At 34.2% G+C, this 61,704-nt stretch overlaps 4 protein-coding genes and 1 pseudogene across 6 annotated transcripts in view; 3 read left to right on the top strand and 2 right to left on the bottom strand.

The window, feature by feature from the left end:
- Positions 1 to 4,510, top strand: part of LOC140675764 (uncharacterized) — a 4,661-nt gene extending 151 nt beyond the window's left edge. The window contains exons 1-3 of the mRNA XM_072910378.1: positions 1 to 1,172; positions 1,246 to 1,291; positions 4,448 to 4,510. The exon at positions 1 to 1,172 is cut by the window's left edge and continues 151 nt beyond it. Of these exons, the coding sequence (XP_072766479.1) occupies positions 79 to 1,172; positions 1,246 to 1,291; positions 4,448 to 4,510 (1,203 nt within the window). The 5' untranslated portion in view covers positions 1 to 78. The remainder of the gene's footprint in view (positions 1,173 to 1,245; positions 1,292 to 4,447) is intronic.
- A 16,835-nt stretch (positions 4,511 to 21,345) lies between these two features.
- LOC140675765 (uncharacterized) lies at positions 21,346 to 22,793 on the top strand. Its single transcript, XM_072910379.1, has 3 exons — positions 21,346 to 21,385; positions 21,673 to 21,842; positions 22,428 to 22,793. Exons 1-3 carry the CDS (start codon positions 21,352 to 21,354, stop codon positions 22,791 to 22,793), a joined length of 570 nt encoding a protein of 189 aa, XP_072766480.1. The 5' UTR covers positions 21,346 to 21,351.
- Positions 22,794 to 27,622: 4,829 nt separating this feature from the next.
- Positions 27,623 to 33,633, bottom strand: LOC140675734 (iron-sulfur clusters transporter ABCB7, mitochondrial-like; annotated as a pseudogene).
- An 827-nt stretch (positions 33,634 to 34,460) lies between these two features.
- LOC140675719 (all trans-polyprenyl-diphosphate synthase PDSS2-like) lies at positions 34,461 to 38,169 on the top strand. 3 transcript variants are annotated; one of them, XM_072910342.1, is made up of 7 exons: positions 34,461 to 34,594; positions 35,388 to 35,763; positions 35,828 to 35,950; positions 36,149 to 36,356; positions 36,509 to 36,772; positions 36,870 to 37,028; positions 37,125 to 38,168. In XM_072910342.1, exons 2-7 carry the CDS (start codon positions 35,435 to 35,437, stop codon positions 37,278 to 37,280), a joined length of 1,239 nt encoding a protein of 412 aa, XP_072766443.1. In that variant the 5' UTR covers positions 34,461 to 34,594; positions 35,388 to 35,434; the 3' UTR covers positions 37,281 to 38,168. The 3 variants fall into 3 exon arrangements, with proteins under 3 accessions (XP_072766443.1, XP_072766445.1, XP_072766444.1); XM_072910344.1 differs by having other exon boundaries at positions 34,481 to 34,550; positions 37,125 to 38,169; XM_072910343.1 differs by lacking the exon at positions 34,461 to 34,594 and adding an exon at positions 34,687 to 35,198 and having other exon boundaries at positions 37,125 to 38,169.
- A 14,898-nt stretch (positions 38,170 to 53,067) lies between these two features.
- On the bottom strand, positions 53,068 to 53,652 carry LOC140675766 (uncharacterized). Its single transcript, XM_072910380.1, has one exon. It carries the CDS (start codon positions 53,650 to 53,652, stop codon positions 53,068 to 53,070), a length of 585 nt encoding a protein of 194 aa, XP_072766481.1.
- Positions 53,653 to 61,704: the final 8,052 nt, after the last annotated feature.

Genomic DNA, 61,704 nt, shown 5'->3' on the forward strand with positions numbered 1-61,704 from the left:
TAGCTGTCAAATTTTATTACATATAATAATGTCGCGTAATATGTGTTATGTTTGCACACAAAAATAGAGAGAGAAAAAATGGAAAACGTGCAGCAGAAAGAACGCGACTTGTTGGAGCGTTCCCACCAAGTCACCACATTGGGTGAATATTTTGGATGGCTGCAGCATTGCGAGGAGTTTATCGAAGAGCTTGAAGAACGCAGCCGTGTCAAGCGTCCGCGACTTTCAATCGGAAATAGACAATCTTTGGTGACAAGAATTGCGCGACTCGAGGGTGCAAAAACTCGATTGCAGAGACAGTTTATACCCAGTAGTGGTGATTATAATAGTGAAAATAACTCGGAGAGACTCATATGGCGAGAGATTGATACGGCGTTTGAGAGCCGCATCTTGACTGGTGCGGTTATAAATTATAATCACATCGAACCTCGTCAATTTTTGGAAGATGCGAGTGACATTGTGCTCGAGCACGTGCGAGACGTTATGCAAAAACATAACAGTGTGAAAGTGAATACAGTGTTTAACGGCGAGTTTGTGGCGGGCGATAAGCATGCCAATAAATCAATCAATACGAGAAACTGTGAACTCTTACATACATCCGATTTACGTGAGTGGTATGAGCGGCGAGTCGAGCCAATCCTTGCATCGCTCGAAGAATTTCAGAAACGCGATAGCGGATGGGCATTATCGCGTATACTAAATTTGATTGTAAATATAAATAAATATAATCCTATGCGCGCCGGATGTTACGTGCAATTATCGCGAAAGATAATAATGAAACGAGCAGTGGTTAACGCGCAATCTAAAGACAATGCATGTTTTGCGTGGGCGGTAGTGGCTGCTCTGTATCCAGCTGAAAGATGCACACACAGACAATCATCGTACCCGCATTATACAACAATACTAAATCTCCAAGATATTGAGTTTCCAGTCACTCTTAATCAAATTAAAAAATTTGAAATTTATAATGACATTTCAATCAACGTGTACAGTTTTGAAAACGAAAACATTGTCCCTATTCACCTTACGGAGCAAAAGAGAGACAAGCACATCAACTTGCTCTACGTGCAAGATGCGCAAGATATCGGACATTTTGCATGGATCAAGAATCTATCTAGACTTGTTAGTATGCAACTCAGCAAACACAAGACTAAAAAATATATCTGCGATCGGTATGTATATTTAATTAAACTGTCTAAAAATATTTAAAACAAGGATATAAAAATTTTAACTTTTATTTTACAGATGCATGCACTATTTTCACTCGGTCGAGAAATTGCAATCACATACAGTATACTGTGGAAAGATGAACGACTGCGCTATTCGATTACCGAGCGATAAGAATAAGTGGCTCGCATTCACCAACTACAACAGGAAGGAGCGACTACCTTTCGTCGTGTACGCTGACCTGGAGTGCGTTTTGGTGAAAAAAGAAGAAGAAAATTTTTATCAACATCACCAAGTATTTAGTATGGCTTATTATGTACATTGCTCGTACGATAATTCATTATCTGCGTATCATTCTCGTCGCGAAGCCAATTGCGTTGCATGGTTCACCGATGAACTTAAAAATTTGGCGCAACATGTAGAAAATATTTTAACAATCAATGTCCCCATGGTAAATTTAACGCAAAATGAATGGAAAGAATTTCGAAGTGCGACTCAGTGTCATATATGTGAGAAACCATTCGTAGAAGATGATACGCGCGTACGCGATCATTGTCATTTGACCGGGCGGTACAGAGGTCCCGCGCATTCAAATTGCAATCTAAATTACAAAGAATCTTTTTGCATTCCAATAGTATTTCACAATTTATCTGGTTATGATTCTCACTTTATAATCGAGGAAATAGCCACAGCGTTCGAAGGGGGAATCAATTTACTTCCGATAACAAAAGAAAAATATATTTCATTTACAAAACATGTTAAAGGTACGAAAGACAAACCGGGAAATCACATTAAATTACGTTTCATAGATTCATATAAATTTCTCACAACAAGTCTCGACAAATTGGCGTCTTTTCTGAGCAAGGATAAACTCAAAATTTTACAATCGGAATATAAAAATTTATCCGCCGAAGATTTCAATTTATTAACAAGAAAAGGTGTCTTCCCGTACGAGTACATTGACTGCGTAGATAAATTGCAAGATGCGTGTTTACCATCACGAGAATCATTTTACAGTTCCTTGAAAGGTAACACAGTATCTGAGAGCGATTACGCGCACGCTGAGATTGTGTGGAAGCGATTCTCCATTCGAACGTTAGGCGAATATAGCGATCTGTATTTAAAAATCGATGTTTTGTTATTAGCAGACATTTTTGAAAATTTCCGAGAGAGTTGTATCAAGAGTTATGGGCTCGACCCCGCGTATTACTATACTCTTCCCGGTTACACGTGGGACGCCATGTTAAAGTATACGAAAATTATATTTGAATTACTCACAGACATTGACATGGTTATGTTTATCGAACGAGGTATACGCGATGGTCTGAGTCAATGTTCCAACAGGTACGCGCGTGCTAATAACAAGTACATGCAGTCGTATGACTTATCAAAACCATCAACGTACTTGATGTATTTCGATGTTAATAATTTATACGGATGGGCAATGTGTCAACCATTGCCCTACGCCGATTTTCAGTGGGTCGATAATGTTTCCAATTTTGATGTATCATCGATTGCGCTCGATTCGTCTACAGGCTACATCCTCGAAGTCGATCTCGAGTATCCCCAGCATCTTCACGATTCGCACAATGACCTACCGTTTTGTCCGACACACGACAAACCACCCGGCAAGCGCGAGGGCAAGCTTCTCGCAACCGTATACGATAAGAAGCGTTACGTGGTACACTACCGCAACCTGCAGCAATGTTCACGTCACGGTCTTCGTGTTACAAAAATTCATCGTATATTACAATTCACTCAATCTCCGTGGCTCCGTACTTATATAGAACTCAACACAAAATTTAGAACACTGGCAAAAAATGATTTTGAAAAAAATTTGTACAAACTAATGAATAATGCAGTGTTTGGCAAAACGATGGAAAATGTGCGCAATCGCGTAGATGTTAAACTTTTAACAAAATGGGACGGAAGGTACGGCGCAGAGACATTGATTGCAAAACCAAATTTTCATAGCAGAAGCATTTTTTCGGAAAATCTAATCGCTGTAGAATTACGTAAACTCGAGGTGAAATTCTACAAACCAATTTACGTAGGTATGTGTATTCTCGATATATCCAAGACATGTTTGTACGAATTTCACCACGATTATATGGTACCAATGTATCGGGAGAGATGCAAAGTCATGTACACTGATATGGATAGTCTTATATATCACATTGAGTGCGACGATGTGTACGAGAATATGAAACGCGACATCAGCAGATTTGATACGAGCGACTATGCGATAGACAATGCGTACGGTATACCGCTCGTGAATAAAAAGGTAACGAGTCTAATGAAGGATGAAAACAACGGTACCATAATGACTGAATTTGTCGGGCTTAGAGCAAAAATGTATGCGTTGCGCGTGGATGGTAAGAAGGATACGAAAAAGGTAAAAGGCGTCAAGAGTAACGTTGTTGCGAGAACGATAACGTTTGACGATTACACGCGGTGTTTGAACGAAGAGATTGAAATAACGCGTAGTTAATCGTGTATAAGATCAAAATTACACAAGGTATACACCATTCGCGAAACAAAAATTGCTCTAAGTCCGTACGACGACAAGCGGTATATCGTACCTACAACTATTGATACGTTACCGTGGGGACATTATAAGATATCTTTATAAAATATAATGTGTGTGTGAATTTTTTTCTTGTATGTATATTTCATATTTTATATATTGTAATGACTATTGGAAAGGATGTATTAATAAAGATTTTGTATATTTCATATATTTTTTATATTGAATACATTGTATTTCTTATAAAATTAAATTACATGATCCTTATGTACCTAAGAATTGTGCGAGCTATCAAATCCAAACCATTTCACGTAAACCTCGTTACCCCTCCTGCGCAGTACTTTCTCCACGAGATACACATCTGGATAATTCGCGCGATGCAATTCGTGCTCGTAAAATGCTCCAGCGATAAATTTTTTGCGATAATCCTCGAGTAGATATGTTACGGGATTAGTATGTTGCACTTTAACAATCTTAAACACCTCGGTTGTCCAATTTGGTGTGTAACCCTTTTCGAAAAGTTTTTTGTATTTGCTAACGCGTACCAGGTCACCTACTTTAAACTTTGCAGGAGCAGCAATTTTTATACTGTTGTATACTGTATTTAAAAGTCTATCAGCGATCGTGGGAGTAACATCGATAGGTCTCATATTGATAGTGCGATGTTTTCGCGCGTTATATTCTGCAACGAGTCGGGATAGCGCGTCGATCCACTTGTAAGTTCCGTTCAGCGTAAATATCTTCCACATGTAGTTCTTCAGCGTGCGAATGAATCGCTCGACGACAGACGTCTTCAATACCGAATATGTGGAATAGTGATTAATGTTATGTTTCCGTATAAGCCGTTGCACATCGGTATTGTAAAATTCCTTCCCGTTATCAGTTTGTATGTTTTTCGGGCATCTCTTGCTATCTCGAATTATTTTGGCGATTGCATCAGCCGTCTCCCTTCCACCTTTACTCTTGAGTGGTGCAGCCCATGCATACTTGCTCAACACATCGATGACGGTGAGTATGTAGTGGTAACCTTTGTTGAAACGAGAATACGGACGCATCTCGACGATGTCGGCTTGCCACAGATCATCGTATCCCCGCACTATGACGTGTCTTCGGGGAAAATTTTTTCTCGCTGGCGCATGCAGTTTGTTCACCAACTGTCGTCTCTCCAAACTATGTTGATTCTTTGCTTTGTCAGTTTTTCTCGATGTCTGTTTGTTGTTCGCATTTTTTTCACTCATTTTCGTTTATCGCCTTTAATAGCCGTTCTTGACCTGTTCTTGACCTGTTCTGACCTGTTCTTGACCTGTTCTTGACCTGTTCTGACCTGTTCTTGGCCTGTTCTTGACCTGTTCTTGACCTGTTCTGACCTGTTCTTGACCTGTTCACCGCCGTCCTTCACCCATTCGAAAATCGTTCTTGACCCGTTCGCAGCCTTTTTCACAGTCGTTTTTGACTTGTTCGTAGCCGCTTCTGACCCGTTCGTAGCCTCGTTCACAGACGTCTTTTGACCGATCGTAGGAGTTCTTGAGTTGTTTGTAACCTTGAGTGTAGCCGTTAAGAACGTGTTCGTAGCCTCGTTCGCAGCCCTGCTTGAGATGCTGATAGCCTCGTTCGAAGCTGTTGCAGCTGCTGCTAGGTCGTTCACTGTCACTGCCACTGCCACTCATTGTAGTTTAGATAGCAGTTCGATAATTCTTCGTAGCTGTTCGATAATTGTTCGCAGCCGTTCTATAATCCTTCGTAGCTGTTCGATAACCGTTTGATAGCCGCTCCTAATCCGTTTACTGATGCTCATTTAGGTTGATAGCTGTTTCTGAGTTAGCGTTAGCCGGGCGTTGAAGTTCGTTTAGCATAATCTGTATTGCTCGCACGTCCTTCTCAAGCGAAATTAGCTTCTCGTCTGATTCTTTCTGTTGATTCATTAATCTTTTAACGCAGGACTCCACGTACAGTTTGTTGACAGCATCGGTGTTAGCCTCTGGTTGCGCTACACGGCGAATCTTACGTGACCTTGCATCGAAGTCTATAACGACGCGACACAAAGCGTTTTCGTGCACATAACTTTTTACCAATCTATCCCAAGAACCGTTTGTGCCGGTTGCATCATTTCTTGGATCGAATAATCCAAATTTGTTGATAGGCATTTTTTCTGATGCTTCGTAAAGTGTCACGCAACGCTGATCGACTGATTAGTTTTGTCGAGACACCATTTAATTTATAATAATTCCTGCTTCACGAAGTTCCTCGATGATTGACTGGATCTCGTTGTCGTGAGCGTTGTGACCAGCTTGGCCCGAAGCGTTGAGCAATCGTAGCCGATCCACTAGTTCGTTGGGATCGTCCCAGTACACGTAATCAATCATATTGTTGATTTGCGTCATAGCGCGAGGCATAGATATCTCCCCTCCAGATTTTGTATTTTTCGATTCGAGCGACATCAACGGTGCAATTATATGTTTGTACTTGTACCCCCTGTTACCCTTCAAATGGCCCTGCGCATCATAATCGCGTCTATGCGCGTTCGTCACCAATAATATGCTCTTGTATTTTTCCAAATCGTCCCCCCTCGTGTAAAGTTCGTCATCGGGAATTCTCTTGAAGATCAACTCGTACAATCCTGGCGTTCCAATGTACCGCACGTCGTCTATGATAATAGAGTCATCCTTGTTGATGTTGAATTGTTTGTTGCCGAGTCGCATTTCATTCTTTCTGTCAAAATAGACTCCATACACATGATCAATCTCGTGATTTTTGTCGCCACTGAGCAAAGCGCCTATGTACTTTTACCCAAGTGGCCCAAAGTACTCCCGCAACGTTTCTTGACCTTCCGGCGTTTGTAACTTTGTTTCGAACAAACGATGATTCGAGCATGTTGCCCGAGGTTTCGAAAACATCTTCGTTTACGCTTGTACGGTTAACGGCGTAGAGGCTATCGACGGTTCATACAGTAAAACGTCCGATCGTTTCCTTTTTTTCGGTGTCGCATCTTCCTCTTTCTCTTTCTCTACCTCCTCATCTTTAGCCTCTTCCTTCTCATCCTCCTTGTATCGCTTGATTTTAATCTTTGCGCTACTCTCCGACTTATTTTTCACCGCGAACGAGTTGTCGACAATCTTTTGCAGCGGCTCGATAATAGGTTTAAAATGGGTCTTGACCGCGATATCGTCATCGATGTTACCGGTCTTCAAAGCGCGATGTTTCTTGTGGATCGATTCGCTCGTTTTCGCAATCTCCTTCGCCATCTTTTCACGCTCGCGAATATTATCGCTCCCAGCCATATCGATAGAGAGTGTTGAACGCTCGCGTTTCACCCCTCACGACAGAATGTAGGCAACGACTAATCATTTTGTGGTATCGCAAACACGTTAAATCCGTTTCTGTATCGCCCGTTTGTAAGCAAGCTATCCTTGTCTATCATGAGAAATCCATACTTTTGCTGCCAACAAGTACGACATAACTTACTGAAATCCTCGTATGACATGTCGGTATTCACGTGATCGTTGTACACGTGTTTCAAGTTGGTGCCATCCTATTTAAACAAGATTAGCAGGTTCGCATTGTCGCGTAAAAGATGTTTCGGTATTCTCGCGTATGTCTGGCAGAGATAGAAGCAGTCGACGTTCGAGTGGCGTCCCATTGAGAAATATTCTCTTATCGTATTTTGTTTGTCGCACGCCACGTCATCGTAAACGAAAATCGAGTTTGGACGTGCTTCGCTCGGTGGAATGACGCTGTTATTGGAGAATGTAAAATAGCCGATTTCATCGATCGACGTTAACAAATTCTCCAAATATTGATATTTTGGCTGTTGCAGTGACTTTGAATACACGTACACATTTTCAAAGCGGACGCCGTGCGGGCTTTCTATCAAACTAATCAACACGTTAGTTTTACCGCAATTCGAGGGGCCGCAAACGATTGCGCGTATAGTATTCGGCAGCATCGTACCGTGTCTATGCATCTCCGCATTGTCACCCATCGAGCGTAATCTGACGTCGTAATTTGTCACGCGTATCGCGAAAGGTTGTCGCACGAATTTCATTTTCCCACTTCCGATTCGGATCGCACGCCTGTCTATTTATAGCTGCGCGGAACTACAAAGTGTTCAGTAACGAAAAAATGTTTGTCCTGCTATCAAGTCCTTACGATATTCTCGATTTGAGTGCCGAACAGCTACAGTTTGTATCTAAAGCAGTTTTATTGCAAATGTGTGGCAATCACGTCCACTACGTGTGGGACAAACTTCCGGAATACATAAAGGCGGATTCGGAGATTCAGACCTATCGTCGCTGTTTCGAACATTACAATCAACCGTGGCAACAAACGCACATTGACGGTCCAGCGCCAATGATAAAAGATTGTCGTGAATGTCAACACAAATAAGCAGAGGTCTATTAAATCGTGCAATAAACGCGCTTCCTATCGAATTACATATTCCTGGATACCAGTTTTGCGGTCCGGGCACGCGGCTAGCAAAACGATTGGCTAGAAGTGATCGAGGTATCAACCCATTGGACGCAGCGTGTCGTGAACACGATATAGCGTACTTTCGGAGTAACGATCTTGCCGAAAGACACGCGGCGGATAGGATACTCGCCAAAAAGGCGCAAACTCGCATCACTGCAAAAGATTCGTCTCTCGGTGAGAGAGCCGCAGCCACAGCTGTCTGGACAGCGATGAAAACCAAAACGAAGTTCGGTATGGGTCTAAAGACGAAAACGAAGAAAAAGATGGTGAAAAAACGAATACTTCCGGTAGCGAAACGCGGGGGTGTATTACCGATTCTACCATTGTTGGGCGCTCTCGGATCTCTGATTGGTGGAGCGGCTGGTGTAGCAAAGATGGTGAACGATGGAAAAGCTACACAACGTCAGTTTCAAGAAATGCTACGTCACAATCGTGCCATGGAAGGTCGCGGATTGTATCTCGCACCATACAAATACGGACGAGGAGTCTCAATGAGAAAGAAGAAGAAAAAAAAATACGTCAAAGAGACGCTAAAAATGCCAGAGGGCGTAACTACCAACGTACAATTGCTGCAACTAGCAAAACGTATGCACATTCCATATTTTAGAGGTGTTTTTATGCGTAACTCATTACCGATCGGTGGTATATATCGAAACGAGAGCGGGATCATAAATTTGGATAACGCTAAAGGCTCGGGTACTCACTGGGTAGCGTATGCAAAGAGGGGGAATTGTGCTATATATTTTGACAGTTTTGGCAATCTTCGACCGCCGAATGAATTGGTGCGATATTTAAATGTGACAAAAATAGAATATAATCACACATCCTATCAAACTTATAATCAAAGCATCTGTGGACAATTGTGCTTGCAGTTTCTCCGAACGGTCGATGCACGCGAATTTAAAGACATACATTGCGCTATTTAACTTAGTATTCGTTAAACAGTTTGGCCAACATGTCTATGACATTCACGCTGACTGGAAAGAGCAGCGTTCTCGCGGCAAACTACTTTCCCAACGTAGATTTAAGCGACGGTGAATACGAGCTTGGTTTAGCGGATTTTGAAAGTTATCACACGATATCGAACGTGAATTCCTCGAATAATAAATTTTACTTTGGCAAAGACGATGCAGAAATTACGATTCCCGAGGGATCGAGCTGCAAGCGATACATGAATTTTTGAAACATACAATTTTACGAAAACGTTCGCAACACACAGTTTGTGATGGTGATAAAAAACACACTGACGACGACGATAACTTTGAGCCTGGAGAATGGCCTATAGTGCTCCGCGCTAATTACAATACGATGAGGAGCGAGATCAAATGCGCCTACAGATTAAATTTTAGCAAGCCTAACAATATTGGATCGCTGCTAGGATTCTCGAACCGTATACTGCAGCCGCGAAAATGGTACGAGTCGGACGTGCCGATTAACATTATCAACGTGAACATTATCCGCGTCGAATGTAATGTGACCGCGGGTGCGTACAACAACGGCAAACTCGTTCATACGATACACGAATTTTCACCGAGGGTACCACCAGGATATAAGATATCGGAAACACCGGCGCACATCATTTACCCACCGATCATCGTGCGGTGCATTACGGATTTAACGTTACGCGTTGCCGACCAGGAAGGACGATTACTCGATTTTCGAGGAGAAGAGATCACCATTAGATTGCATGTACGGCGACGGCAAAATTAGCGTGTGATGCTCGTGTTGAACGGATCGAAAGACGTGAGAGACAACACAATCTTTACGACGCCAGCGACAACAACATCGACATTTGCTAATATCCAATCATCCGGCACTAAGAAAAAGAAATTGAACGCATCAAACTTTGCGTTTTTACAATCTTTGGGATTCGTGGTGCGAAACATTTAAACGATGACTGACATTCTCGACATCGCGGATGAGCCAATTTTTGACGATCGCATCGTCAAGATTGAGACTCACTCCTATAACCCATTCGCCAACACAACGTTCGGACACAGTGATGAGATAAGAATACCCATACAACAACAGGATCTGTATACATTGCCGTACGAGAGTTTCTTATACATCGAGGGAGAATTAAAGATAAAGAAGCCAGCTGGAGGATTCAATGTGGTATTGCAAAATAATTGCGTTGCATTCATGTTTGACGAGATTCGATATGAACTCGATGGTGTGGAGATTGATTGAAATAGAAACGTGGGAATAACAAGTATGCTCAAAAACTATGTAACAATATCATCCGATAGAAGCGTGATTATGAGAAATGCTGGCTGGAGTGAGCCAACTATTGTGGATGGACACTTTAATTTTTGCGTACCGCTCTACATGTTATTGGGATTTTGCGAAGATTACAGACGCATAGTAATTAACGCTCGTCACGAATTGATCTTAATACGATCGCGCAATGACAACAATTGTCTGCTTGGAGCTTCGACGCTAGAGCCTGTGATCAACATATTCAAGATATAATGGCGAATGCCACATGTGTTGTTGAGTGAAATTAAAAAGCTGTCCATGCTGCGCGCTCTGGAAAGCGGACGCTACCTCAGCATGGGTTTTCGCTCGTGGGATCTGTACGAGTTTCCGCTGTTGCAGCGTACAACTAAACATTTGTGGGCCATTAAGACTGCGACTCAGCTGGAGAAACCACGATACGTTATCTTTGCTCTGCAGACAGGCCGGAAGAATGTTATGTCCGAGGATGCGAGTAAATTCGACGACTGTAAATTAACAAACGTGAAACTCTATCTGAACTCGGAATGTTATCCGTACGATGACATGAATCTGGATTTCGATAAAAACAGATGGTCGATTCTGTACGACATGTACGCGCGTTTCTGCAAAAACTATTACGGATACGAGTACCTCGAACCGAGTCTCACTGTCTCACTGTTTCTACAGTACGGTCCGTTTGTGATCATCGATTGTTCTCGACAAAACGAATCGGTCAAGAGTGCAACCTTGGATGTGCGATTGGAATTTGAGTGTAAGGAGAATGTGGCTAATAATACGACTGCGTACTGTCTCATCATACACGATCGCGTAATCCAGTACAACTTGTTGACCAACGTTGTGCGCAAAATTACCTAAGTGTTTGCGACAATAATTTAGAGAGAGGGAAAGCTGGATATAAATCCGAGTGTTACGAGATGGTTGTCATTCTTCTTAACTGACGAAAAGAGATCTCATTATGTCTGTACCAACGTTTGTCGATCTGCAAGGATTTGTCGTTTCGAATAACTTCATCGCAAAGGAGGTGGCGGTGCTGAGAAGAGGAACTGTTCTCGCACACTACATTTTTCGGAGTCCTATACCATGGCATCTCCTTACAAAATCCGAAAAGTGTCAAGCTTCATGGTTGATGGCGAATCATCATGGACTACAATGGGAGGATGGAATCGTTGCGTACAGCATGGCGAAACGATTGATTACAACAACTGTAGTTGAAGAAGATGATAAAATGCAGTGTATCGTATACGTTAAAGGATGCCAGAAACGAGAATGGCTTGCTAATATGCTCGGCGACGATGCGAGAGAAAATTTAATCATTGAGACCTTGGATGCTGATTACGACGATATCGAATCTCTAAATAATCTAGATGTTAAAAATACTATACGATGTGAAAAACATGTTAAGAATTGCGCATTACAAAATGTATTCAAAATATTTAACTGGTGGTCGCAACGCCAGAAATAATTGCAAGATTTGGAAAAATAAAATATTTAAACACTAATATGTTTTATTTCTTATTCCCCCTCCTCATTCCCTCCCTCCCTCCCTCCCTCACGAGTCATTTAAGAATTCTTTTTATCCGAGTATCGTCCCTCTCTCTTCTAAAAATTTCAGAGCACTAAAGTATTCTAGAATCTCCCACCACATTTACCACTAATCTCCCACTACTTTGAAAAACGGGATGTCACGTATATTTGATTCTTCATACGGTCAGTGTTGCGTTAACCGTTCGTGAAAGTGGTCCACTTTTGAAATCTGGAAATATGTACTACGTCGAAAGAAGCAGTGGCGGCCCCAGCAGAAGCGTGAATAATTACGTACCGAATCGTTATGAAACTCCATCGTTTGAGAACAAATGTGACAAGTAAGTTTTTGTTTAACTTCTTTCTATTTTTTCACAAATTGTTTTTAAACTAATTTTTTTATTTTATTTTTCTACAGCATTTCGTTGAAGCGTCGTGCGATTCGTATACTAAGTAGACGATACGCATTGACAACCACAGAATTCAAATTCCTTGAAATTGGTATCAACGTGGGTACACCGAGTTACGTGGAAATTGTCATAGGAGATCATCAAGGAAAGGAACTGGTATTATTTCTCGAAACGTGGAAGGGACTCTACGAGCAACGTCGCAATATTCACGATTTACTGCGAAAGGACTCTAAAGATACCTATAATTTTATAAGCGTTGGACCGCTAACAGTGCGAGTTCATACGATTAACGATACTAAACTTATAAATCTCGAATCTTTAAACGTACGCATGATGATGATTGAACCGACGTTACACCGTATGTTTGATCTCGATCAATGCATCGATGTAACCTTTGATCGATTGGTTAGAATCACCGAGACAGTCGATACTAAGTTTACACAATTCTCCAATATCGCGTCCACTATAACGGATAATAAAAAAGTGTCAAATGTAATATGCGCCAGCGACGCCTTCAATAAATATCAACTCGTCGATTGCGAACTGGTAGCTTTAGTTTTTAGTCACAATATGTAATAAAAAAAAAATATATATATATATATAAAAGAGAAGAATAAAGTTTCTTTAAATTTAAATCATGATATAATTTACTCGCACGCATTTCCCATCCGTGCTTCCTCCCACCCGTAAACAGTCCCAGTTCTCATATGTAGCTCGTTGCGGGGAATGACGTCATGCTGGGACCGCGAGAGAGTAAGCGCTAGGAAAGAAACAGATAGCGCGAGACGAAGGAGAGCGAGAGAGTAAACGCTAGGAAAGAAAGAGATAGCACGAGGCGAAGGAGAGCGAGAGAGTAAGTGCTAGGAAAGAAAGAGATAGCGCGAGGTGAAGTAGAGCGTGAGAGTAAGTGCTAGGAAAGAAAGAGATAGCGCGAAGCGAAGGAAAGCGAGAACGCAAACAGAAATTTTTTTTTCTTTTTTTTTTTCTTTTTATTATTTTTTTCTTTTTTTTTCTTTTTATATTTTTTTTATATTAAATATTAAGTTATTATATCTAATTATATCTAGTATATGAAGGAAGAAAGATGGGATAGATGAAGGAAGCGCAAGCAAGCAATTATATGTGTTTAACATAATTTCTTTTTTATTTAAAAAAGTGTGTTTATTTACAAAATCTATGTGTGTGTGTGTGTGTGTGTGTGTGTGTGAATTTAAAAATAAAAAGAAAAAGATATAAAAAAAATATATAAAAGATTGCACGCCGATGGTCGAGGGGTACGGCACGACGACGACTGCTGCTGCGAGGCACTGGAGGGGATGACCGGGCGGTGATAGTGGCGTCCAGGCAGGGCTCCTGCATAACAGAAAAAAAAAATTTATTAATATTTTCATAATTTGAAAAAGAATCTTGCACATCAAGAATTACTTACAATTACTGATCAGAATCAGTATCAGAATCTGGATCATTGTCGATGACATGTTGTAGATACAACATGTTATCGATATGTTGACGGATTTCCCGATGGATTTCTTGTAACTGCTCAGGACATGCTTGCCGATTTCCGCCTGGTAAACAGCAATTCTCGCAAGGCTTTCCCCTTAGTCTGTTGTTTTCATTCGTCCATATATAACTTTGTAGTTTAAAGATCACTGTTGAGGAATTTTTTATGTCAAGTTCGCGATTTCGTTGAAACTCCACCACCGGATTTAATAGTTTTTCGGTCACCATTTTTCACAGCACTTAGTCCTAGCAAATGTCTACAAAAGTTTATTGCTGCGCACAAAAACGACATACACTACATGCTATTACTTGGCACAGTGAGTGTCCACAATTATTACACGAGTTCCAACCGTGATAAATATATTGTCCAGTTTCATGTTTATACACAATTTTACCTTGTGTATATGAATCTTGAACTTCAATGAAACATCCCGAACAAAATTTTTCACTATTTTCCTCGTCGTTGTTATACTTTTTTACTTCGTAATAAAATATGATGTTACACATTTCCTGCCGTTCAGTTATAATTCGTAAATCTTCACGCACTAACGGCACTACTTGTTCATTCAAATAGTCTTCCGGATCACTCTCATAATCAGAGTCATTCACTATTTTCACTTCTTCATCGCTGTCGTCGATGATAACCACATCTTCATTGTCTTCATTGTCTTCGATGACAATCACATCTTCTATATTCGTTTTAGCACTAAAGACACTCGACGACTGTTGAATACGTTTTAACGCGGAGACAGATTCTCAAATTCGAGCAGCCAAATGTTGGCGCTGGTGCGTTGCATTCTTTCCTTAAAAATTATGGAAGATGTTTTGCTCCAGTTTTATGGGAGATTTTCCGCGAGGGTACAAAGCTGCCGAACGTCGGCGCTTAAAATCTCTTTTTCCATAATATTCTAATGGTCATAAAATGATCATAAAAAATTAGAAAAAAAAAGAAAAAAACGCTTTTATGGTTTCTAAAATGTCCCCCGGCTATAAATAAACTACAAAGATATACACCTTGCAGGTGCAGTTCTTTCCCTAAAAATTATGGAAGATATTTTGCTCCAGTTTTATGGGAGATTTTCCGCGAGGGTACAAAGCTGCCGAACGTCGGCGCTTAAAATCTCTTTTTCCATAATATTCTAATGGTCATAAAATGATCATAAAAAATTAGAAAAAAAACACTTTTATGGTTTCTAAAATATCCCCCGGCTATAAATAAACTACAAAGATAAACACCTTGCAGGTGCAGTTCTTTCCCTAAAAATTATGGAAGATATTTTGCTCCAGTTTTATGGGAGATTTTCCGCAAGGGTACAAAGCTGCCGAACGTCGGCGCTTAAAATCTCTTTTTTCATAATATTCTAATGGTCATAAAATGATTATAAAACTAGAAAAAAAAACAGTTTTATGACTTCTAAAATACCCCGGCTATAAAATCAACTGCAAAGATAAACATCTACTTTCGAACGTATGTAGGACCCTCCCCCCCTTTCCCTAACAGACCCCTCGCGCCTCTTAGATACCCCCGTCCCCGCACCCCCCTCAGCGCCCCATGGCTTAGAATCCCCACTATAACACTACTATTAATATTAAATATTAATTTAAAGTAAATTAAAAACTATTTATTTTCTCTTTTTTTTATTTATTTTCATAAATACATATATATATTTTTATATATAATTATATATAAAATATAAAATTAAAAAAAAAAAAATATATATATATATATATATATATATATAGAGAAAAAGAATTTATATATAAAAAATATTATATATATATATATATATAATTATATAGAATTATATATACTGTTACGTCCGTGTCAGCTGTGAGGAAATCGATATATCGATCGGTCAAAAGTTTGAAAAAAAAACGAGCGTCGTAAGAAGACGAGTCTGCTTTCGGACGTAACACTATATATATATATATATATATATATATATATATATAGAGTGTTACGTCCGAAAGCAGACTCGTATATATATATACAGAGCATATACATATATATATATATATATATATACAGAGTATACGCGTCTATAGGCGTCTCACTCGTTCGTATACTCTGTATATATATATATATATATATATACATATATATATATATATAGTTGACCAGTTGACCAATTGAATCTCCGGATGATCCCGAAACCATGCCCGTGTTTCATGTGAGGTATGGACTCCGGAGTTATCCTGCACTAACCGGATAACTGGTACATCCTCTGCGGGATAGATTGCGCGTACTGAAGGAAGAAGAACATCCTCCAGTATGCGAATATAGTCCGCAGAGTTCATCCGCGAGGGAATTTGTACCAATTCGCCGATTGCAGTTCCCGAAATCCAGCCCCACATTCCACACGAAATCCTTCCACTTTTGTGAAGAGACACAACATGGTTCGGATGCAACCTTTGATCTCTTGGTCGCCATACATGAGGTGTGCGGTCGACAGATGATACAAAGACCTTTTCATCGGTCCAGATCACAGCCTCCCACTCCTCATGGCTCGTCACCAGGTTCTCCAAAGCGAACGCGATGCGCTGCTCCCAATGAACAGGAGTCAGCGGAATTTTGTGGGCTGGACGGTAACAATGTAACCCAGCTTCGTTCAGACGTCGCCGGGCGGTCCGATCCGATACTTGGACGTTCGCCGCGTTGAGAGCCTCTTGGACAGCGCCGAAGGGTTGCTCAACTGCTGCGGCAACGATAGCCTCGTCTTTTTCCGCCCTGGTTTTACGAGGCCTACGATCATGCCGACGATGATCATGCAAAGCATGATCACCACCATCGGCAAATCGTTGTATCCATCGTCGAACAGTTTTGTCAGAGCACGGAATCGCAGCAGCGATTTCCGCTACTGTTCTTCCGGCCTGCCACTGTCCGACGATGCGACCTCGTATCTCAGGACACAAGTTTTGAGGCATCGTAACATTTATCGTGATTAATAATGCGTTCTCCGCTATGGCACCACGATAAATAATTTAATAAAACAAAAATAGAAAGGAAATAAAAAGTTGAAAAACGCGGTCTCCTAGTAATGCATCAATAAACAAAGAATAAATAAAAAGAAAAGAGAAACGGCATTGTTCGTATGAGTGAGACAAATATAAAGACCTATTTATATATATATATAATATTACACAAATTTAGACATCATCATAAAATTTTTTTAAATATTAATGATTAAATTATACATATATTAATATTAAATATTAATTTAAAGTAAATTAAAAACTCTATTTATCTTCTCTCTTTTTTTATTTATTTTCATAAATACATATATATATATTTTTATATATAATTATGTATAAAATATAAAATATAAAAAAAATATATATATACAGGGTGGACCATTTTAATCCATTCAGTCGAATATCTCGAAAACTAAGCCCGGGAGAAAAATGTTTCAGACAAAAGTTGTATGGTTTCGAGGGGGCCATAAGATGGTACCATTGGTTTGACCTTGAAAAGTCATTTGAAGGTCACGTGAAGGTCACTTCAAGTTTTTTAAATGGAACACCCTATATATTTTTACATATTCTTGTAGCTCATCTCGAGAGCTTTCCAAAACACTTATGACAAAGTATTTTTCATTAAGTATTTTTTGAGTTATAAGGCTTCAAAGTTGCAGTATTTTGACATAAAATACAAGATATCTCGTAAAATATTCATTTTTTTATTATCTTACTCTTATACTTTTATGCACAGAATAATGAGACGAATCAATTGGTGTAAAGAAAACACATAATTGTGTAAATAATGTGTTTTCTTTACACCAATTGATTCGTCTCATTATTCTGTGCATAATTGTGTAAGTAATGTGTTGAACTTCTAATATTAATATAATATAATTATAATTTTACGAATGCCGGCATTCGATGCGTAGAGTTCAGCCACGTTTCTTGAAGGAATAAGAAAGAAAGCATGACATAAGCGCGAGAGTGAACGAGACGTATATAGAGACAACGCGGTGTCCTATAGCTCTCTCGCTCATTCCTCCTGCATTCAAGCGTAGAGTGAGTGAGGCAGTGCTACAGGACACCACTAATCGGCATCACGTCTTGTCATGCTTTCTCTCTTGATCGTGCGGCTTGCGCTAAGGATGCAACATCGGATTGCCTCCCACTTTTTTCTCCTCCGCTGCATGAACTCCGCCGCGCTTCAAGTGACACGTACGTACGCGCTGCATGTGTATGTGACGCTCTCGGTTGTCATACACGTACGTACACACACCGGCATAAATGGTGTCCGTCGGGAAATGTGTATGTACGTATGTGTATGACAACCGAAAGCGTCACATACACATGCAGCGCGTACGTACGTGTCACTTGAAGCGCGGCGGAATTCATGCAGCGGAGGAGAAAAAAATAGGAGGCAATCCGATGTTGCATCCTTAGCACAAGCCGTACGATCGAGAGAGAGAGCATGACAAGACGTGATGCCGATTAGTGGCGTCCTATAACTCTGTCTCACTCACTCTACGCATGAATGAGCGAAAAAGCTATAGGACACTGCGTTGTCTCTATATTCGTCTTATTCGCTCTCGCGCTTATGTCATGTTTTCTTTCTTATTCCTTCAAGAAACGTGGCTGAGCCTTGTGGCTCGAATACCGACATTCATAAAATTTTAATTATATCAACAACGGGTTAATTAAAAACGACCTGACTAGCCAAAATTATTCAATTTATTTAGACGACGTTTCGACCATATGGTTGTGGTCCTTTTCAAGTGTAACTATAAAGAAAATAAAATAAATAACGGATCAAACATTGATATATGGATACAATTTTTAACGGATTTAAGCCAAACAATACAACATAATGGCGTTATAAAACTAGTCTACTCACACGTAAATTAAGAAAGAGAAGAAAGAATCCAATGGGACATGTTTAAAGGTAGAACTTAATGATGGAATAATTAAATATGTCACTTAGTTAAAAACAATGGTTATTAATTTTGAGATGAACACAAACAAGGAGACACGTCATGTCAGCATGAGTTTTTAAACGAAACTGTCGATGGTTAAAAAGAAAAACAGTTCAAACGACCTTTATAATTTTGTCATAAATATTATTTAAATTTTCAGTATCTCTTTGTAGATTAATCGTGGAGTTAAATTTCTTAATAAAAAACATTTCAGCTATTTCTCTTTTCTTAATAAATTTTTCATTGTGTAAAATAACCGGATCGTCCCACTCAAAATCATGCCCAAATTCAACTCTGTGTTTGCTAACGACTGATTGATTGGTAGGATGTAATTTTATATTGTTAAGATGTTCTCTAATACGTGTGCGTATATGTCGCTTTGTTTGGCCTATGTAAAGCGCATCGCAATCCTTACACTGTAATTTATAAACAACATCAGTTCTAAAGTCAGTATGTAATCTGTCTTTATCACGCTTAATCAATGTATTAAGTTTATTAGTTATAGTCATAACGACGTTCAAACCAGCGTCACAAACAATACGACGTAAACAAAAGCTAAATTCATTAACATAAGGAATTGAAACAAAAAGGCTGCTTCTTTGTAATTCCTTCCCCCGGGGTTCAAATTCCAAATTGTCGCGATTTTTTAAAAAATTGATCCTCTTTTTGATGTGTCGTCCAATAAGGTTGTCAGGGAAACAATTATTACGCAGTGTTTTATAAACGATACACAAATTCTCATTGTGGAACCTAGTATCAGAGAGCAGCAATGCATGATCAACAAGACTGTAAATCGTATTAATTTTATATTTCATGGGGTGATTCGAATAAAAGTTTATATATCTTCCCGACCAAGTGGGTTTTCTGTACCAATTAGTTATGAGTCCATTGTCAACACGTAAAACAGTAGTATTTAAGAAGCTAATGGACTTATTCTGTTCAATCTCAAACGTAAATTTTAAACGAGGGTGAAAATTATTAAAAGTATCTAACATCTCATCAATGCGTGTGCGTGGAATTATTGCAAATATGTCATCCACATATCTATAGTAAATTGGGACTTTAAAACTTAACAAATTTAGACAATGAGACTCTAAATCATCCATAACAATGTCCGTTAGTATCGGAGATAAAGGAGAGCCCATGGGGCTTCCGAAAATTTGCTCGTAAAACTGTCCATTAAAACTAAAACTTGTCGAATCTAAAATCAATTCCACAACATGTATAAATTGAGCAAGGCTAAAGTTAGTAGCAGAACTGATGTTATTCCATCGTTTTTCAATGGCGCTCAGAACCAATTCTTTGGGGATATTAGTAAATAACGAGCTAACATCCAATGATATCATTACTTGACCGCTCTCAATAATAACGTCCTTGATCTTTTTGGAAAAAGACCATCCGTCGTTTATATGTGAAGCTAGTTTTACAACTGACCTTTGCAGTATATCCTGTATGTAAGTTCATAAATTGTACAAAGCACTGCCAACAGTCGAAACAATGATTAATGGAAAACCAGGCTTATGGATCTTGAGCAACCCATAGCAACGTAGTAAATTTCCATTTGTACAGTTGAGATGTTTGTAAGTTCTTTCGTCGATGAGCTCGTTGTTGAGCCAAGATTTTAATAATATTTATCTTGTTCATAAGTGGTTTTGTCGGATTTTTATTGATTTTCTTGTAAGTAAATTCATCACTCAACATCGACTCCATTTTTAACAGATAATCAGTCTTGTTCATTACGACTGTGGACTGTCCCTTGTCAGCTTTGGTAACTAATAAATCATTATTGTCAGACAAAAACTTTCTCGAAAGTGAGAAGGCCCGCCCAATATGTCTTTCAATATAACTGACATGACGACGAGAACACAAAAATCTCTGCAGTGTATTTGCAACAGAGACTCTGGTAGTCTCTATAAAGGTCGTTTGAACTGTTTTTCTTTTTAATCATCGACAGTTTCGTTTAAAAACTCATGCTGACATGACGTGTCTCCTTGTTTGTGTTCATCTCAAAATTAATAACCATTGTTTTTAACTAAGTGACATATTTAATTATTCCATCATTAAGTTCTACCTTTAAACATGTCCCATTGGATTCTTTCTTCTCTTTCTTAATTTACGTGAGTAGACTAGTTTTATAACGCCATTATGTCGTATTGTTTGGCTTAAATCCGTTAAAAATTGTATCCATATATCAATGTTTGATCCGTTATTTATTTTATTTTCTTTATAGTTACACTTGAAAAGGACCACAACCATATGGTCGAAACGTCGTGTAAATAAATTGAATAATTTTGGCTAGTCAGGTCGTTTTTAATTAACCCGTTGTTTATAATTAAATACTAGCGATTTTAATAACTTATAATTTTAATTATATCATATTAATATTAGAAATTGATCGGTTTCATATATAGCAAAGAAACATATGCTTATTCTAATTAATTATTTATTTATTTATGATTGCGTAATTTTTTTTTCTATTATGTAAAAAATTTGGTAATAAATTATACATGTATCATTATGAGTAATTTTGAGATTCACTAGAACAGTAATTGTAAATTTGCACCCATTTTTTACGGAATATGTTTCTTCATCAATGGGGAACGTTGATCAGACGATGCCTAATAAATGTAAGTAAAAAATAATTATTCTTCAATAATTTATGAATCGTATTTATCTTACAGTGCTTATTATAATAATCTGTCAAGTGATAAATTGTTCAATTTGCATGATCTCTCTTTCTCTCATTGAATAATAGTACACACACACACACTTTTATTCATTTATAGAGAGAGAGGGAGAGAGAGAAAGAGAGAGAGATTATGCAAATTTTTCAGTTTACAAATTATTATAATTTAGGTAAGGTATATATATATTTAAAAAAATTTAAATTTAAATTAAAAAATAAAATTTACAGCTATCATCAAAAACAATATAAAAATAAAAAAGAAAGATAAGGAGAAAACGGCGACGCCGATTGCACCGCTTGTAACGGAAGCGATGGAGCCGAAAAAAAGAGAAGGAGATACTGGCGTAGCAACGGCGATGACGTCGCCTACTCTAAGCAGAGAGCAAAATGTAAAAAAGGTTAGTCCAAATTATATTTTATACTTTCTAAGATAAAATAAGAACATATACATAATGATCGAATAAATTACATGTGTGCACATATTATTGTGTCGCGTGCAACGATAGTAACAGCGTAAACAATTTATTCGATCAGAATGTATATTTTCTTATTTTCTTTTTTCAAATATGCACACACACACACACATACACACACACACAAATTAAATTTTTACTCCTGTTTTGATTACATAAATACATTTATGTAAGTGAGTGTGTCTGTGTATGTGAGCATGTGTGTGTTACAATGCGATTTTTCTTGAAATACTTTACATAAATATAACCGTTATATTAGTCACCGGCATGTGATTCAAAATATTATTTTCAATTTTCATATAATAATATTTATGTAATAATATTTATTTTCATTTATTTATTTATTTTTATTTTAAATCATCGTATTGTAATACATACATATACACGTACACAGACACACTCACTCAATATACATGTAGTTATTGCAAAACAAGAGAAAAGAATATATATATACATACACACATACACACACAGATCTATACATAAAATATAAAATTTTTCTTTTTGCAGCGTATCAATGACGCGGTGCGACGGGCGGTCCAACGCGAACGTAAAAAAAATCTAAGAAGAAAGTACGTCACCGGTATATATGTATCACCGTCATATATGCCGGCGACGTACATTTCTAGTTATGTGTCACCCACACCATATATTGGCGCTCCGCCCGCACCATCAGCCTACTTGCCTGCGCCGTCCGCACCATCAGCCTACTTGCCTGCGCCGCCTGCACCATCAGTCTACTTGCCTACGCCGCATGCACCATCAGCCTACTTGCCTGCGCCGCCTGCACCATCAGCCTACTTTCCTGCGCCGCCCGCACCATCAGCCTACTTGCCATCGGGATACATACCATCTTATTTGCATACACACACATAAATACACAATAAGTAAATACACAAATAAATATAAATAAATCATCCTAAATACACAATTTTAATAAATTTATAAATACACAAACACACATACATATACACACACACACGAAACAACTTTGTAAAATAAATATGTTTTAAATAAATATATTTTAAATAAATATATATTTTAATTTTATATATAATTTTATTCCACGTTTTTCGATTATACATCGATTATACATAGAAATGGATTAAAAAGCCAGTTGTTCTTCAAGTGCGAAATGTGTAGTTATAAAGAGAAAATCTGGACAGTACCCACAGAGAACTCGGAAATAATGGACATTAATAAAGCTGCCGTAGCAAGAACTATTGCAGTAGAAACTGGTTATGCTCAGCTGGAAAAACAGTGTGTAGCCATAGATGTTCCTTGCATGTCCGAACCAACATACATCAAACATAGAGACGAGCTAGTCGATGATTTTCTAAAAACAGCCGCACAACACATGAAAATGGCTGGCGAAGAAGAAAAAAAACTCGCTCTTGAGAACAACGAAGTTATAAACAGTATTCCGTTACATAACAGTTATAGCGGATGGTAGTTGGATGAAAAGATCGTACGGCACCGCCTACGACTCTCTTTCAGGTGTTGGAGCTATAATTGGTTTGCGCACGAAACGGATTCTCTTCTTCGATGTCAAAAATAAATATTGCGCACCATGTGATATAGCAGAGCGAAGAGGTGTTGAGCCAAAACTTCATAAATGTTATAAAAATTTTGATCGCAACGTAAGCTCCAAAAAAATGGAGAGCGATGTCATCGCGAAAGGCTTTAACTGTAGCATCGAAATGCATGGCCTGATTTATAGAACGCTTATTGCCGACAATGACAGTAGCGTATACCAGGCTATTAAAAATAACAATCCTTACGGAGAATATATGGTAACAGTACAAAAAATAGTATGCACGAATCATTTGCTGCGTAATTTATGCAAAAAGTTGAGAACTGTAACAGAGAAAATTCGACCAAAAGCCTCTAGACAACCTGGCTTTGTACAAGCGCGAAATGTTGTAAAAAACAGCATTTAAAAAATACGAAAGGAAGTAACAGAGACAATTGCTCTACGAAGAGAAAAAAGACAACCTCAACATTGTCAGGCTATGGAATTACAAAAAGATATTTTGAACATTCCTAGGCATGTTTTTAGTGATCACAAGCAATGCAAAGAACGCGGCAAAGATAATTGTGATGAAAAAGAAAACAATTATGTAGACTCTTTAAAATTTCACGGTCTCTATATAGAAGTAGAAGCTATCATATACTTGAGTGGTTACTCTGATAGCTTACTTTTAAAGTATACAAACAATCTTTTGCAGAATCACTCAATTCGATAATCTGCGAACTAATTGACGGCAAACGTTTTATGGTTTGTAAAAAAGGTGATTACGATGCTAGAGTTGCGGGGGCAGTTGTGCAATTTAATACACAACAAGTACTTACAGAATTATGTAAAAGCGTAGGTAAGACTGTTTCGCCTATAATTGAGAATCTGGAAAAGCGACAAGAAAAAGTTGCGAGAACCAGAAAATCTAGACAAATACAAGGCAGGCAAAAAAAATTTAAACAAGAATCGGGAACAGACTGTTATTATGGTCCGTAATCGCAAAAAGCGGATTTACCATTCGATATGTTGAAGCAACTTCGACAAAGTCATTTCGAAAAGTTGTACGAAAATGGGAGAAATTGGCAACAAATAGAACGTGACACCAGAGACCAAAATAAATCAGAATTATGGTTACAATTGAGACGTAAAATGTTAACGGCATCCAACTTTGGAACCGTATGTCGTATGAGACAGACGTCTTGCGCAGTGACTGTAAAAAATATTTTATATCCTTCTGCTACTGATACCGCGGCAATGAAATATGGTCGCGAAAAAGAAAATTGCGATAAAAGAATTGGCTAAAATTCTGAAAAAGAACATTAAAATTTGCGGATTATTTATTGATATTAAAAATCCAAGCTTGGGTGCTTCTCTTGATGGACTTATAGATGAAGATGGTTTGGTAGAAATAAAATGTCCTCTCTCAGCTGAGCATTTAACAGCGGAAGAGGCTATAAGGACGCTGCCTCAACTAAAAGTCATCTTTGATCAGAAAAATTCTGATAAAATGAATAAGAAACATAAATTTTTTTACCAAGTTCAGTTAAATATTACGCAGCGAGATTATTGTGTTTTCGCTGTGTGGATGCCAAAAAGTTTAAAAATAATACGTGTTAATAGGGACAATAATTTTTGGAATAATGAAATGCTGCCCTCTTTAACACGTTTTTATGATGAATGCATGCTGCCAGAAATCTTGGATAGTCGTCATAATAGACATATGCCTATTAGAGATCCAGATTATATATTAAAAGCTCAAGAAGTAACCAAAAAATTAAATAGTCAATGTAATATAAAAGACAAAAATATTGTCGAAGAAAAACATTATTGCGAATCCAATAATTTACCAGTAGAAGCAACTGTTACTCTTGTTACTGCTCTGAGTCCGAAACAAGATGACGATTACATAATTGTTAGTTACTCATAAAATAAAGAGCTAACTGAAGAAAGAATAGTAGAAAACAAAAAATATATTGATAAACGCTATATAAAGTTCAATGAAGTAAAAGATAATATATTACCAGTACATAGTCTAATAAACGACGACTCATTGGATTTATTCTTACGCGTTGTACGAGAAAAATTTCGTTTTGAAACACAAAGTGTGTTATATTTGGAATATCCTCATCTAATTGAACCAAGTCGTAGCGAAAGCATACAAATTATTGGAGGAAATTGCAGTAATCATTGGCGATGTATATTTTTTGATGGTACCAAACTTAGAGTGTACGACAGTCTACCTGGTTGTGCATATAATAAATTGGTACCTAAAGAAAAAAATTACATTCATTCGTCGTTATCCACAAATAAGTGCAAGTAATATAATATTTGAAAAGGTTCAAACACAACCTGATGGCACATGTTATGGAATTTATGCTGCAGCTTTTGCTACAACTATAGCTTTAGGAGGAAATCCTTGTAATGAGAAATATTCAAATCGGGTTGAATATATGAGGCAACATTTTCTAAATATTATAATAGAAAATGAACTGTCACCTTTTCCAAAATAGTAAAAATTCAAATGAATATCTTTGGAAAAAAAGTCTCAATGCAAATGACTCATTTTAGTCAGAAACGAAAAAAATACATATATTGTGATTACGTTTTCACGGAAATGGGCGCGATGAAGAGGCCTTCTGTTGTCGATATTTTCAAAATACATATATTGTATAATTCTATGAATATCGAAAATATTGAGCGTCCGCAGAGGGGAGGAGTAATGGAATCACTTGCCTCCTCCCTGGGTAACAAGAAATCCCAAAAAACTTTCTCGATTTACACCTACCTTGTCATGGTGAGAAAGCTTTATACTAAAAGGTGTAAAATTATGAAAGCAGTTAATAAATGTGGAAGTGACATTTTGTTATTTTATATCACCTTTCCCTTTTTAAAAAAATTCCGTCTATAACAAACACGCCCGCCCGCACGCACGCACGCATGCACGCCCGCCCGCCCGTCCGCACATACCACTGTAGGCGTTCGTGGAGACGCTACGCTAACAGCGTCGTTCTATCTTTGTTCAACTTTTAATGAGTAACAAAGATAGAATGACACTGTTAGCGCTAATAGTGTCTCCCCGAACGCGCCCTGTATATACAGTATGTCTCAAAATCAAATATTATATCATATTTATTCATATTTATATTTATATTAATATTTATTCATATTGTATCATAGTGTTTTGAAAAGCTCGAGGTAAGCTGTAATAGAATATTAGAGGGTTCCATTTATGAAAGTGACCTTCAAACGACTATTCAAGATCAAACCAATAGCATCATTCTATGGCACAAGTGCTCTTGGGCACCCTGTATATATATATATATATATATATATATATATATATATACATATATACAGGGTGTCCAAGAACACTTGTGCCATAGAATGATATACATATACATATATGCATAAATAATTTATATATATATATATAAAAATTATTTATGCATATATGTATATGCATGGTATGTTAGACACACATACATGCATACATGCATACATATATACATATATATTTTTGTCTTTCACTCTGTATATATATATATATACATATATATATATATATATATAAATTATTTATGCATATATATATATATATATATGCATAGTATATTACACACACATACGTGCATACATATACATATATATTTTTGTCTTTGACTCTGTATATATTTATATATGTAATATACTATGCATATATATGCATAAATAATTTAGTCACATATGTACATCAGAAATAACTAAATGTTATTTGCGCCTAAATGTATAAAAATATATATATCAATGTGAACAGTTCAAATTATGTAAAAAAGTTAGATTCATATTTATATTTTACTATTATCGATCCTTACATACGCTTACATATGCGTATGAAATGATGTATCAGTAAAAAATACACGATGTTGTCTGATTTCAACATATTGAACACAATGAGAAATTGTTCTTTATGACATCTATAAAAATAATACATATGTCGATAATGGCGTAATTAAAATTATCGATATTATCGACAATTTTAATTACGCCGAAATGAGGGCGCTATTCCGTCGGAGTTCGACCGTCTGTTTAGAATCCCCTTAAAGCATTCGTATTAGAGTGCCTATTGCTTTAAAATATTTATAAAAGAATATGTAACAAAAAATATATTATAAAAGATAGTTTTTTTGTAACAAATTGATTGTATTACATGTATAACATATGTGTTTATTGTCTATTTAACATTTATGATGTATACATTGACTCTTTAAGAGATAATATTATCACCTAACCTGTCTTTACAATTATATTTGTATAAGTAATATTTTGTGATTTATAAAATGATTTTTGTACATTCTTACATTTGCTAAATTTAATTATAAAATATCCCAAGAGCAGTTATTTCTTAAAACGACTAAGACTTTCATTTACTTATTTATATTATATGACACAAGTACTTTTTTTTACCTAGATTACACTTTTCATTTTTAATTACATTGCTCAGCTTTATTTCTTTCTTCTTGTCCTTGTAGTTTCTTCATACCTAAATATTGAGTTTCCCACAATTTACTATACAAAGAATTCGGTGTAGATAATAAAGATTCACGAGTGCCTCTTTTGACTAGATTACCCTCATCTAAAACGAGTATATCAACGGCATCCATGACTGTCAAACGATGCGCAATTCACGATTGAAGTCCATTTATTTGTCGCTTTGCGCAAAGCGTCGAGTATGTTCTGTTAGAAACAGAATATTTATTTTAAAAATATATAGCTGATTTTTATAGAGATATAGATAATGAAAAAATATTATTTTAAATTTTACATGTTCTGTAATAGAATCCAATGAAGAGGTAGCTTCATCAAAAGATTAATATAGGACTATCTTTCAAAATTGCTCTAGCGATTGCAACCCTTTGCTTTTCTCCTCCACTTAGTTTCAAACCGCGTTTTCCCACAAGTGTATCGTATCCTTGTGGCCATTTTAATATGGAGTCATGTAGATTTGTCATTTATATATGTAGCTTCGAAAACATTGTCGCACAATTTTTTCAAATTACCATAGTGTAGATTATAAAATATGTTTTCATGAAAAAGTACTGTGTCCTAAAATTTGTAGCAAATTATAAAAAGAATACGACCAGAATATATATTTATACATAAAATGTAATTAGCTTAAACCATCAAAATAGGAAAAAAAGAAACGATATATTGACCTTACTTGTGGTACAATCGAAATGCAGTTTCTAAAATCCTCTAAATCGACATCTCGAATGTTGTGACCATTGATATAAATATCACCACTCTGTGGTTCAAAAAATCTATATAGCAATCTTACAATTGTTGTTTTACTAAAAAAGATAAAGAGCCGCATGGAATAATCGTGTAATCGTCATCTATCAAATATTTATTAAACTTTCTAATTAACATCTATATTAAACAATTATATATAGCTAATACCTTACTCACAACCTGATCCTTCAACGATAGCAACCTTTTTGCCACTTGGTATGGTAAATGAAACATTTTTAAAAATAGATTTTCCTTCAACATATTAGAAATTTACATTTTTAAATTGAATTTCCGATGAATCTGGCGTCACATAAAATCTCAGTGCATTTTCTTTTGACTGTTAATAAATACCGAAAGATGGTTTAAAATTATTGGTGAGATATAGATTAGATACAAATTATTTCAGATAAATATTAAGACAGATGAAGCTTAAAATACTTGGCATTCATAAATATCTTATTTTAATTGCAGTATCTGTTGTCATGAGAGTAAACATAGTTTGCATAAAAGCTTGTCTTACTTCTCGATAAACAGAACCTAAAAAGCCTAAAGGAACTGAGAGTTCAAACAATAAAGCGTTCACCATCACCAAATCGCCAATAGTCATAGTACCTAAACAAAAAAAAAAAAATACAAATATAACATGTATTAATTTTTCTATGAATAATGATTTTAATAATTTCTGACTAGTTCATCTTTCATTAGTAGTAGTAGTTGTTGTAAATAATATGTTTACCATTAACTATGTTTTGTGCTGCCAACACCATGATGAGACTTAACGCTCCGCTAAAATTAGCGTTCTGTCCGAAATTTAACATTGCTAAGCTTGTACTAGTCTTAAGGGACGCCGCTTCATATTTCTTCAAAGATTGATCATATCTCTCTGCTTCAAATTTCTCGTTGTTAAAATACTAAGGCAAAAAAAGTATGTTTTAACATTTTTTTTCCATCTCCTTAAAACGAATTAAACGAAATTTACGCTTTATTACTGATTTTTACTGTTTCGTAATTGATGAGTAAATCTACCGCCTTATTGCCCGCTTCGTTCTCCGCTTGATTCATATGAATTCTGAATCTGGTACGTCATTGTGTAACAGCTAGTATGAACGCAGTGTAAACGCCTACACAACCCAACGCTACAGCTGAATATTCTGGCTCACATTTTATTCCCAATATTGCACTAACTAATGCTAGTTCAAATACTGTAGGTATTATGTTGAATACCATAGCGTTTAAAATGAAATTAATACCACGGCTGCCGCGATCGTCTGTGAAAAAGATATAAATGTTTTTACCCTCAATAACTTTTTTCAAATTCTGAGAAAATAGTATACATATTAAAACAAATTACCTTTGATAAAGCGCCAGTCTGTCTGCTCAAATGAGAAGCCATATCAAGATTGTGTAGATGTATAAAAATATTTTTCCCTATTTTACGAATAGAATGTTGTGCAACTTTTGCGAAAACTGCATTTCTGAGTTCACTGAAACTTGCAGCTCCAGCACGTGCGATTCCATCTGTAAAGAACGATAATCTGGAATTATGTATAACTGTTACAAAAATTTTCTTACATATTAAAATATTGAAATATTGAGAAAAATATGAAATATTTCTTACATCCTACAAGTAGTGATGTTGCTACAGTCGTAACTGTTCCAGGTGCGGTTGTTAAATCCATCGTAACACTACCGTTGATCGTTGCACTGTGGGTATTTAAAACATCCACAGCATATTTAAAAATAAATGGTACAAGAACATTTAAAACTTTGGCTCCAACAAGTAAACCCAGTACTATTTTAACTCTTTTTCGTATTTCTGGATCATCCTACAAAGATATGTAATATGTTGTACATGTTTATGTTGTACAAATTATAAATTATCACTCACTTCTGCCCAAATGTATCTAAGCATAGCTTTCAACATATCCACACTGGTGATAGATTGCTTATTATGTAATTCAAGTGGATCTCTATTCAAAGCAGAAATACCAAGATGAAAACAATTCCTCTTTTGCTGTCCAGGCTTTGCTCCAGTTAATCCAGTAACAACTGATGTAAATTTCACTGGTGGCACAACAGATTTAGATTGCGGTACGTTCTTCTTCTGAGCATGGTTGATTACATTACCACTGCAACACTATAATGAAAAAAGCAAGATTTAATTTTTATTTCTATTAATATATTCTAGAGGAAATATAATAAATTTAGAAGTATAATATAATTATATAAATATGTATTTATATATATAGTATGTATGTGTATAAACGTTAATTTATTTAATTAGTTTTAATTAGCTTAAAGATTAAAAAAAAATAAAAAAGATATAAAAGTCTATGTGAAAAGTTAATCATATCACTTTTGTATGATAAGATATATCCAATATATAAATTATATAAATTATATGTAAAAAAAGAGAAAAACTTGACAGTTTTAAAATAACTTTAAATAGAAATATATATTTATGTCTGCAGTTAAATAGCAAAAAAGGAAAATTAAAAAACTATATTTTTTGATCACTATTTATTACTTTCTTTCTGTTATCACATAATATTTTGCAGAAATATAGAATATCTTAAATATGAGTATATCTTAAATGTGTGTAATAAAAAGTAGACATATATATATAAAAATTTTAAATATATTGTACATTATATCATACAGACTAAACAATATTACAAAGATAATCTTAAGATTGTTGTAAATTATGATTTCCTACATGTACAGCCTTTTCTGTTTCTTTTAAATAATTAAATGCTGTATCTAAAATGTTAATGTATTCATCTACAAGTTCAATTGCAATGGAAAAACTACGACTTTTAGATTTTAAATTCTTCATATTACTTAAAGCATGTGTATATTTCGCTTTTTGTAAATTTAAAATACTTATTCCTAATTTATTAATAAAACATAATTCATGTGAATCAAATGTTTCACTATATATCTTCATTTTCCAACAGTTTTTTTCTAATTTTGTACCCAATATAAATAGTGTTATGGTCGCATTATAATTAAGACCGTTGCGAGTAAACCACATATTCTTATGGAAATTATTAAATGTAATAAACTCTAATTTATTCTTTTAAACGTCAAAACATCTTTGTATTTCCAGGATATCAAAATGAATTTCATCTAATGGATTGCATGGAATGAAAAATCCATAATCAATATACAATTTAAGATTATTATGTGCTCCATAATTAATAAAAACTTGTGATTCTTTATCAAACGGTTTCAAAGTAATAATTTGGTAAAACTGATTTTGATAATTCAACAGACAGATAATTCTGTAATAACAGATACTTTGACAGTAGTATTGATATCATGATTAAATAAATTTAGAAATGGTGCCAAAGCCAGGTTATTAAGTTGTTTTATGTTAAACATATTTTCCTTGCATAATAATTTAGAGTCTATATATATTGCTCTTGTATTAACAACATAGTATGCCCATTTATATTTTGTAAATGTTATTATTTCTTGTAGATGCAAATTGCAATGAGAACAATGGTTATTGATAATATCCAGGTGTTTCACAGCTTTCATTAGTAAAGAAAAATGACTTCCTAATTTATGCACTTGATATAAAGAATTTAAAATAAAACTTGGTAGCATTCTTTTTTCTTTATTAGAACAAAAATCTGGATTTGTAAAAGACTGTGACAGAGTTTTCAAATAAAGATGCCACTTTTATCCCTACATATGCTTCATATACAAGAAATGTTGCAAGCATACATTGGGGACTAAAACTATCAGTAATATTATTTAGAAATAAAAATTTAATATTACTCTGCAATAACACATCTGTCGTTATTAACATTCGAAGCGGTAATTGAATCAATACTTCATTACTCTCTCTATGTTTTAATGTTTTTAAATCTCTGCCTGTGAAAGAAAAATATTCTGGTATTAAATGATAAATCAATAAACAGTTTTCATTTAGAAGCCAGGATTTTAAAGATATTAATGATTCTTCAATATTCTCATTCAACTTTATAAAGTTGAGTTTCTTCTTCTGACGACGTTTTCTTAATGTTCGTTCCATTGCAGATATATAGATACTTTATCTATAGAGGCTGTAACAATAATCTTTCATTGTATGCTAAAGAATTTTTATTGTATGCTAAAGAATTTACATACACAATAAATCTTTAAATCGATCATAATAAAATGACTTTTTATATTATTTTTTTACATTGTAATAATTTGCATACAATACGTGAAATCTCAAAGCTAACCGTAATTGCACAAGATAATCACACAACACACGTGTCTACATTTATTAAAAATTATAAATCTTACAGATTAAAGTAGATATTAAAGAACATATTAAATATATATAAAATAATGTAAATACAATATTAAAAAATATCGTAATTAGAAATAATTAAGACAAAAATGCATACATTCCATATATATGCGTTTACGTAATTATATGATTAATGACTGAGTATCACGATAATAAAAAGCAAAATTGTAAGTACATAATTGTTCGTTATATTACCCTAACATTGAGAAGCGAAAACGTAGAATTATATCCAGCAACGTAGAATTTATTAGATAACATTGATAGTGTCACGACACGAGTGCAATACATTTTTCTCATCATGTTTCACAGTTTTTCATCACACGGTGCCTTGCGTAGCAAATGACCACACAATACGATTATCATATTTCTTTTTTTTTACAATTTCTTCTCTCACAACATCAAGATTAAATTATTAAATAAATATTAAAAAATAAACGTCATCACCGAACTAATAATATCACAGCGATCATCGATCATGGCTGCGATAAACGTAATCATGATCGGTCAAAAAACCATATATGTAATACTACTATATTGCTAACGGAAGTTGAGAAACTGTAGCCAACATTACGGTGCGGACGATACCACAGCACATTAAATTGTGACGATACTTCGTGTCTCGCTCTAGCAAGGAATATTGTGCGATGTGCGCATATGCTAATATATATATATATATATATGCCTATTCATATCTCTCGACAAGCCGCGTATAATAAGCCACGCCTCTATAGACGTCACGCATGCGCAGCACGGCAGAAATTCCTGCTATACTTGTCTCTTTTTAGTGTATCTTTTTTCTCTTTTCCTCTCTATGGGTGTTAGCAATATAGTAGTATTACATATATGCAAAAAATACGGGGCACGTGAGTTCGTGAGGTCTGTTCTTGGTGTTCGCACTTTTTACACTTTGCTACAGATTCTTCGTTTTCTCTCTTTCTCCGAACATATGTATGCATACATTTATCTCGTTTTAATAAGTATAGCAATTTCTGAAAATTATTGCGAGCAATTCGATGAACCGTACATATGTGAATTGTGAATAATCAATCAGATTTGTTTGTCTTTTTTATTGGGTACATTCCATTTGACGTTACAAATGCTACGAAGCGTTTGATTGATCAAGATCTTGTTTTTGTCCGATTCGAAGGATAATTGACGTATAGTTATATGATTTATACGTCAATGACAGACACACACAGCACCTTAAGCGCTGCGTTCGGAAAACTCGTGTTATATCTATCCTTGTTCAATTTTCAGTAAGTGCGACAAAGATGAATGACAGTCTGAACGCGCAAGCGTAGTTTTCGAACGCAGCTGAGCATTACATATATACAAACGTTATTGTAGAAAGGGCGCGTTCGGGGAGACATCAGTGTCGTTCTATCTTTGTTACTCATTAAAAGTTGAACAAAGATAGAACGACGTTGGTAGCGCTATATAGTGTTTCCCCGAACGCGCCCAAAGTAGCTTTCTGATTGTGAGATTCCGAGTTCCGAGCGCGATTTGAACGCATTGTTAAGTTACATATGTTTACACGTACCGTGTACGTATTTTTATTTATTTAATTTAATCCGTCGAGAGTAATCGGTGAGTCTTAACGAATAAAATAAAAAAATCTATTAATTTTATTTACATGATAATTATCTTTCGTTTTTAACTTTTAATACGTCTATAATATATAATATTTACGGATGAAAAATACTTGATGACTTATTTTTTAAATATGTAGTATTTGCACCTCGATTTTATTTTGTTAACAAATATAAGTGTCATTTAATTTTAATTTTTTTTTAAATCTCGCTGCAAATAAAGTCACTTTATATTCAATAAAAAATTTAAGGTCATTTCCCATACAGCACAGAAAGGCCAAAAGACATCTTAAAGGTATCTAAAAGATAATGAGACATGTTTAAGTTATCTTTTAGTCATCTTGAAGGACATGTCCTGTCTGGGTTTATAAATATTAATTGAATGTTAATGTTAGAGTTTTTTATAGGAGGCAGAGAAAATAAGTATTTTTTAGATGTTTAAACATTTTAAATACAAAAAATTAATCTCACGAATTTAATATAATTGAGAAATGTACATTTTAAACATAAAAAAATAATATCACGAATATTATAATATAAGAAATTTTTCGAAAGTTAGATCAGAGGAAAAAGTTTTGATGATACATTTATTCTACTAATCTGTAAGCATTTTTTTACAATTAGTTATACTACTTACATTTTGGCTTGTGATTTTGATCAAGTTCTATATTTCTATTTTTAACAAAAGTTTTATTATTTAATTGTCCTTTTGAAATAGTATTAAGACTTTTATTAAAATTCTGAATTATAATTTTAAAAAGAATTACTGACTAAATAATATATTTTTATAGATTATTTATCATAGGAGAGTATTAGTTTCCTAAATAAAATAGAAACAATGTCTACAAAGACAGTTACATTCAAAATTTGGAGAGGCATTCCTGTAACTACATTTTTGTGGAAATCAAAGAGTTTTCAAACCCAAAGGACAATTTGTACTTCAATGCAAAATAAGTTATATTTTAATAATATTAATCATGCTGAAAACAAAGCAGCAGTGAATCAGAAAACAGATTGGAATAAAACCATGTCGGAAGCAGAAAAAGTTGTTGGATGTTCAACGTCTTTCCTTAGTTTAAGATGGTTATTGAGCGACGAAATTGCAAATGTTGCATTGCATTTAAGGAAGTTGGTTGGATCTAATCATCCTTTGCTGAAAACAGCCAAGTGAGTATCATGACACAATGCTTCTCTAAGATTAAAGATGTCATCTATATTTTTTCACCAACAGAAGTATTATCTATAATGATCGTAACACACAAGCATTTGGGCTCATTGTGTTACTAATCTCTAAAGCTGCCGGTCATTTAAATGCGAAACCAGAAGAAGATAAAGCTACAGGTGTATTACATAGGTATGATAATTTAATATTACATAGTAATTTTTAAGTACTACATAAGTATAATTTCACACTATACTGATTATGAACATATATGATATATATATATATATATATATATATATATATATATATTATTACAAAATATAACATACATATTATGAAATTTTTCACTAGAAAGAAATTAATCTGAAATATGTAAACATATTTTAGCCAAAGAGCATTAGCTGAAGTTATAGAGATGATACGCATTAGCAATTTAATACATAGAAGATTGATAAATATAAATACAAATGAATCTTTGTCTGTGGAGTCCTCAGAATTAAACAATATGACTTTTGGTAATAAAATAGCATTGTTGTGGGGTGATTACTTACTTAGTAATAGTTATGCTGAATTAGCACAACTCAGAAATCAAGATGTAAGTACATATATTTATTATTTTTATTGTTTGTATAAATTTTTTGTTGAAGTCTATTTAATTATAAGAACAAAAGAGAAAAGAAATTTAACTTTACTTTTTTATAATTTAAGATTATATATACAGTTAAAAAAAATTACTGTTTCTTTTAGGTATGGTTTTTAATATCATCTGCAATACAAGATTTATGTCAAGCAGAATTTGTAGCATCCAGAGACAATCAAAATTTTCCCATACCATCAAAACCACCCAAAGATCGTACGGGTTATGCACTTAAAGAATGGACACTTTTAAATGTTTATGGTGCTGGATTACTTGGAAAAAGCTGTCAAGGTACATTGCAGTTAGCAGGACATAGCAAAGAAATACAAGAGGAAGGTTACAAGTTTGGCAAACATCTAGCTTTAGCTTGGCAGGTAACATAATTTAAAAAAATATGTATTAAATATTTGCATTTTGTTAATAATTTACAAGTTTTAATGATGTTTTAAATATTCAATAATATTTTTATAGGCTTTCTTGGATTTGGGTTTATGCATTAATAAAGACAAAGAAATCTTGCATAATTTGTGTGCTGCTCCAATTATGTTTAATGTTGAACATGATCCATTAATTTTATTGAAACATTTAGACAAGGGATCAGAATCAGTTGAAAATGTCAATTATTTAGAGGTAAAATAATAATACAATTTTATGTCATAATCAAATTAATTTTCTAGATTTATATTTAATCAACCAATATTGACTTGAATAACGTTTCGTGTACAGGTACTTGAGATTGTTACAGATGGTCCTGGTATTGGATTAACCAAAGATCTCATAAAGGAACATTCGCAAAAAGCTATGGAAGTCTTAAATGTATTTAAAGAAAGTGATGCAAGAAAGGCCTTGTCTAATATTATTGTTGCGATAGGTGATCTTTAATAGGAGATAATTAATAAACTTTTATTATTTATTTTATATATACTAAAGAAAATTACATAAAAAAAAGTTTAAACTAAAGTTTATAAAATGAACTTTTTACAGAACAAAAATTGCATTAAACTAATATTATATATATTTTATTTAAATAGTTATATATAATATAGAATATATACATTATAGATATGTATATATATTATATTTTTATAAAATATAATATAGATATATGTAGATTATATTTTATAAAAATATAATATTTGAATAAAATATATATGTGTATATTACTCCAATAATAAATATTAAAATGAAAAAATGAAAAAAAGATCATACGCAATAATGTGTCGTACTTTATTGAGATTTACAATAATTAATATGGATCTAGCATGGACATACGGTCGTTTTATATATCAATAAAATATAACATATATGGGACATTTTTTTCTAAACCGAATCACCCTTCGTTCCAAAATTGTATTCGACGTAAAAAAATCTTCTTACACACAAATGTAGTTGCAGGCATAAAGCTATCGAAAGCCACGTGGGCTTTCAAGACGACAGATCTAATACAGCAGGTCCAATATCATTGTATAAAATTGAATCTCGTTAAAATCAGCTGATTTTCTCATATATTTATGACATACCGAATAAGAAAATGTAATAACGAGATTTAATTTTATACAATGATATTGGACCCGTTGTATTTTAGATTTGTCATCTTGAATGTTTCAAAAGCTCACATGGCTTTCGATATAGCTTATGCCTGCAACTACATTTGTGTGCAAGCAGATTTTTTTACGTCGAAGATAATTTTGTAACAAAAAGTGATCTGGTTTAGAAAGAATGTTCCATATGTATATATAATTTTATAATAGGGAATAAAATCAAATAATTTTTATTTCATATTTTGTTAATTTAAAAATAATTATTAGATTAATAAGTTTTATTTGCGATTCAAAAATGACACTACATATATAAGACATAAGTACGACATAAATCGGATAATTTTGTATTAGATTAATCATACATATTAATTAAATATATCCGATTTACGTTATGTTTAGTGTCATTTTAATCGTAAAAATCTCATTAATCCATTAAAATTATTTTCAAATCGATAAAATGCGAAATAAAAGTTTTAGTTTTGATTTTATTGCATGTTTATATTTTATAGATAAGCGAGCTCTTTAAAGACCTTTGATGCTGGAGCTCGAGGAAAGCGAGAGAGGAGACGAGTAAGGAGCAAAGCGAGATGGCCAACATCAAAGAGAGTTCCGAAGTCTTGTCGCGAGGCTCTTTTTATCTCCAATCTTTCGTATCGTATTTCATCTTACCATAGAAAATTAAATTAAATTTAAATTTCACATTTTATCGGTCCGAAAATAATTGTAATGGATTAATGAGATTTTTGCGATTAAAATGACATCAAACACGATATAAATCGGATAATTTTTAATTACATAAATTGATAAATAATTAATATATTTTGATTATTTATATAATTAAAAATTATCCGATTTATATCATGTTTGATGTCATTTTAATCGCAAAAATCTCATTAATCCATTACAATTATTTTCGGACCGATAAAATGCGAAATGTAAAAATTTAATTTTCTATGGTAAGATGAAATACGATACGAAAGATTGGAGATAAAAAGAGACCCGCGACGAAACCTAAATAATAATTTATTTATAAATATTAAACACACACAAAATTTAATTCTTCTAATAATTTGAAGTAAAATATCTTGATAAAAAATGTATAATATATGTGTATTCCACAACATATAGGTACCAAAATAAAAAAAAGATAACGCGCATCACAATATAAAATATTAACGTCTCGACTTTTGGAATCGACAATCATGGATCTATATCAACGAACCAACCAGACGTTTTAAAACACACACACACTATCATATATATATATATACAATTTTATAACAGGAAATAAAATCAAATAACTTTTATTTCGTATTTTGTTGAAAGTAATTATTGGATTAATAAGATATTTGCGATTAAAATGACACTGATATACATATAAGACATAAGCACAATATAAATCGGATAATTTTGAATTAAATTAACCATACATATTAATTAAATATATCCGATTTACGTTATGTTTAGTGTCATTTTAATCGTAAAAATCTCATTAATCCATTGAAATTATTTTCAAATCGATAAAATGCGAAATAAAAGTTTTAGTTTTGATTTTATTGCATGTTTATGTTTTATAGATAAGCGAGCTTTTTAAAGACCTTTGATGCTGGAGCTCGAGGAAAGCAAGAGAGAAGACGAATAAGGAGTAAGCGAGATGGTTAACATCAAAGAGAGTTCAAAGAAGTTTCGTCGCGGGTCTCTTTTTATCTCCAATCTTTCGTATCGTATTTCATCTTACCATAGAAAATTAAATTTTTACATTTCGCATTTTATCGGTCCGAAAATAATTGTAATGGATTAATGAGATTTTTACGATTAAAATGACATCAAACACGATATAAATTGGATAATTTTTAATTATATAAATAATCAAAATATATTAATTATTTATCAATTTATGTAATTAAAAATTATCCGATTTATATCGTGTTTGATGTTATTTTAATCGCAAAAATCTCATTAATCCATTACAATTATTTTCGGACCGATAAAATGTGAAATTTAAATTTAATTTAATTTTCTATGGTAAGATGAAATACGATACGAAAGATTGGAGATAAAAAGAGCCTCGCGACGAGACTTCGGAACTCTCTTTGATGTTGGTCATCTCGTTTGCTCTTTACTCGTCTCCTCTCTCGCTTTTCTCGAGCTCCAGTATCAAAGGTCTTTAAAGAGCTCGCTTATCTATAAAATGTAAACATGCAATAAAATCAAAACTTTTATTTCGCATTTTATTGATTTGAAAATAATTTCAATGGATTAATGATATTTTTATGATTAAAACGACACCAAACATGACGTAAATCGGATTATTTTTAATTAATATGTATGATTAATCTAATACAAAATTATCCGATTTATGTCGTACTTATGTCTTATATATGTAGTGTCATTTTTGAATCGCAAATAAAACTTATTAAAATTATAAGTTAGAGATTAAAGTCGCTAGTATTTAATTATAAACAACGGGTTAATTAAAATGACCTGACTAGCCAAAATTATTCAATTTATTCACACGACGTTTCGACCATATGGTTGTGGTCCTTTTCAAGTGTAAACGTAAATTAAGAAAGAGAAGAAAGAATCCAATGGGACATGTTTTAAAGGTAGAACTTAATTATGGAATAATTAAATATTATACGAAACTGTTTCGTTTAAAAACTCATGCTGACATGACGTGTCTCGTTGTTTGTGTTCATCTCAAATTTAATAACCGTTGATTTTAACTAAGTGGCATATTATATCGTTTTAATTAACCCGTTGTTTATAAAATTTATTAATCTAATAATTACTTTTAAATTAACAAAATATGAAATAAAAATTATTTGATTTTATTCTCTATTATAAAATTATATATACATATGGAACATTCTTTCTAAACCGGATCACTCTTTGTTACAAAATTGTCCTCGACGTAAAAAAATCTGCTTGCACACAAATGTAGTTGCAGGCATAAGCTATATCAAAAGCCATGTGAGCTTTTGAAACATTCAAGATGACAAATCTAAAATACAACGGGTCCAATATCATTGTATAAAATTAAATCTCGTTATTACATTTTCTTATTCGGTATGTCATAAATATATGAGAAAATCAGCTGATTTTAACGAGATTCAATTTTATACAATGATATTGGACCCGCTGTATTAGATCTGTCGTCTTGAAAGCCCACGTGGCTTTCGATAGCTTTATACCTGTAACTACATTTGTGTACAAGGAGGTTTTTTTACGTCGATTACAATTTTGGAACGAAGGGTGATTCGGTTTAGAAAAAAATGTCCCATATATGTTATATTTTATTGATATATAAAACGACCGTATGTCCATGCTAGATCCATATTAATTATTGTAAATCTCAATAAAGTACGACACATTATTGCGTATGATCTTTTTTTCATTTTTTCATTTTAATATTTATTATTGGAGTAATATACACATATATATTTTATTCAAATACCTTTTATTGAAATCATTAAAACATTAAATTATATGTGAAATAAAATGAGCATTTTTTATACATACATGTATATATACATATATATATATATATATATATATAGGCACTTACTTTTACATGTAATTAATATTATTATAATAATAAATGTAGCACTATTAATACCCGAAATTTTATGTATATATACTCTAAAAATATTATATGTACATATATTTTCACATGTACATATATATATATATATATATATACATGTGAAAATATATATACATATGATATTTTTAAAGTATATACATTTACATTCATTAGTTTACATAAATGTTATGTGTTTAACATAAACTTTACAATTATATTATTAAAGTTATGTAGCATTCGTGAAAATTTCAGAATCTACACATTTACATTCACCAATTTTATATAAATGTTACGTGTTTAACATAAAGGTTACAAATATATTATTAAAGTTATGTAGCATTTGTGGAATTTTTAGAATATATACATTCACCAATTTACGTAAATGTTACGTATTTAACATAAACGTTACAATTACATCATTAAAGTTATGTAGCATTTATGAAATTTTTAGAATACACACATTTACATTCACCAATTTACATTAATGTTACGTAACAAAGTAATCTCAAAATTACAGAACAATTCTACGTAATGCCTACAGATTCATTACATTATTGATATAACTGATACGTTATAATTTCATTTGGATAATCTGTAACATATACATATGGTGTATTATGTAATTATTACGTAAATGGTCCTTGTGTGTTTACTGGGATACTATCAATAAAGTACTGAAAAATAATCCATTAGATTGAAGTAGTTTGTCAAATAAAAGTTTGCACCGAAACATTTAGTCTATCACAAGTCGTATATCAATAGCACAAATAATATAAAAAAAATATATGATAACACGGCTGGTTGCTCTGTTTCTTTTTAGTGCGGTCGGCATCTATAAGTTTTTAATTATTTTATTTTAACCTTGATATCGATACATAAGAATTTTATATTTCTTTAAAACTAATATGAATTTACTATGATACAATTTTGTAGTATTCACATTCTGTCTTTTCTTGCAGAATGTTTTTGAAACATTTAATTTTATACAATAGCAGAAAAATAAAAATAATAGTTTTGAGATTTATCCTACACAAAACAGTTTGATGTTAAATTAGTCACCTTGTATATGATTTTATAACATACACTGCTTATTGTTAGGCGGTTATCCTCAAAAATCTCAAGTATGCAGTTTTAATGAGGAATAAAATGAATGTGCAGTGACAACATTTTGCGAACCTAAATACGATTAAAGTTCTTCGAAAATCTGTCCTTCGGTATGCAAATAAAATAATTATTATGATCATTATACCATAATAATAAATTGTTAATAAATTGTATCATAGATTTATTATATTAATATATATATATATATATATATATATATATATATATATATGATGTACGAAATAAAATGATACGCCTGAATAATTTGTAAACAGTAAATGTTAGGAAATAATTTATTCGAATAAAAATTGTGGAGGATAGGACAAGCTAAGGTATGATGTCATCATCATTCCACCACTTTATATTTTGGCGTACATCTATTTGACTCAGTTTTTTAAATGGAATTACCTTAATTTTTTATACATAAATCAATTCCTCGCAATATTTGTAAAAAGGATGAGATAGCAAAAAATTGAATAGTTTGTAAGATATTTTATATTTTGACATCATTTTACATAAATTTTGAAATTTCTCGTAAAATGTCCATTTTTCAATTCTTATCTCAATAATTTTATGCATAAAATAAAAGGAACCAATTCATGTGAAGAAAATACATAATTGTTTTTAAAAATTTGTTTTCGAGAAAAAATAAATTTTCAATGAGCAACTTAATATTTTTTTTTATCTTGCATTCTATATATCCTTCTATATACGACTTTAATTTGAACAATTTTGAAATCAATCATTTTTACTAAAAGATGTGTTATGTAACAGTTTTGTTTCGAAATGTGAACCTAACAACAAGTATATTATATAACCACTAAACTTTAATCATAATCGTTTTGTATTATTTTATCGTCGCAGTTGATGTTTGGAATTGTATTTATTTGGTGTGCAGAGTTTTCACTTACAAGGCAAGTGTCACAACTGTCCGACAGCAATTTGATTCTTCTTGAAATATGTTGTTAAACACAAAAATCTAAGAGACACGTATTTTTTTATATGGGCGATAATTCATGTTTAGGAGGTGAAACACTCTTTTAAAAAAGTGGTATTTTCTTTCAAAGTCGAATATCATCGAAACTATAAGAGATAGAAAAACAATTGTTAAATGAAATTTTAACGGTTTGAAGAGTACTTTAAAGTTATGAGAAAAAATTTTTTATTTTTATTATTTTTTTTTAAAAAACCCTCACCACCCATATTTTTTTCAAAAATTGTTAATTTTTTTTCATCAAATTAAAGCTTATTTTTTTCCGAATTCAACGATATATAATAAAGTTATTTTACGAAATATCATTTTCGAAAATTAATTTAAACACTTCGGTATATAATATACGCTATTCGTGCTCGTCCATGCTATGTGCATAAACAAGTATCGTTGAAACAATGAGAAACATAAAAAAATGTTTTAAGTAATATTTATATAGTTTTCTGTAAACGTTATAATTGTATATATATATATATATCTATTTTCTTAATAAAATTAATTTTACAAATTTTAAAATTATTTTTAAAAATTAAATTCCCGCAATTATGTCATTATAAATGGCATGTTTTATGATATTTATAATTTCTACTATGAATAAAAATTGAAGACAATTTTATTCAACGTTTATTCATTTATAATAAAATTATTTTATCGAGTCTTTGAGAAATAAACGAAAAAAATCATTATATGTATGTGTGAAATCCACTTACAATAATAATAAAAATATTTTTAAGATGAGTATAGTATTTTTAAAATCAATTGTAATGTAAGATAAAATATAGATTTGTACGTGACAGTTTGTAAGATATTTTATCTTACATTACAATTGATTTTAAAAATATACTCACCTCAAAAATATTTTCATTATTATTGTAAGTGGATTCCACACATACATATAGTGATTTTTTCGTTTATTTCTCAATAATTCGATAAAATATAGATTTGTACGTGACAGTTTGTAAGATATTTTATCTTACATTACAATTGATTTTAAAAATACTATACTCATTTCAAAAATTTTTTTCATTATTATTGTAAGTGGATTTCACACATACATATAGTGATGTTTTCGTTTATTTCTCAAAGATTCGATAAAATAATTTTATTATAAATGAATAAATTCGTTCGACCGATCAACACGACCGTAAACAAAAGTGTTTAAATATCAACGACTAATCCTTCTTGATCGACCATTACGGGGTTATTTCAAATTAAGGTTTGCATTGTGCAAGGAAAAATGTCATTGTTGGAACTCCCAGACGAGGTTTGTGTGAGAAAAAGCCAATTTTATATCTTTTACACTTTTATTAAACACGCACGCGAAATTCGTACATTGCTGTCGTTGTCATTTTGATCGGTTAGTTAAAATAAAATGTCAAGTAAGCGAAATCTGATCGTTTCTTATTCTCTCTTCTCTCTCTCTCTCTCTCTCTCTCTCTCTCTCTCTCTCTCTCTCTCTCTCTCTCTCTGCCTCTCAAATTAGTGCCTATTTAAATATAGATTAATAGTAATTGATATCGCCAGTGATGAAAATGATTCGGAAGATTTGTTAGTTAAGCGACTAAATTGGCAGAAGTAGGCTTATTCCACATTGTTCGATTGTGACACATTGATAAAAATTGTTCCAATAAAATCCCTCTTGACAGTAGCAACCGGGGACGCATATCTACAACAGAATCGTATAAAATAGATTTTTATGTATGTGTGAAATCCACTTACAATAATAAAAATATTTTTAAGGTGAGTATAGTATTTTTAAAATCAATTGTAATGTAAGATAAAATATAAGTAGATAGGTAAAGAGAGAGCTAACTTTGGGGGGTTCTGAGGGGGGGTGAGGTAAGCGGGGAAACCGCTTATCTCAACCTCCGGTACTGATGTGTTCGTGGGGGGGAAGGGGAGGGTACTAAATGTACCCCAGATTGAGGGGGAAAGGAAGGGTACATATGGTTCTGCAGGTGGAGGGTGGTAGAGAGAGTGTCCTCTCCGACTGATTGCAGAGATCTGATGGTGAGAGAGAGGAATGTCAACTGTTATAGATAAAATATTCACCCCCCACTCTGTTTATCCATAATGTATATTTGTAATAAATAATTAGATTAATAATAATAAAATTTTATATCCCCATGGTAACGACGCGATAGGCGTTCGCAACGTGGTATAGAAAGAGACGGTGCGATAGGCGTTTGCAGCGCGGTAGAGAGAGAGAGAGACGGTGCTATAGGTGTTCTATATAGCGTAGGACAAGGAGAGTATGATGTGGTGTAAGAAGGAAGGCGCTGTATGTGTAAAACAAGGAGTGCATGATGATAGGAAAAGGAGAGCATGATGGTAGGAAAAGGAGATATGGGTGCGAGAGAAAGAATAGAAAGGAAGGAGGATAGCGGGAAGGAGAGCGCGTATGGTGAGAAAAGGACAGCGCTATAGGCGTAGGACAAGGAGAAGTATGATGTATAAGGAAAGGAGAGAGCATGATGGTAAGGAAAGGAGAGAGCAAAGGAGAAGACTGCAGTAAAAGAAATATAAATGTAATTTATTATTAAAATTTATTATATTAAGATATTATAAAAGTATTCGTGACACATTTCCAATATAATAGCTCAGATTAACTATACGCATTTCGATTAAAAAAAAAAAATATATATATATATATATATATATATAAATATAACTTATTATATAATATATATAGGAAGAAGGATAGTATTTTATAAAGAAGATGCAAAGCGATATATATGTTTAATATATATAATTTTTATTCAAAATGTGTTTTCATACATATAATGTGTGTGTGTGTGTGTGTGTGTGTGTGTGTGTGTGTTTGTGTATGTGTTAAAATTATTATAATATAAAAATATAAAAAGAATTAAAATTATAATAGAAAATTTAAGAAAATTAAAATAATGATCTAGGGTAACAGCTCTGAAACAGAAAAAACATAATTTTAATTTTATTAACATCTTAAAAAATATTTTCTAAAATGATAAAAATTATAAATACAATCTATTCGGAGTCTCTCTCATCTGATGACCTGGAGTCCTCCTGCGGAGTTTCAGGGAGCCACGGTTCCTCTGTCTCCCACATCTCATACGGAAGCTTACAAAAGAGTTTCCGCAAACAAAGACGATCCTCGTTAAACTGAGGAGTCACCTCCTCGCACCTCCGGTTCTTGGGAGTGTCGCTCCAAAGATCATCACGCACCCATGCGTATAACTCTCTCTCGCGGCGCCGGTACATCCTTTTCAAAAACATCTCGGTGTATGTGCGTGTACAATTCATCCACGCTACATTTACACAATAATAGTTTTTGTTGTTTTTACACATAAGACTTATGTTATATAAATCGGACACATATTACAAGGTAATATTTGATATAACGGATTTCGACACTCGCTACAAAATAGTCCGAGAATTAATGAGTAAATATTAATTGCGTGTACCCTCACAGCACGAATCTCTTCAAATAGTTCCACTCTCATAAAACATGATGCGCAGAATCGAGTACCATTTGTAGTTGCATAATAAAAATATATACAACACATCCTTTTTAGTTCATCATACGAATTAATTTCCGCTAAGTCTATATCACGATCGATTCTTTCCGAAAAATCACTTTCATCACTATTATAGTCACTATCTTCTAAGGGTGGTACTTCAATGTCCGATCCCTCTTCGTCAAAAGAGATCGTTCATATTATCATCACCATTATTTTCAATATCACCTAAACCGTTATTCACAATATTGTCATTATTTTCATCCTCATTCTCTTCGAAGAGTGGCACTTCAATGTCCGATTCTTCTTCGTCAGAAATGATCATTAAATAATCATCACCATTATCTCTGACATCATCAAAACCGTCATTATTTATTTTCATCCATATTCTATTAATATTATATACGAAGCACAGATTTACGGAAGACACAAGCACAATGCACAGACTTACTCGCGACACGAGCACGTAATAAACTTCATCTTAGAGCGTAGCGAAAAAACTAGCGCCACGCGCATTTATCTCAAATATATAACACAAGATCCCATATCTCATCTCTTTCTAAATAGAGTATATCTTTCTAAATAGACTATCGCATATGATCCTGTGAGAGGTAAACAATTTCAGTAATCTGTTTTTGTTTGACTGAGACCAAAATAGTGCGAGAAGGAAGAGTCGTAGAATAAAATAGTGTGAAGAGAAACATTAATGTTAATAATAATTTTTTTATTTTTTATTTGTTACAAGTATCATAACAAGTATCATACAAGTATATCATTTATAGCACAACAATTCACAATCTACGAGTGATCCGCTATCGAACGCGTTACTCTCGCATATCGCTTTCACAGCATCATTTACATTAGTAATATTGTTACGTTGCAAAACGTTACAAAATTGTTTAAACTTTTCATTAACGAGATGTGTATTTTGACACAACTATGAATGCATATGATCGATACATTCTTCAAAATCGAATAAATGTAACAATGTTTGAGGTTGCATATACAAAGACTTATTAGATAATGTTAATTTAACAATTTTCGATCCGTTTAATGCAATCATTTGGATAGATAGATCGCAGATCCATAATGGCTGACTTTCAGTCGATTGTACATGTCGTTCAATGTCTATACATTTCTGCATCAATGAGTGCCAGAGTACGATAGGCAATACTACTCGATTGCCTCGGTTGTCACCAAGTATCAATTCCACATACGACATAGCTCCAACGCTTATTCCAATCTCCAAATATTTGTAAGATGTCGGGGTTAAGGTATACCTCCTCCCAAGTATGCAAACCGCACGACAAGATGAAACGCTATATAAAATATTAAAATATATTAAAAAATAATATTTAGAAAATAATTGAAACTTACATTTTCTTTGATTGAATTTCACCGTTCTCAATCGGAATGTAAAAATTCATCTTGTTGGTTTCTTTTGTGGAGTACATTTTTTTTTTTTTGCACAACCTTATGTATGGACAACTGATGCGATACTAAACTATTCAAAGTACTGCGAGTAATTTGTAATATCGCAAAACGTAATGAGGAGGGGAGTATTTCTGGCGTAATTTTACAAGCGCCAATGTAAGGCTGCTAAAAATCATCAAAAATCGTTTCTACGTACTTTCTCGAGCGCCGTAGGTGGCTGCTGTATGATGAAATCGATTCAAATATTCGGTCACAAATGTATATGACAAAGCGTGAGATATAAAGTTTTGCTAAATGAAAACATATACAGAACGTCGACAGTACAGATGTTTGCGCTAAAGAATAACGTTTCACATAGTGAGTGGGCATTATCATGTATATTTAATTTGACTATAAATATAAATAAATATAATCCTATGCGTACAGGATGTTATATTATATTACATTACCATGAAATATGTGTGAGATAAAGAGACATGATATTATAGAAATGACGGATGTTTACACGAAAGAATAACGTTTTGCAACGCGAAAAGAATATAACGATGAGATATAAATCAGAACAGAGAGTCACATTTTGCCATTATTGTCGAAGCTTGTGTGAGTGTACCTTATATGTAAAAATGGAGCAGGTTTTAACACATCAATCCACCTTGATAAATTCGGTGGAGAACCCACTTTGCGTGGGAGGTGCGATGCGATGAATATATCAAGTCGTTGGAAGAGCAGAGTCGAATTAAACGACCGCGAATATCAATCGGACATCAACAATTGTTGATCGCAAAGATCGCGCGACTCGAAGGACTGAAAAATACGTTGCGCAAACGTTTCGTACACGCGGGTGCCGGACACAGCGCGCATCAAGCTGCACTATTTTGGCGAGAAATTGATACAGCGTTCGAGAACCGTATATTGACTGGTGCGATAATCAATATCAATTATATCGAACCTCGCCAATTTCTCGAAGACGCGAGTGATATCGTGCTCGAACATGTGCGAGACGCTATCAAAACACACTGCAGTGTGAAAGTGAATACAGTGTTTAACGGTGAGTTTGTGGCGGGTGAAAAGTACGACAATAAAATTATAAATACAAAAACTGTGAACTCTTTCGTACATCTGATTTACGCGAATGGTACGAGCAACGTGTTATCGAGCCCACTTTAACATCTCTCGAAGAATTTCAAGAACGTGATAGTAGGTGGGCATTATCGCGTACTTAATTTGACTGTAAATATAAATAAATATAATCCTATGTGTGCGGGATATCATATTATATTACCGCGAAAAATAATGATGAAGCGAGCGGTAGTTAACGTGCAATCCAAAGACAATGCATGTTTTGCATGGGCAGTGACTGCTGCTATGTATCCCGCTGAAAGAAACGTTGAACGAGAATTATCGTACCCGCGTTATACAGATGTGCTAAATCTTCGAGACATTGAGTTTCCAGTGACTCTTAATCAAATTAAAAAGTTTGAAATTTACAACAATATTTCAATCAATGTGTATACCATCGAAAACGAAAATATTGTTCCTATTCGTCTTTCGGAGCAAAAGAGGGACAAGCACGCCAATTTGCTCTACATCCAAGATACGCAAGATATCGGACATTTCACGTGGATCAAGAATTTATCCCGGCTCGTGAGTTCGCAACTCAATAAACACACTGGACAAAAATATATCTGCGATCGGTATGTATATTTAATATTATTCATTTTTCTTCAAAATAATTATATAATTATTTCTATTTTATAGATGTTAAAATATATATAATTATTATTTCTATATATATCTTTCTATATTCTTCTTCTATCTTCTATATTTTCTATATCTTCTATATCTTTTCTTCTATCTTCTATCTTCTATCTTCTATATATATCTTCTATATATCTTCTATCTATTTTATCTATTCTATAAATCTTCTATATATATATATTCTATATATAATAAAAAATTGACTAAAACAGATAAATTATTAGCATAAATACTCTGATACTGCATATATTTTGCAATAAGATTATATATATATATATATATATATATATATATATAATCTTATTGACAGGGCGATATTGTTATCAAATTCAAAATTCCACCAGAAAAACATATACAGTACCAATACTCATATTCAGTACCAATACTCTGATAAATAATGGTTATCTTTTACCATCCTTTCTCATCATTATTAAGTATGTGGACGTCAGGATAAAACATCTATTAACAACGAAACTAACAAGGGAATCTTGCGAACCCGGAAATTCTGATTTTAGTGAAACTTTGCACACATATATGCACTCAAAAAAATATTTTGCTAATGTAGATAGATTTCTAGATGTCTTAATTAAAATTTGTCGCTACTTTTTGTATTTGTTTGAATATTGTTCGTCACGTATAGAATTTATAGCAGCAGTATTCTAGCAATACCTTTAGAAAATTTAGATCCCATTGCCAAATATTAATCACAAATATAATTGTCCTTGATAATAGGCCTGAAAGATAGGCATCACAGAAAAATTTTCTCTCTACACTAATAGTACAGATATAAATTCTGTCTCTGTCGTTCAAATTGATTAAGTGCAAAATATATGCAGTATCAGAGTATTTATGCTAATAATTTATTTGTTTCAGTCAATTTTTTACACCTAGAAAATTTTTGTTGAAGTTGCAAGATTATTTTTTTGAATGTGGGATGATTTGACACGTATGATAAACAATGAAAATGTTGATTTTTGGAACCAGTCTATTGTTAATGAGTTGTTTTCTCTTATTATTTTTAGGTCTAAAAAGTTAAGGCTATGACTTGATTCCATTACAACAATCAAAACTCAATGTGATCTCTCCAAACATATACTAGAAAAAAATCACAAAATGACTGGAACATCACGTAAATTTTAATTTCTAACGTAATTTTAATGTATGTACTCAACTTGTATTCGAAAATAGAACCGCAGATTATGTTTTAATTATCTTAGGTAAGACGACTGAAGAGACACAAGTAAGCGTCGAAACGTCTTGTTATATATGTATATGTTACATTTCTGAATTATCTTTAATAAATTACATTTATAAAATAGCAACCAACTTTTGCTCGAGATATAGGCTCTCAACAAGAATATTGTTTATAATCAACTTTTTCGTATCAAATTTAGTATCTAATAATTTTTTACTATCTTCTTAAATTGTCTAAATAACTAATAATAATTTTTTATTATATCTTTACCGTTCATCTTGTTCTTTGTTTTAGACAATATAAAAAAATTTCTAATTTCTTTTTTATAACATTCTTGAAATTTAATTTTCATTCATATGTATGTTCATTAAGGAAATATTAACTATTAGTATATATAATTGGGAAAAAAATAAGCATCAAGAGCTGAATGACAATTGTTATGTGTCATCATTGTTTGTAATAAACTATTGTCGCTCTCTAATGCTCTCCGAAAGTTCCAAGATTGATTATACATCGAGTAACTCATTGTTAAGATTCGACCTCATCTTTATAATGATATTGCGAAGATTTTCCGAGATTTACAACTTTTATTTATATTTATATTAAATTTGCGCTGAGGACGACTCAAAAAAGAAGTCGAAACGTCCGCACATACATAGTGTGAACATATATGTATTTGTAACTGCGTCACATATTTTAATGTTTAAGTCATAATTGTTAATTTTTATTATTTGTATCATTTTATATATATGTTTTTTAATTTCAATATTGTTGACCTATATCTATGGAACACGAATATACTTTCTATTTTTATTAATTTTAACTTTTAATTCTTATTATTTTTATTTTCAACTTTAATTACTTTTTCTTATTATCCTTCATTTTTCATACATAACAATTGTCATTCAGCTCTTGATGCCTATTTTTTTCCCAATTATATTTGAATTTATGTAGAGCTAGATTAATATACGATTCTATTAGCATATATATTAATGTTACAATTTATACATTTGTCGTACATACGTACCCATCTTGAAATTTAAATTAGATTACATTAAAATTCTACACAGCAAAGTTCTTTCAAATGTAGCAACGTTTGACTATACATACGTCGTGATTAATTGTTTTTCCAAAAAGTCATTGATGGTTTGATTGAGATAACAACTAAAATCTAAATTATGCGTAATACTCTCTAAGCTTGCTTTGTTAATTATGTTTACATCTATGTTTAAGTAGTACTAATTATGTTTACATCTATGTTTAAGTAGTACTAATTATGTTTACATCTATGTTTAAGTAGTACTAATTTGAGAGAAAGAATGAGAGAGAGAGAGAGAGAGAGAGAGAGAGAGAGAGAGAGAGTTTATTATTTTCTTCTTCTTCTTCTTCTTAGTCTTTATGTAGGGCAATGCCGTTTTTTCTGCTCTTCTACGTCTCCTGTGATCCAGATGTCCAACTTTCATACCACCTTTTAAGTGGCCTTCCAGGCAGTCTTGAGCTCTGTGGATTTTGTATTTTAACCCACTTTGCTAGTCGGTCTGGTGTCATTCTATTCACATGGTCTCTCTAGCGTCGTCGTCTTGTTCTGGTCCATCTCACTATGTCCTGGATTTTGCATTCCCTTCTTATTTGTTCACTTCTCATTCTATCTCCTAGATTAACTCCCCTGATTGCTCTCAATGTCCTCATTTCTGTCGTCCTTAGAATTCTCTTCGTTCTAGTTATGTCGGCTCTCGTTTCCACTGCATAAGTCAGTATTGGTCTTATGCATGTTTTGTATATCCTTACTTTACTTCTCAAGGACATATTCCTGTTTCTCCATATAACCTCCCTTAGATATCCTGCTATCCTGTTCGCTCTGTTAGCTTGTGCACGGACTTCCTCTACCAGGTTTCTGTTACTGGATACTATTGCACCGAGATAGTTAAACTTCATAACTTGTTGTATGATCTTATTGTTCACCTCCAGTTTGCACCTAATTGGCTCTTTAGATATTACCATGGATTGTGTTTTCTCAGTGGATGTTATCATGTTAAATGTAGAGGCTGTGTTCACGAATCTATGTAGGAGTCTTTGAAGATCATCCTCATTCTCAACTATTAGCATTGCATCGTCCGCATAGCATAGTATTTGTATTTTACGGTGTCCCATGTTGTACCCTAGTTGCATATCTTTCACGCTTCTTATTATTTCGTCCATAATAATATTAAATAGGGCAGGGCTTAGACTATCTCCTTGTCTTATGCCTGTGTTTACCGGTACAGCCTCGGTTAGGAAGCTTTTGACCTTTATTTTTGTTTTGTTGTTTCTATTCAGTTCGCCAATAATCTATATACTTTTTGTCGATGTCACGTTCTCGCAATTTATGTAAAACGTCATTCAGCCTCACTCTATCGAAAGCCTGTTTAAGGTCGACGAAGCATAGGAATAGGGGCTTGTTAAACTCTATTGCCTTTTCAATTAATTGTCTTAGGATAAATATGGCATCTGTGGTTGATCGATTATGGCGGAAGCCTTGCTGTTCTTCACATATTTCACTTTTGGTTGTTATTCTTTCCGCTAGGATCTTCGTTAGTATCTTCAGTACTGAACTAAGTAACGTTATCCCTCTGTAGTTATTTGGATTTTTCTTTGATCCTCTTTTGAATATTGATGTCGTTATGGATGTTTTCTACTCTTGCAGTATCACTCCATCTTTAATGATTTTTTTGAATAGGTCTGTAATCTGTCGCTGTATGTTGGGCGTTCCATATTTCAGCATTTCATTTGTTATGCCATCCAGACCAGGTGCTTTTCTGTTCTTTGAATTCATTATTGCCTTCTTCACCTCTCCTGGCATTATATTATCTTCCCCCATTGCTATGTTCAAGTTGGTTTCCGGTCGTTCTTCATCTTCACTGCGATCTTGGTATAGTTCTTTAAAATGAGTGACCCATGTTTCTGGGCTGATCGTATTTAATGGTATCTCCTCGTTGATTGGCTTCTTCCGCAGCATCTTCCAGATCCTCTTTTGGCTTCCATACAGGTCATGCTCCATGTCGCTTGAGAATTTCTCCCAGTATTCTCTCTTCATGTTTTTTATTTCGTTGTTAACTCTGTTCCTAATTTTCTTGTATTCGTTGTGTTCTTGTTCTGATCTGTTATTTCTAAATTTTATGTAGGCTCCTCTCTTCTCTCTAACTAGGGTCTTTACTTCCATGTTGAACCACGGCTTGTTGTTTTTTCCATTTGTGCTTACTTTCCTTGTGCCTACGGCTTCTATAATGCTACTGATTATATTAGTTTTTATTTTCTCCCAGGCCTGGTCCACATCATCTTCCTCTTTGATGCTGTTGTTATCTATTTTTCCTGTGAGTCTATTTTGATACAAACGTCGCGTGGATTCGTTTTCCAATGACTCTATATTAATCTTCGATATAGGTTCCTCCCGGTTCTTCTTTTTCCTCAGTTGCATATGTACTCTGTACTTACATAGAATCAGGCCGTGTTCGGTGTTTGCATCTGCAGAGGTAATTGTTCGTACATCTATTATTTGGCTTGGGTGTATCTTCTTATTTGTTATAATATAGTCAATGACTGACTTTTGATCTCTCGAATTGGCGAAGGTGTATTTGTGCTGCCATTTGTGTTGGTAATATGTATTGTTTATGCGCAGCTCGTTTTGTGAACAGAAGGCTATCAGCATGTCACCGTTATCATTTATGGTCTCTTCATTGAATCGCTGCATAACGCTTGGGATAGGGGTATTTCCGATTCTTGAGTTGAAGTCATCCATGATAAAGATTTTTTCGCTGTTTGGGAGTTTATCTATCATTTCTTGGAGTTGTTCGAAGAATGTTTCTCTATCTTCCTTTGGTTTGCTTATGTCCGGGGCATAGATGCTTATGAAGTGTGTTTTCCTGGCGTTGGTTCCCAGTGTGACGCGCATTACGTTTTGATTTGGGTACTCTACCTCGTCTATCATGCCTTCGAATTTCTTATGAACTAGTATACCTACGCCGACTCTGGCTCTGCTGTTCTTTTCCACTCCGCTGTAGAAAAGAATATAGTTTTGGTATTTGGCGTTTCCCTTTCCTTTCTTTTTTGTTTCAGAAAGTGCACATATGTCTATATTGTGCGTGTTCATTTCTATGATGATCTCTTGGTCTTTGCTACCCCAAGAGGTTATATTCCAGCATCCTAAACGAAGTCCGTTTGATTTCCATATTTGTTTTTTCCTTGTTCTTGCCGTATCCTTGTTCCGTGGGTTCCGTCCGTCATCCGAGGCTTGATTTGCAGTTCTATGAGCATATGTGTCTTTTTACGATTGATAGGTTGCTAGCCTTTCCCTTCAACCCTCCTCCTTTATCCGGACTTGGGACCGGCAATGGCGGTTGCACTGTGCCACTTACCATTGGCGGAGTTCATAAATGATAGTTTATTATCATCGATAAATTATGCTATCAATATTTTAATAATGTTTACGTGCTGGAATGTACTTTTTGTTAACATCCGTGTTGAATAAATGAGAATTTTCTCGTGTATATACTTAAATGTATGCACGTATGTATATTGATAATGTAATATACATAGATATAATGGCCCGTATTCTAAGCGTACATTTAGTGGCACATTTATAGATCACTTTTAGAGGCGCTGATAAATGTTCTGGTAATACGACTAAGATCCGTCATATTGTCACCGCATATTTATAGCGCCTTTAGCTTATAGGTTTTTGACTATCATGTCATACATCATGCGAATTGCTCGTTTATAGCGGCACTGTGATTGGTCGTCGCGCGGTCAATTACGCGCCATAAGATAAATTTACAACTTCATTATAAATTTCAAAAGCATCTATTCTATTTCGAAACACTCGCGACTCACGTTCACGTACTGCATTTATTTCCCGAACTTCGGGAATCGCATGATCAATATCTTCCAAAATACATCCATGATTATGTACTTTCGTATTTTTGTATATATTTTTGTATTTATTTTGTACTTTTGTATGTACTTTTCTAGTTTAGTACTATTGTATTAACTTTTCGCAATTTATATACTTCGCTTTACACACTAATGCACTGTTAAAATAAAGAAAATTTTTAAAGTGCCCAAATATCATAATTATTGTTGTGTAAAATCTCTATTAATTGTAAGAAACTCGATATATATCCATTTTATTAACAAAATCAATCATATAACGTTGATAAAATCAATTAAACTTGTCAATCGTACCGTAACTGTTACGCACAGAGCGCTTTTATCTTGCTAAAATGTGCCTCTGACCACATTTAACGGCGCATCTATCGATATGGCATAAATGTGCTATAAATGTGGCTCAGAATAGGATTTTTACCATAAAGTTGCGCTTTTAGGCTAAACATGGCGGTCCGCCTCTAAATGCGCTGTTAAATGTGCGCTTAGAATACCGCCACATTTAGCGTTACTGATGTGTTCGTTCGGGGGGGAGTACCAAATGCCCCCCAGATTGAGAGGGAAAGGAGGGTACATATGGTTCTGCAGGTGGAGGCTGGCGGAGGGAGTGTCCTCTCTGACTGATTGCGGAGATCTGATGGTGAGAGAGATAGGAATGTCAACTGTTATAGATAAAATATTCACCCCCACTCTGTTTATCCATAATGTATATTTGTAATAAATAATTAGATTAATAATAATAAATTTTTTATATCCTCATGGTAACGACGCGATAGGCGTTTGCAACGCGGTAGAGAGAGACGGTGCTATAGGCGTTCTATATAGCGTAGGACAAGGAGAGTATGATGTGGTGTAAGAAGGAAGGCGCTGTATGTGTAGGACAAGGAGTGTATGATGATAGGAAAAGGAGAGCATGATGGTAGGAAAAGGAGATATGGGTGCGAGAGAAAGAATAGAGAGGAAGGAGGATAGCGGGAAGGAGAGCGCGTATGGTGAGAAAAGGACTGCGCTATAGGCGTAGGACAAGGAGAGTATGATGTGTAAGAAAAGGAGAGAGCATGATGGTAAGGAAAGGAGAGAGCAAAGGAGAAGGCGACAGTAAAAGAAATATAAATGTATAAAAATTTCAAATTTATTCAACATAAAAAAAATTTAATTACAGACTATAGAAAATAATACTTGAAGTATAGTTTAATGTAAATATGGATTGATTGAACCTTCATGATGATGATTCGACCACCAATTAAATATTTTAAATACATTTTGTAAAGCGCAATTTCTTACATGTTTATCGCAGTGCAGAGTAGCATTTAATTTATCTAAAGGAGGAACGTCTTCATAGTCGTTACCTAATGTCTCGATAATAAGGCCGATTCTCGCATCATCTGTCAGTAAATTTGCCAACCATTCTCGTTTTTCATGCCTCTTAACATACACTCCAGAAGCTGCATCTTTCAACGTCACAGCCTCAGTGATTAAACGTTTGGCCATGTAGTATGGAATGTTTCCATCTTCCCATTGCAGATTGTGATGTTTTCCAATCAACCATGCAACTTGAGATCTCTCAGACCTCGTGAGCAAACGGACTGGTGTAAGACTCGTAAAAATATAATGAGAGAGTACAGATCCTTTAGTCAGAATCGCAATTTCTTCCACAATAAATTTTTTATCGATAATAAATCCTTGAAGACCCACAAACATTGGTACAACCATAATGAAAAGATATGAATAAAAGATATGGCGTGAACTACTATAAACGACTGATGTTAATCATCGAGTATCGCAAGTTTTATGTTTTAACATTGGAGGGGATAATTGCTGATTCATGTAATTTTACGTACTACGTTCGTTAGAGGATTATATTCGACAACGCGATCATGCAAAATGAGACAATAAGCGGTAGTGTTTGCCGGCACATTTTCCTTACAATCAAATTCTAATCTTACGTCTACGGTAGCATTTTTCACCGATTCGTTTTGTCGAGAACAATCGATGATTACAAACGGACCGTAAAGTAGAAACAGTGAGACGGTGAGACTCGGTTCGAGGTACTCGTATCCGTAATAGTTTTTGCAGAAACGCGCGTACGTGTCGTATAGAATCGACCATCTGTTTTTATCGAAATCCAGATTCATGTCGTCGTATGGATAACATTCCGCGTTCAGATAAAGTTTCACGTTTGTTAATTTGCAGTCGTCGAATTTACTCATATCCTCGAGCATAACATTCTTCAGGCCTGTCTGCAGAGTAAAGATATCGTGGTTTCTCCAGCTGAGTCGCGGTCTTAATGGCCCACGAATGCTTAGTTGTACGCTGCAACAGCGGAAACTCGTACAGATCCCACAAAAACCCATGCTGAGGTAGCGTCCACTTTCCAGAGCGCGCAGCATAGACAGCTTTTTAATTTCACTCAACAGCACATGTGGCATTCGCCATTGTATCTTGAATATATTGATCACAGGCTCCACCGTCGAAGCTCCAACCAAACAATTGTCATTGCGCGATCGTATTAAGATCAACTCGTGACGAGCGTTAATTACTATGTATCTGTAATCCTCGCAAAATCCCAATAACATGTTGAGCGGTACGCAAAAATTAAAGTGTCCATTCACAGTAGTTGGATCACTCCAGCCAGCATGTCTCATAATTACGCTTCTATCGGATGATATTGTTACATAGTTTTTGAGCATACTTATTATTCCCACGTTTCTGTTGCGATCAATCTCTATTGAGTTCGTATAGAATCAAACATGAATGCGACGCAATTATTTTGCAGTACCACATTAGATCCGTCAGTTGAATTGTTTATCTTCAATTCTCCCTCGATGTATAAGAAACTCTCGTACGGCAACGTATACAGATCCTGTTGTTGTATGGATATTCTTATCTCGTCACTGTGTCCGAATGTTGTGTTGGCGAATGGGTTATAGGAGTGAGTCTCAATCTTGACGATGCGATCGTCAAAGATTGGCTCATCCGCGATGTCGAGAATGTCAGTCACCGTTCAAATGTTTCGCACCGCGAATCCCAAAGATTGTAAAAACGCAACGTTTGATGCGTTCAATTTCTTTTTCTTAATGCCGGATGATTGGATATTAGCAAATGTCGATGTTGTTGTCGCTGGTGTCGTAAAGATTGTGTTGTCTCTCACGTCTTTTGATCTGTTCAACACGAGCATCACACGCTAATTTTGCCGCCGTACATGCAATCTAATGGTGATCTCTTCTCCTCAAAAATCGAGTAATCGTCCTTCCTGGTCGACAACGCGTAACGTTAAATCCATAATGCACCGCACGATGATCGGTAGGTAAATGATGTGCGCCGGTGTTTCCGATATCTTATATCCTGGTAGTACCCTCGGTGAAAATTCGTGTATCGTATGAACAAGTTTGCCGTTATTGTACGCACCCGCGGTCACATTACATTCGACGCGGATAATGTTCACGTTGATAATGTTAATCGGCATGTCCGACTCGTACCATTTTCGCGGCTGCAGTATACGGTTCGAGAATCCTAACAGCGATCCAATATTGTTAGGTTGCTAAATTTTAATCTGTAGGCGCATTTGATCTCGCTCCTCATCGTATTGTAATTAGCGCGGAGCACTATAGGCCATTCTCCAGCCTCAAAGTCATCGTCGTCATCAGTGTGTTTTTTATCACCATCACGAACTGTGTGTTGCGAAAGTTTTCGTGAAAATGTTGTTTTTTCAAAAATTCATGTATCGCTTGCAGCTTGTACGATCCCTCGGGAATCGTAATTTCCGCATCATCTTTGCCAAAGTAAAATTTATTATTCAAGGAATTCATGTTCGATATCGTGTGATAACTCTTAAAATCCGCCAGACCGAGCTCGTATTCACCATCGCTTAAATCTACGGTGGGAAAGTAATTTGTCGCGAGAACGCCGCTCTTTCCAGTCAGCGTAAATGTCATAGACATGTTGACCAAACTGTTTAACGAGTACTAAGTTAAATAGCGTAATGTATGTCTTTAAATTCGCGTGCATCGACCGCTCGGAGAAACTGCAAGCACAATATAGCGTAGGACAAGGAGAGTATGATGTGGTGTAAGAAGGAAGGCGCTGTATGTGTAGGACAAGGAGTGCATGATGATAGGAAAAGAAGAGCATGATGGTAGGAAAAGGAAATATGGGTGCGAGAGAAGGAATAGAGAGGAAGGAAGATAGCGGGAAGGAGAGCGCGTATGGTGAGAGAAGGACAACACTATAGGCGTAGGACAAGGAGAGTATGATGTGTAAGGAAAGGAGAGAGCATGATGGTAAGGAAAGGAGAGAGCAAAGGAGAAGGCTGCAGTAAATAAGTAAGAAATATAAATGTAATTTATTAGAATATTAAAAGTATTCTTGACACATTTCCAATATAATAGCTCAGATTAACTACGTATTTCGATTAAAAAAATATAAATGTAACTTATTATATAATATATAGGAAGAAGGATAGGATTTGATAAAGAAGATACAAAGCGATATGTATGTTTAATATATATAATTTTTATTCAAAATGTGTTTTCATACATATAATGTGTGTGTTTGTGTATGTGTTAAAATTATTATATGTTGATCAAACTGTTTAACGAATACTAAGTTAAATAGCGCAATGTATGTCTTTAAATTCACGTGCATCGACCGCTCGGAGAAACTGCAAGCACAATTGTCCGCGGATGCTTTGATTATAAGTTTGATAGGATGTGTGATTATAATCTATTTTTGTCACATTTAAATATCGTACCAATTCATTCGGCGGGCGAAGATTGCCAAAACTGTCAAAATATATAGCGCGAGTCCCCCTCTTTGCATACGCTACCCAGTGTACCCGAGCCTTTAGCGTTATCCAAATTTATAATACCGCTCTCATTTCGATATATACCACCGATCGGGAATGAGTCACGCATAAAAACACCTCTAAAATACGGAATGTGCATACATTTTGCTAGTTGCAGCAGTTGTATGTTGGTAGTTGCACCGTCTGGCATTTTTAGTGTCTCTTTGACGTTTTTTTTTTCTTCTTTCTCATTGAGACTCCTCGTCCATATTTGTATGGCGCGAGATACAATTCACGACCTTCCATGGCGCGATTGTGACGTAGCATCTCTTGAAACTGACGTTGTGTAGCTTTTCCGTCGTTCATCATCTTTGTTACACCAGCCGCTCCACCAATCAGAGATCCGAGAGCACTCAACACTGGTAGAATCGGTAATACGCCCTCGCGTTTCGCTACCGGAAGTATTCGTTTTTTCGTAGTCTTTTTCTTCGTCAACGACTTTT

The sequence above is a fragment of the Anoplolepis gracilipes genome, unplaced genomic scaffold (assembly GCF_047496725.1).
Source record: "Anoplolepis gracilipes unplaced genomic scaffold, ASM4749672v1 Contig18, whole genome shotgun sequence".
Taxonomy (NCBI): Eukaryota; Metazoa; Arthropoda; class Insecta; order Hymenoptera; family Formicidae; genus Anoplolepis; species Anoplolepis gracilipes.

Coding starts and splice junctions, on each gene's coding strand:
- LOC140675765 (XM_072910379.1), top strand. CDS start 21,352: ATGGGGAACGTTGATCAGACGATGCCTAATAAAT. Junction 21,386..21,672: donor TCAGACGATGCCTAATAAAT/GTAAGTAAAAAA, acceptor TAAAATTTACAG/CTATCATCAAAAACAATATA. Junction 21,843..22,427: donor GAGAGCAAAATGTAAAAAAG/GTTAGTCCAAAT, acceptor TTCTTTTTGCAG/CGTATCAATGACGCGGTGCG.
- LOC140675719 (XM_072910342.1), top strand. CDS start 35,435: ATGTCTACAAAGACAGTTACATTCAAAATTTGGAGAGGCATTCCTGTA. Junction 35,764..35,827: donor CCTTTGCTGAAAACAGCCAA/GTGAGTATCATG, acceptor TTTCACCAACAG/AAGTATTATCTATAATGATC. Junction 36,357..36,508: donor CACAACTCAGAAATCAAGAT/GTAAGTACATAT, acceptor TGTTTCTTTTAG/GTATGGTTTTTAATATCATC.
- LOC140675766 (XM_072910380.1), bottom strand. CDS start 53,652: ATGGGACACCGTAAAATACAAATACTATGCTATGCGGACGATGCAATG.